This window comes from Miscanthus floridulus, chromosome 17 (genome assembly GCF_019320115.1).
Source record: "Miscanthus floridulus cultivar M001 chromosome 17, ASM1932011v1, whole genome shotgun sequence".
NCBI lineage: Eukaryota > Viridiplantae > Streptophyta > Magnoliopsida > Poales > Poaceae > Miscanthus > Miscanthus floridulus.
In genome coordinates, this window is record NC_089596.1 from 67,905,806 (window position 1) to 67,977,894 (window position 72,089).

The following is a 72,089-nucleotide window of genomic DNA, read 5'->3' on the forward strand; positions in this document are numbered from 1 at the left end:
TTCCTCCTGGTGGGTCCAGAGATAATTTCTTTACGCTACGATCATAGTTTTTATTTATAACTCTCATTAAATGTTTTTAAAAATGAAAGTTTTATAATATGTTATCATAGTTTATATACCAATGCTTCACCATGTCATGAATATATATTTATTTTCATTGTAACTCTGATCACATATTTATATTCTGCTGTTAAATTAAATTGTTCCTAACTTTGATAACATGTTTATATTCCGCTATTATAAATAATAAATATTATACTCTGATGTTACATAAAAAGTGATGTAAGAAATGGCTAAAATATTGTAAGCTTTATTCTCTCATTTTTTATCCTGATTAAAAAATGTGGATTTTTGGGTTCTCTCTTGGGGGTGTGCCCGATAGAACTGCGTAATTTGGTGTCCTCACTTAGGTACTTAGTATCTAAAAGAAGACAAGTACTCCTGAGAGACATTATATTAGGCGGTTCTGCCTCAAACTACTTCTGTTACTTTAAAGGAAAGTCATATATAATAAAAATAAAAAATACTAAAAAATCCCTGAACACATGAGTACAACACACGCAATGGTGTGACCCAATTCAATCACAAATAAAATAAACTAGGTAACTAAATCAAACCAAACACAAAGTTAAATTGAACATAATCTATCCCTTGAAGCCACGACTGTATTGCCATAGCAGTCGCACTTCACGCCCTCTCAGTCACCATGGTTATGTGTCGCTGTGCAACCCTGAGATTGTGCCACCGCGCCGCTGGCCCAGTCTGCACGGTGGCCTCCATCCATGCTTGCGGGGGCAGACTGCCTGGCCATGCCTGGTGCTTTTGCATTGCACGGTAGCCTCAGTGTTGTCGGCCAGTGCTTCTGTCTGCACAACCACTTCCTCTGCTTTGGTCGCATGCAACATGCCTGCTCACTCGCCCAACATAGGATCTCGGCATGAGGCAACATCTACTCGAGGCGACGACATGTGGGGGGTGGGGGGGCTAGTGACGCATGGGCCCTCTGGCAGAGTGAAGAGGATGCGTCCTAGGTGGCAAAAAGGGCTTGAAAACAAGGAACTCGATGGCCATGAGCTTTTTTTAGAGGAGAGCGACGGGCCTGACGAGCCCTTGAGAGGGTCTCTGATGGTGGCCTCGATCACGACGGCCTTGTGGCAGTTGGAACCCTTGGGCCCTAGCAACCTAATGTGCTCGCTCGCCCTAGTTTGATTCACTTCTTGGCATTATCCCAGACATCGCCCGTGTTGGAGTCTTGGAGACGAAGATGGGCAGATGGCCACCAGCGCGCCAGCAGGCACCCTCGATACATAGATGCATTTTCTTCTTTCATTAGGACGGAGCATCAGAAGGGATGTGATGCATATAAGGTGAGGAAAAGAGAAATTGTCCAGTAGTGGAGCCCACCCACAAAGGTTGTCGTTGCTTTCTCAAAATTGCTACATGTCCCATGACAAAATGGAACTATTGAAAATATTCTATTCTAAGATAAAAACATTGACTTTTACCATAGGTGTTATTAAACGATAAGCTATCATGAAACCTTATGTTTGTTTAGCCATATAAGCATAAAAGGTGAGTCATTCAATAGCATGGAATCTATATGAGATAACGTGTTGTGTAGCTCAATTCTCGTGTGCCCTTGAAGAGTTAAGAAAAAAAACAAAAATAGTTATGAATTATAAAGATAAGACTAAGAGCCATAGTTGGTTTAACCTCTCATCCATGATCCGATTTCATGATCTATGCTTATATGATTTACAGTAGCATGTTTTTAGTCATGGTATATAGAGTTTGATTTCAAAATCGTATCCAAACATAACCATTGGAAGCGAAGACCTCAGACATTAGTGAAGGGCAAAAAATATTAGGCCAAAAGTATAGCTCAACCCGGGTCTCACGAGGCCTGGCCCGTGTCATACCAATGGCTCCGCGCACGAGGGAGCGATCGGCTTGGCTGGTCTAGGCCATTCCGGCCGAATCTGCTCCAAACATTCATGGCCACATGATCAAAGATCTGACGGCCAAAAAAATTTAAAGTGACGTAGACCCTGCTTCTGGTGCTGGAATCGGGTGGGTTTTGTAGGGGAGAATAAGAAGCCAAATTTTTGTATTTTGGTCCCTTTTGAAAACATTTTTTACAAAAAGACCTACGCCAAAACGTTTGCTGAAAATAGACCATTTTTAGGCATCTTAGAATATGACATCGAGGTATGAGGGTCGGCGTCGACTGACACGACGCCGAGGTCTTGCCACGTCACGGACGACCCCGGTCGACGGTGACACGGTGGCGTGTGGGGTCCGACACATCGGCATCGTGTTAGCCAATGCCACGGGCCCAACCTCGGCGCGGTGGGACTACGCGCCGAGCTATTGGCACCATCCAGCGCGCGGCCCAAGCGACCCAACAACGCTTCATGGCCCAATAGCTTGGCGCGGGGTCACTTAACGCCGAGCCACCAAACTCGGCGCGGCCCGACTCAACGTCGAGGTCTGGTCCCTTGAAGCCACGTCGTAGCCCCCTTCTTCTTCCTCCCTCCATTCTAAAACCGCCGGCTCTCCTCTCTATTCATCTCCCCCACGCCACCACGAAACCCTAGCCCCCAAAATTGACCCTAGGTGCCAGGATCTCATCTCCCGAAGCTTCCTCAAGGTAATGGTCCCTCCCCTCCTCCAATCTATCCGCGTAGATGTGCTTGCATTGTCTCTAATCATGTGGAATCATGGGTGTATGGTGTTTTGGTATATGTGTGTTTGCATTTGCAAAATGTATGGCTTAGGATGATTGAGTGCATTGTTGTTTAACTGTTTTTTTATGCTGAACATGTTAGGTTAGTTTGGTTTCTAGTTATTTTGGTCATTAGGGTTCTTTGTTTATTATAGGTGTCATTAGGGTTAGTTATTTGTTGGTCATTAGGGTTAGTATGTATTTTAGTTATTTGTTGGTCATTACATTTCAATTTTTTATGACTAGAAATGATTATGTTGTTGGGGTTGAAAAAGATTAAATGATATATTTTAGTTTCTACTTATTGGATTGAAACTCGCATGATATATTGATATGTGACACTACTTGTTGTGTGATGGCTGTAGATGGATAAATTAGTGAGGTTGCATCATGGAGGTCGTATTGTTAGGACAAGAGATGATAGTTTGGAATTTCTGGACATGTGTGAGGAGTTGTTGATTTTTTCTGAAACACCATCTTTGACCCAGTTAGTGGAGCGAGTGAAGGTTAAGTTAGGCTGGAATAAAGGAGACGTGCATGTTCAGTTTGAAGGTGTCATAGATGTTGGGTCGTCTAAGGGTCCTCGGATCAAGCGGTTGCTCAAAATTATAAGCGAGTCTGAATGGAATGATTACAAGGCAGTTGTATTGGCCTCAGAAGTGCGATCTTTGGATTTAGTAGTAAGTAAGGAGTCCGACTTAGGAAATGATAGCTTTGAAGCATGCCCATCTTCCCCCGCTCACATAGGTTATGATCCTTTGTCTGAAGAAGAAATACTTGTCACACAACTAGGCTACGGTGGAGATGAGGAGGAGAATCCGGTTGCCGACGGTGAGGGCAATCATGATAGTTATGAAGAGGATGATGATTATGTAATTGGTGATGTAGAAGAAGGTTTGGACGATGCTAGCGGAGACTTTTCTATTGAGGATGAGCTTAGCGATGAAGATGATCTTAGTGGTGAAGAAGACTTTGGTGATGCTAGGGCTATGAACCGTTTTGACATGGAGATAGCTGGAGATGATGAATCCTTCATAGGGGAGATAGCCGAAGACTCTAATGACGATCGGCTTGTTGGTCATCTCAATTTTAGGGAAATAGAGATATTGTCTAGGGTCTTGCCTTGGAGAGATCCACTAGTTGGTGATTTCGAGGATCTTAGCCATGGTCACAGGGCAGTAGCTGATGGTGGGCCAAGTGATACAACAGTGCTTGATGTTAGCGGTTGCCTCATCATACGGAAGGGCATATTATTTGGTACCATGGATGAGTTGAAAATATGGTTGCAAGAGTACTCCATTGTACACAACTGACCTTTTAGGGTCATCAATTCATTCAAGGAGAAGAGGTACACTGTTGCTTGTGAAGAACAATAGTGTGGTTGGAGAGTATGTGCTAGGAAGATGAAGGCAGACAAATGGAAGATTACCTCAGTGAAGCAACCACATGTTTGTGCCACTGCTGAGGCAGAAGAGAACCATCTGCAGCTCAATTCTAGGTTCATTGCAAGGCAGTTATGCCCCATGGTGAAGCATATGCCAACCATTACGGTGTCCGCATTGGTTGAGATCATCTTCCAATGGTACAATTACTATGTCAAGTATGGAAAAGCATGGAGGGCAAAGCAGCGTGCACTGGAAATAATATTTGGAAATTGGGAAGAAGCTTATGAGCGCCTCCCTATAATGTTGAACGCAATGAGGGCTATAAATCCTAGGATGCACTTCGAGTATTTACCTAAGGAGGGTGAAACAAGGAATGGTAGCCAGTTATTTGGAAGGGCCTTTTGGGCATTCGAGCAGAGCATCGAAGCATTCAAGCATTGCAGGCCCATCGTCTCAATTGATAGGACCTTTCTTACAGAAAAATTTGAAGGCACAATGCTTATTTATATTGGGACAGATGCAGAAGACCAGCTTGTGCCATTGCCCTTTGCGATTGTTTGGAAGGAGGACACGGATAGTTGGTGTTGGTTTCTCAGGCTAGTAAGACAAGTGGTAATTGGTCTGGGACGTGATGTTTGTGTGATATCCGATAGGCATGCTGGCATTCTGAATGCCGTAGAACAAGAGATTCCTGGTTACGGCCAAATACATCATCGGTGGTGCACCAGACACCTTGCTCAGAATCTTATAAGGCGTGATCACACAAAGGACAACTTCAAATTATTTGAGGAGGTTTGCAGGCAGCAAGAGGTTCAATTATTCAAAGACAAGCTAGATGCCCTGAAGTTAGCCACAAATATTGATGGCAGGCAATTCTTGAGCGAGTTGATGACGTCGAAGGATAAGTGGTCACTAGCATATGACACTGGTGGTTGGAGATGGGGCTTCATGACTAGTAACATGGCAGAGATGTTCAATAGCCTTCTAAGAGGTTGTCGTGGTCTACCTATGACTGCTATTGCCTCATTCACCTTCTACAAGTTGAATTCTTGGTTCATTTCGAGGAAGAAGCAAGCAAGGTCTCTATGGACAGCAGGCAAAGCTTGGCCACTTTTAGCATCTCAGGAACTAGCTTTCTCAAAGAAAAAGTCTAAATGATAGAAGGGTTCATGTTTCGATCCGATCAACCATGGATATGAGATTCTAGAGGGTGGTGGAACTAACATTGGTCGTGAAGACCGGGGTGCTCAAAAACATAAAGTAGTGATCAATGAGAACAAGTGTACATGTGGAAAACCGACCATATACCATAGGCCTTGCTCCCACATGATTACAACCTATCACCTTAGACGTGTTGACGCTGAGGTCCCTCCCCGTATGGCCACGGAGTTCTCTTTGAGGAACCTAATGAGCACCTGGAATCCTCAGTTCGAGCCATTTCTTGATGAGAGTCAATGGCCTACTTATGATGGCCCCGAGTATGTGGCTAATCTTGGTTTACTCTGGAAGAGTAGAGGACCTAGGCAGCGGAAGCGGTTCAGGATGGACATGGACCGAGCCATGAAAGGTAGATCAACCACGAGTAGGTTGGGAGACATTTTGTAGAGGACACCCAAAAGAGTCGTTGCTCTGGTTGCCATAAGATGGGCCACAATAAGAGAAAATGTCCTAAACTACTTAGACAACATGTATCCACCAAACTAGCTACTTGAATTGCTTTGTGTAATAGTGCATTGGTTTACTTTTGTTTTTTTTATTGTTATGTTACTTCGTACCACATACACATGCTTTAACTTATACTAATGCTTTGGCATTGCTTATGTTGCAGGATGGATCGGTTCCCCCTTCTTGATCCAAGGTTCGATGAGCACCACCGGGCTCGGAGGATCGAGAACGGAGAGGTATATTCAATAATTCATATGAAACAGTGCATTGTTCATCTTTTGCTCTATAGTCCATGCTCTTTATAAAGTGACATGAACTAATACTTTTTCATGCTTGTCTTTTTTTTTGTAGGTTTTGAATGTGTTGAGGCCAATGACACATGAGGCCTCTACGACCATGGTCTACGATGAGAGGTACACGCCCCTCCTGAAGCTGGTGAACCTTGCTACCGTTGCTCGTGTTTGTCGTCGAGGCATGCCACCTTTCAACCCAACGGCGCTGACGGCGTTGATAGATCAGTGGCGTCCGGAGACACACAGCTTTCACCTACCGTGCGGGGAGATGACGGTCACTCTCGAGGACGTTGCCATGATCCTTGGAGTCAAAATCCAAGGATTCCCAGTGACAGGAGACATGGAGTCTGAAGGATGGCAGCAGCGGGTTGAACACTTCTTGGGACATCCCCTAGCGGCAGTTGAGGCTGGCAAGAAATGGTGCAGTAGTGGGGTGTCCCTGAGGTGGCTTCGTCAGCAGTTTTGGGAGTGCCCACCCAACGTAGACGCCTAGACCGTGACATACTACTGTTGGGCCTACGTCCTGCACATGTTTGGTACGGTTCTCTTCCCTGACGGCACTGGAGACACGGCGTCCTGGATGTACATCCCGTGCCTTTGGAACTAGGAGGATGCCGGCAATAGGAGTTAGGGCTCAGCTATACTTGCCTTCCTGTACCGTCAGCTTTGCGAGGCTTGCCGTCATCCTAGAGGTGCGCACGCTACAATGTCAGGGTGCATCACACTGTTGTAGGTAATAAAGCAAAGTTGTACAAGTTTCCACTACAATTCAATGTTTTTTCTTAACAAAAGTGATTAACATGCAAGTTTCCACTCTTTTTTGCAGATTTGGATGTGGGAGAGGCTTCCAGTTGGGAGACCGCATCAGCTTGATCCCCCACAACCTTGGTTTCCTCAAGGAGACGCAGTTGTCGCCCCTATCGTGGCACACCTCTACGAGCGAGCCCATGGAACTTACCACGTGTCACGCCACGCGTACATCAGCTTCACCAATGAGCTGGACACCCTTTTGCCACAGCATGTAAGTTTCCCACCCTTTTGGCCTAATCAAGGATATGTGCACAAATTGAGCATCGACTAGTTGATGACGACGTTGTATACAGGTTCAATGGTGCCCATATCGGCGGAGGCAAGTCATGGATCTCAACTTGAGCTCCTTGTGCATGGCAGATGAGGATGTCTAGATGATGAGGACCCCCCTTATTTGTTTCTATGTAGTGGAGTACCATCTCCCTCACCGTGTAGCACGACAATTTGGTAGGCTGTAGCCTTCTCCGCCCGAGGATTTCTCCACCGGTTGGCAACTCCACAAGTACGTAACATGCAATATTTTGTTCGTTTCACATGAATGAATCATTGAGTAGGCCTTCATATTGCCGCTATGGTGTAAAATTTGTAGGTTCAGCAGACAAAAAAATAAGAAGATCACCAACTAGCAGCTGGAGCACCAGCGCTACATTGATGAGTGGATGTTGATGGAGCAGAACAACATGGGCATCCACGCCGTCCATCTTGACAAGGCATTCGATGATTACCTTGTTTGGCTTGGTCAACGAACAAGGCTTCAATTGAGGCCCGCTTGGACGGAGCATGACATTGCTGACATTGCGAGCGAGGATGAGGGCAACAACCCATATGACCAAGCTACCCGAGAAGGCAGGCAAGTTGAGATCGCCCCTGCGTTAGCCAGAGCTATAAGTGATACAACTATTTCCATCTCTAAGGTCTTTACTGTGATGGAGACTTAAATTCTTGTTTTTGTTGCATAGAGCACGGAGATAATGAGGACAGTGGCCAAGCAAGGAAGGGCATTAATGATTCCTGTGGGCGATCCTGATGAGGCCTCCATGTTACGACAGCACATTCAGGTAGTCTCCTCTCATTCAGTTGATGTTACATCTTTATTTAGTTTTGCAACCAACCCCACTTACTAATAGTGCTTTCAAAATGCAGCGTGCCATGCATCGCCTCCAAAAGGTAGCTGCACACCTTGGATGTAGATGTTCCCCGGATGTGGCAGTCCCACAACAACTTGGTGCTGGACCTTCTACTGCACATATTGGAGGGACTTCATCTTCACATGGTGCACATGTTAATAGGACTTCTTCTTCACATGGTGCAGCAACTAGTGCAGAGGGTGGTCAAGGACATGGTCCTTATGATGATGAAGATGATGAAGGACAGGGAGAGTACTATGATCATGAGTATGATGAGATTGGCATGTTCCAGCTTAGAGATGCACCCCAAGGAACTCAAGGCCCCTCCGGTTCTGGATGTCCACAGAGGACGCTTAGACCAGTGGATAGGTACACTCTAGGTACCTATCCGTTTGGGAGGGGAAAGCGTTACGCTTGCCGTCCACGTTAAGGTACAAGGAGCGAGCTAAAAGATCCAAAGACTTCATATACTATATTTTGTGCATGGACTATGTATGCATTGGACCTTATGTAATGCACTATGTATGGACCTTGTACTATGTTTGGACTATGTTGGTTGATTGATGAAGCATATGTATGGACTATATTGGATGTTGAATGTGTTGGACTATGTTGGATGTTGAATGTGTTGGACCTTATGTATGTATGGATGTTGAATGAATGTGTATGTCAGTGTGGTCATTTGTTATGTGAAATTCTGTATGCTCATGTATTCTGTGTATTATGTGTTATGTGTATGCTCAGTTAACTGTTTTTTGGTGAACCTAGGAGCTCGGCGTCAATTGAACACACGCCGAGGGTGGGCACCTCGGCGTTTAGTCAGTTGACGCCAACCCCTGGTGCATACTGGAATCCTTTGCCTCAAAGCGACGAGGTGCCCAAGCTCGGAGTGCCGTAAATTGACGTCGAGCCATTAATCTCGGCGTGGGCCGACTCAGCGTCGAGGTTCGGCCCAAACCTGGCGCGGGCCGTTGTGATCCTTAGGGTTGGCGTGGACCGACTCGACGCCGAGCCTCAGCCCAACACGTAAACGGCCGAGCCAAACCCTAGGGTTGGCATGGGCCGAATCAATGCCTTGGTCATCTACCTCGGCGTCGTCTAACTTGACGCCGAGCCTATGAATCATAAAAAAGAAAGAATAAAGTATTAAAGACAGAGGTCTTCTAAACCTTTGGTATAGGTTGAAATCCTATTTGCATGATTCAAATGAAAAATCTTTCTCAATGATTCCTCTTCTACTAACACGAGTTATACTAATAAGAGTAGACATGCTATATTTATGTTTGTATGTTTGTTCCTGCAGGAAAAATCGAAGGTTGGTTCGATTTCAATCCCCTATTTTTAGAGAGAGTCAAATCTTTTTTTCAGTTTGGGAATCAACCATAGTACATGAAACTTAGAGATAGGTAAACTGCAATTTATGAAATAGTGAATGCACAACGATTACACTCACATCAAAACTAACAATGGCATATCGTAAACTAAACCTAGCATGCCTTAGAGGATTGAAAGAAACAAGTGATACAGACGTTGCAAAGGGTACACACTCACATGAAAACTAACAATGGCATGTTGCAAACTAAACCTAGCATGCCTTAGGAGATTGAAAAGAACAACTCATACAAACATTCCACATTCGGATTGACTAACAAAGGTTGGTCCTAATAATGCTCCCACATATTGAACTGAGTTGCGCCTTCCCTATAGTATCCTCCAGTTGACGGTGGCGGTGGCGGTGGTGGTGGTGGTGGAGAAGGAGGCCCGTCCTTCTTATGGTACGGGCACTCGCAGTACGGATTATTGCATAGTGCCTCCTCTGCATCATTGCTGTTGTCGTCGTCCGACTTGTCCCTATTACCACTTCTAGGGCCATACTCTAGGTTAAAGACGCGTCCCTGTAGATATGTGATGTACTGTTGATAGGGATAGATAGGAGGAGGGTCGACCCATCTAGTGAAGCCACAGTTATCTAGACAGCTTGAATCCTAAAAACCTATCTACCAATAAGTACTACTACAAACCAAATGCAAATCTAAAAAAGGAGAGAGTTCAAAGGAAATACAAATCCTCGCGGGCATCTGAAGAAACGACGGCCTCCATCGTCATAGTCGTTGTACATCTGCACAACGCAATCCAAACCGTGGCGACATTTTGGCCAATCTTCAATGCGCTTGTCGTATGATCTAAGAGGTCTCTCACGGATGAAGTCACTTTTCCTCTCCAAAGAAAATTCCTCTATTGGTTCTTCAAAAGAATCAGGACCCAGAGAACCCTCCCACACAATCGGAGGTCCCTTCCTCACTCCCTTTCCTCTCCTTCCGTCGAAACCCTTTCCACTCGAGGAACCTTCGCTCGACATTTGCTAAAACTAAACCAAAAAACAAGTTGTATGGATGGGAGCAAGACATGGAGCACTATATATAGAGATGAAGGCAGGTTCACCATGAATGCTACTTGACAAAAAACTTGTGTGCGTACTCATTTATTGAATCTGCAAAGGCTAGATGCTTCATCTGAAAAGCCTACAACCATGACTGGTCATTTCATCTGAAAAGGCTACACCTGTGTTTTGTCACTTCATCTAAATGCAGTACATCACTCTGATATTAATTCATTGCGTATACGGATACAACAGTAAATGAATCTAGGCTTTTCAGTGAGTTTTCAAATAGACTTTTCATTGACTGCAATAGTACTTGTAGCCCTTGCAGTGACTGCAACAGCACAAGTAGCCTTTTCAGTGATACAAACAGTAGCACTACAGTCCTAGGATAGTTAACGAAGTACAGGGCATAAGACCATCTGAAATAAAAAGCATAGTGCATTACAACATAATAAAAAAAGTCCAGAGAATAAGTTCATCTGAAATAAAAGCAGAGTACATTACAACATAGTAAAAAAAGTTTAGGGCTACACAACATCGCTCATGAATAAACCAAATACCTACTGAGTGCAACGAGGCTACTTTCCCTTTCTCTGGGCATCGGAATTCTCCTCTATCGCTGCCTTCGCTCGACGCATACGCTCAAGCTTCTTCTCTCTCTCCGCCCTGTACGCAGCAACACGCCTCCTTTCCTCCTCTTCCTTATGCTCCTTTTCTATAGCCTCCTGTCTACGTCTCTGCTCAAACCTCTCCTTAACATCCGCATCCCACTCCTTCAGGCCTTCTAGATGCTGCTTGTCCGACTCCTTGATCTCAGTGTCAATCCATTGCTCAAAGTCACACAGTGGTGAAACAGTCTGCAAGAAAAACAAATTGTTACAAAACAAATAAATAAGCAATACTTAATATCACAAGAAAATTAATTAATACACAATAAAAATTCCTCACAATCGATGCACGACGCTGTTGCTTTGTAGGTTCCCATGCATAATTGGGACACATCCAGTACCTCTGTCTATATGTTTCCTCATCTTCAGAGATGTCTACCTTGCAAGGATCACCACAAAAGCACATTGGTCGAGGAACATCTTTAGGGAGAGGCTTTAGGTCGTAGGGATTTGCCCTCTGGCGACCATAGCTACAAATGAAAGAATTTAGTCATATTAACGGAGAACCAAACCTAAATCTAGGGTTTTCTATTTGTTGCACAAATAATGAATAAACATTGGGATTACCTTGGAATACGAGCTTTACCACGCCCCGCATCCTAACATTACGTAGAAAAAAAAATCAATCCAAAGTACCTTGCAACGAATGTAAAGCTACTAACACTAAATCACCATACCTCCCAAATAAGCTTTTCATTACAAACTCTAAGCAAATTTGAATTCCAATAAACACAAAATTTAACTCAATGATTATAAACCAGAACATATACAACAACAACAACAATCATACATTTAGGTCATTCAATCATTTAAACCACCATACATTGCACGAATGACATGAACATGAACCAAACCTATAATGCCAAGTTAAAAAACAACCGAATCTAAATGGATGAAATGAAAGAGGGGAAAGAGGAGTACCTTGGCAAAACGTTCTAGTCATAAAAAATTGAAATGTAATGACGAACAAATAACTAAAATACATACTAACCCTAATGACCAACAAATAACTAACCCTAATGACACCTACAATAAACAAAGAACCCTAATGACCAAAATAAATAGAAACCAAACTAACCTAACATGTTCAGCACATAAAACAGTTAAACAACAATGCACTCAATCATCCTAAGCCATACATTTTGCAAATGCAAACACACATATACCAAAACACCATACACCCATGATTTCACATGATTAGAGACAATGCAAGCACATCTACGTGGATAGATTGGAGGATGGGATGGACCATTACCTCAAGGAAGCTTTGGGAGACGAGATCCGGCCACCTAGGGTCGTATTTGGGGGTTAGAGTTTCGTGGGGGCCGTGGGGGGGATTTGGGAGACAGAGAGCCGGCGGTCTTCAGAATGGAGGGAGGAAGAAGAAGGGGGCTGCGGCGCGGCTTCAAGAGACCAGACCTCGGCGTTGAGTCAGGCCACGCCGAGTCTGGTGGCTCGACGTTAAGTGATCCCGCGCCGAGCTATTGGGCCACGAAGCGTTGTTGGGCCGTCTGGGCCGCGCGCCGGATGGTGCCAATAGCTCGGCGCGTAGTCCCACCACGCCGAGGTTCGGCCTGTGGCGTTGGCTGACACGACGCCGACGTGTCGGACCCCATGCGCCACCGTGTCGCCGTCGACCGGGGTTGTCCGTGACATGGCAAGACCTCGGCGTCGTGTCAGTCGACGTCGACCCTCATACCTCGGCGTTATGTTCTATGACGTCTAAAAATAGTCTATTTTCAGCAAACGTTTTGGCGTAGGTCTTTTTATAAAAAATGTTTTCAAAAGGGACCTAAATAAAAAAAAATCACAGAATAAGAAGGGGACGCGCGCGAGGCCAGCAGGATTCACGCGCCCTCCACCTCTTCCCTCCTCCGCCGCCTTTTGCGCCAGATTCGCCGGATTCGCGCCCTCGACCCCCTTCCCTCCTCCGCCGCCTTTTGCGCCAGATTCGCCTCCTCCGCCGCCTCCTAAGCCACCATGCCTCCTCCGCCGGGCGATTGCTCTTTCACCCCGTCGGAGCTCCTCTCCTTCCTCCGTCTTAAGATCGCCGGCGAGCCCCTCCCTGCCACCGCCGCGGCACATTTCCACGACGCCGACATCTACACCGCTGACCCGGCTCTGCTCGCGACGCTCTTCGATCCGGCTCCAGCGAAGAAAGGGGAGAGCGGCTCGTGGTTCTTCTTCACCCACGTAAGGCCCAAGAGCAGCAGCGACAGCCGCAAGTCGCGACAGGTTGCGGGTGGAGTGGGCACGTGGCACTCCGAGCGCGCCCCCCGCCGCGTGCTCGACGACGAGGGCAATTGCCTCGGACACAGCCAGTATTTCTCCTACAAGCTCAAGATCGGGAAGAACTGCCATGAGAGGACCGAGTGGTACATGCTGGAGTTCAGCGACGACCAAGAAGCCGATCACGAGCGCGTCCACGGCGGCGAGCCCCAGCTGGTTCTTTGCAACATCTACAAGGCGCATACCCATTCGCGCAGCAGCAACGGATCCACGTCGACACCGCCATACTCTGCATCAGCGCGCAAGAGGAAGGCTGTCGGTGAGGCCTCCGTCAAGGCAAAGCGGCAGCTTTTCGATTCCTCTGCGCCAGCTTCAGCGGCCAGGTCGCAAGAACAGGTCAGGTCTACAACGCCATCCAATCTGATGTCATCAGACTGCATTGCGCTGATGACCAAGGCAGACGGCGAGGCAACAATGTCGCAGTTGAAGATTGGTGATACATCAGTTTTTTCAAGATTTTGGCCTGAACCAGAGAAGTCGACATCAGACTGCATTGCGCTGATGTCTAAGGCAGACGGCGAGGCAACAACGTCGCAGTTGAAGATCGGCGATACATCAGATTTTTCAAGATTTTGGCCTGAACCAGAGAAGTCGTTCGACTGGGGCTACACGACGACCTGCGGCGCTCTTCCTACACTCGAGAACTGCTCACGGGCAAATGTCAGGGACGTCGGCGATGTGTTCTGCGGGCAGGATGCTTGGCCCTCTGCTTTCCATAGCAGCAATGACACCACGACGTTCGTGTGCGGTATGCCCTCTGCTCCCGTTCTACCGCCGCCTGCGTTCGTGTGCGGTATGCCCTCTACTCCCGTTCTGCAGCCGCCTGCGTTCGTGTGCGGTATGCCCTCTGCTCCCGTTCTGCCACCGCCGGGGAAGGCGTCTTGGTGGTGCGGTAGCCACAACGTTTGGAGCTACTGATCATGTGACTAGAGGTTCCTTTTCTATCCACTGAGGAGTGACTGACAAAGATTTTGGGCAAAGTTCTTCGAGTTCGATTTTAGTTGCTTGGAGGACTTACATGTTTAATTACCTATTGCATTGACTACCAAGACCTTGATATATGTGTGTTGACGGCTATTATTAGATTGATTAATCTTGTTTACTACCATACTAGTGATGTTGCTGTAACAGCCGAGAGCTGAAAATTTTATTGAATCTGAAACTTTTGGGTGCTTATTCAATTATAACTTCTATACAATATTTCTTGTGTAAATGTGTGCATCTCTGCTTGCTCATGCTAATTGCCAAAAGCCTTGGTTTGGTGTACATGCTGAAGGCGGAAGCCGATGCCAGCCTTCACTGTCAGCATGTTCAAACTTTTAAGTATTTGGATCACGTTTGAATCAAACAATTCTTGAGTCTAGACTCAACTATCTTGACTAATTTAAGTTATGGGAGTGCTGAAACAGTAAGGGCATGTTAGTCATTCATGCCATTGATTTTTAGGCCATGCTAGAGGATATCTGTAGCTTGATTTGCATCTAACCTGCAAATGTTGGTTCCAACAAATGGTACTTATTAGGGACGATTCAAATTGTTATGACCTTTCATTTATGGACCACTCTTGAAGGGATATGACTGTCAGGAGCTTTTAGCATTTAGGATTTTCGATCATTAGGTGGATTATCAATCTGACATGATAGTTTCTGTGTGTTAAAAAAAGATGATAGTTGCATTTTATCCTCATGGTGGTTATGTGGCAGGGGAGACAAATCCGTTGAGTTGGGCAATGAGGATGAGGGCTGCGCTTTATGTGGCACAGACATTGGAGTGCTACAGTAGCAAAGGGCGGGCGCCCTATCATGACCTGCATGCATACAGGGTCGTCTTTGATGTGGTAGGTTTTTACTGGTTCATAGTTGCTTCTCATATCTTCATACAAAAGCTTTGATCCTTTTGTGTTTTGACTGTGGGCCAATTTTGTAGGATGGTAACCCTAGACTGGCATGTTTTGGTCTGATGAAGAACAGACGGGATGGAAAGAGCTACAGTACTAATTTGGCCTTCACGCCTCCTGAGTATCTTAAGACAGGTAAATGTGTCACATACTAGCAATAGTATCCCATGAAACATTTTGGCAATGTGTCTCTTTCTTCATTTTTAGCTGTTATCCGTTCTGCAGGCAGAGTAAGTCCTAAGAGGTTTGCAGTTTTGGCACCGTCTTGCTTGATCTCCTGAGTGGAAAGCACATTGCACCAAGTCATGAAAGTTTTCCTGCTCTATTTGTGCTTTTAACATTTTCTACAATTATAATACATTGGCACTGTAGTGCTATTAACATATTCTGCATTTGTAATAGAAATAAATTTTACACTAACCTTTTCTCTCCTTTATTTAGTTCTTTGTGTGACTACTTTTTGCCATTGTTCTATTTTTTTTCTAGGGAACGGGTTGACATTACCTTTTCTTTCCCCTGTAGGCACTCGCTCTTATAAGAGGCGTTAAATGAACTTATGGATGTTAAACTAGCTTTTCTAGGAAAGTTTCAGTGCATTCCCCCTGTCAAAGATCCAAAGATTTTAAGTTTTTCCTTTGAAGTTTGCATCTTGCTCCTTGTTTTAATTATGCTTTGAGACCTTGTAATGTAGGAAACTGGAGTCACCAAAACCACGGGCAAGACTCTATGAAGGGAAGATAACACTCCCATTAAGTGTTGCAACTGCAGGAACTCCAAGTTGTAAGTCAGATTCTAGCCTTGTTCGCTTCGCTGAAAAGCCATGGCTGAAAGTACTGTTCGCTGATTTGTTGTGAGAGAAAAACATTGTTCGTTCGCTGAAAAAGTACGGCCCATAAGACAAGCGAATAGGGCCTCCTCAGCTTGATAAGAATAAAATATTGCAAAGGATGTTTTCTCGTGTGTGGATAGTGTTCTCCTTTTGTCTGTAGATTCTTTGACTTGATGTAAAAAAGGCAAGGAACTGAAAGAGTTGTTTGGATAGTCAAAAATATGCTTATAATTCTTGGACAGAGGGATAATATTTATATTTATATGGCATTATAGATGCGTATCTACTTGAGCTATGGCATTATTACTGAATAAATAAAGTTCACTCAAATGGCGCTTAGACTAGAGTTATAAGCTATGTATAACACACTCAATGGCGAATATAGCAAACTACTGATGTTGTTTGGCGGCACAATGGCACGTAGCTGCAGGGCGCGCCAGTGCGCTATCCTCTGAGGAGCTACTGTAGATGGAACGACACTGCATCGCGCACAAGTACTTTCTTCCAACCTCCACCAGTGTTGCAAGTTCTCAACTATCTGTTTTCTCCCATTCCCCTTACTCCATGCGCGTCTGCCGTGTGTTTGTGGAAACACTTTGTGCCTATGCCCCTGCAGCGATCATGCTCGGATAGTATAAGGCTACAGAATTGTCCCTCTTTTTGGTGTAGAAAAATTAGTCATTGCAACAAAGAAGTTATTATGTTCAGATTTTCCTTTAGCAGGCCACAGATTTTCCTCTGTCCATGTCCAAGCCCTAGCAGTAGCAGTCCTGTCCTGCTCAATCAACCTCATCGATTTGATTTTCTTCACGTTTCAGGAGGTGGCAACTGCTTAACAAAGCAGCGACTTAGGCACTCGGCCGCGGAAGTTTGAAGCACGCACGGTTCCGCCCCTGCGGCCTTTTGCTGAACAGCAGCTGCTAATCCCCTAGAAACCCAGACTGGGACGCTGGCCCCTACACACGCCGCCAAGTCGACGCCACGCCGATATGCTATCCTCCTCCTCTGTCGTTTTTCGTTTTCAGCCCTCTCCGTGCATTTTTATTGCGAGTGATCGATGTAAACTAAATTTCAATAAATCTTTTTTTTTCTATTTTTATGTGGCAGGACGAGATGGAGACCTTCACTGCCGTCAAGTGTCAACAGCGTGAAGGACGCCAACATGCTCCTCCCCTTCCTCCCTATCCACCGACCATCCCCACCCTGAGTTTGGTCAAGCACGCACATAGGGAGCCTTTGAGTCTCAATGTGTTGATCGAAAATGTTGTATAAACATGGAATAGTTGAAGTTGTTTTGTATAAACAAGGATTTGCTTCAATTCACTGTTATTACTCTATTATCCTCATTCATTGTAAATTCCAGGTGATCCTCTAAACATGCTTGATTAAAAGCAATAGCAATGGAAGGGAGATTATGCCATTAGTCCATAAACCTACATAGATTTGAGTTTACAAAATATTTTTTTGAAGAATGCTATTTTTTATAGATATAGAATACTTTTCTGTTTCTGTGAAATTCTCTTACACTGACAAAGCCAACTTTTACAGTTGGCGCCTTATTTATACTGTCTACTGGCACCTTATGTGCTTTATCCTATTTCGGTGATACTGTTTATTTCTCTTTGTCCTTTAGTGCATTGCAGAGTGAAGCAGATGTACCTGGGATGGTCGAAACAGTCACGGAATGTTTAGACAAAATATTTTCCTCAAGATATGGAGCGTCACTTCTGCCAAGCTACGGTGTATGTGTAACTATCTACTACCGACTTGCTATCTAGAGGCCTGTTCGACTGGTATTAAAGCCGGCTGAAGCTATTTTATTATGAGAGAAAAACACTGTAGATTCTAGCTAATAAGTTGAAGCGAGACTTGCCCACCTACTCTTACCTAGCTCAACATATTTAAAAATATCTAACAAAGTGACCAATGCTTGTTCTTTGTGAAAACTCCTTGCTTAGTTGTTAGTTCTCATGCATACTGATGATCTCAAGTCTCAATTGTATCTTTATCTTTCAGGCATTTATTCAAGCTGGATTGCTCACAGACACGAAGCAATTCAGAAAATTAGCCTGCAAAGCTCTCTATGTACCTGAACGTGTTTCCAAGTGCATGTTACTCGTAGTTGCTGCTCATTATTTGTTATCCATTTTGGACACTTGGAAAACTTGGTTTTATCTGTTATCATTATTTAACTCCAATTTTCTTTATCCATTTCTAAGTACACGTTCAGGTACATTTCTAAGTGCATCTCTAAGTGAAATGCATACTATAGATTTTTATTGTAATTTCATCTGATTGCTTCTTTGAGATGGCAAATGGAGAAAGACAATTTTCTTCTAGTACATATTTTTTTAGAAAAAGATTTACTCCCTGTAACCTTCAAGGTTTCTTTAATTTGGACATGGCTCATATTCTCTAGAGTACACGATCTATTATGAATCTTAGTCCATTTGGGGATAACCATTGCCATTAAGATGGCCAGGCAAAGTCGGCTTGGAGGGACACTAGAGTATTTAGGGGGATTGGATTGTTTGTTCTCTTCCTTATCTTTTCTTCATACATCAGCTCCTCTTTCTATCATTACTATGTTCGTCTCTAATCCTTGTCTAGTGTCATTTTCTTTATTTTCATTCTCATACATTAATTATCAATGTTGTTATCTCTTACTGGCTACAGGTCAATTTGAAGTATGAAGACGATACACTAGTTGATCGGGAAGAAATGTGATCAGAAAACTGCAGCAAACTTATGCGGCTGAACTTGCAAATAAAAATTCTGCATATGATGGTGAGAAGAGGTGGTTCGCAATTGGTGCTCTTCCTCAAATTAAAAATGATTATCTTTAAGTTGATGAGTTCCTTTTTACTTTTCAACTTGATATGGTGTGTAAATAGATGTTAGTCTTTTGAAATCTGCATTTTTGGTGTGTTCTGGTCATTCACCGTTGTATCTTTCCTTGATTAAACTATACAAATGTAGTAAGCTCTCAATTCCAAGTGCAATAGGTTTTTGTGAAATGATAACTTTGAATGTCTGTCATCTTTTTTTTTGTATCGGTTCAATCAAGTAATCTCATAGAAAACTTTTTATGTTGAAAGTTTTTTAATCACAAAGTTTTTAGGTCCGAAGTGCAAAAGTTTTGGTGCTAGGAATACAAAGTTTTGAGTGTCCTAGTTTAAAGTGTGTTCATGCGATGGGAAAACCATTTTATTCCAACCAATGATTACGTATTAAATATTCTCTCTACTATTTTTTAAAGTTGTTTTATGTCATTTTGTGTTCTAACTTATTACTTCTACTTATATATGTAAGTAAAACCACCCCTCGTCTGTTCACTACCCACGTACCCGCTATCTTAAAAGAGAAACAAATAAGCTAGAAAAAAAACAGAGGTCCAAATAAACTAGACAGAAGAATCAACTTACATTACATGAGTAGAAAACTGGACTTTAGAAACTAAATGGGCTTTGGGATGAAGCTAGACTAGGGAACCAGGCTCCAAAGTCCATGGGTCAAGACTCAGGGGCAACTTGTTGGACTCGTGCGTAGCTAACTCGCTACCCCTCCGAGCGCATGCCTGCTGAGTAAGATCGTTATGGTGACAGTCATGTCCATCCTCTGTATTCGACCACGATAGAGTTAGTTATTAAATCATAGGGCTCGTCGCGTATCCATGCTAATCAATCTTTTGGGTTGGCTAGGGCGGACCGTGCGCCGAAGTGGTATTTCATCCTACCTTATTATTTCTTGGTTTATTTATATCACCATAGCTCCTCACTAGAATTGTGCTTATCTCAGGATTCTTATACTCACTCCGTGATCTCCCGCTAGCTACGCCGTTTATCTGGTCTTCTCTTCTTGATCATACCCCTTTACTATACTCAACATTGTCATTACCCCCCTCTTAAGTTGGAGATTGTCTATAGTTTAATCACTAGGAATTATATTAGTCACTTATCTTAGCCATACATTTTTCCTAAGGATATAAATACGATACTCATAATACTCCTAGGTGAAGTGCTACATCGATATTATGTTCGCTTACGGAATAATCCAATTGAGCATAAGAGATATCAACGTACACTCTCCTCATTCAAAGGGAAAAAAAGAGCTCGTGATATTTCGCGAATCACTATTGCAATAAAAACACATTTCTAAGGAATTGTTTACAAGGACCCTCCAATTAAGCGACTAAATTAGAAGTTGTCATCCTTGGCCTACACTCAACTTAATCAAGCTAATCCAACTGTCATCTAGTGGCACCACCCATGTTAGCCAACTGACAAGTCTTCATCTAGGATCATTTTACATAGAAACTCACATAGATCACACAAGTTTGTTTATCATTAAGACATACATAGTTTAAATCTTACAACACAAGTTCACCTATAGTTGTATGTTGGCAGATATCTCATGATTATCCATTATGGTTTCATAATTACATGCAAATTGTGTGACAATAAATTGTATCCGTATGGATTTGACATAAATGTTGTCAAAAATTTGCAAAATTTGACAAATTTTCCACAGATTTATAATAATAAAAATGAATGCATACCAAATATATCAAAAACTTTGATCTTGAAAAAGAAGTAATATCACAAAGATCTCTAATAGGGGTATAATCACATGAGCAAACTATCTTTTTGTCCAAAAGTTAACAATGTTAACAAGACTCCATAGAATAAGGGCAAACTATTCGTTCAATTCGAAAAGACAGGGATAATCACAAAGTTTTAAACACGAAGGCAAAATTAGAATTTCCATTCAAAATGAGGGCATGCCCTATATATTATTATTGTTATAACAGTATAATTTGTGTTGTGTTATGTTTTCGAAATGTTAACCAGTTTTCGAAATTAACAACACTCCACAAAGTTTTCGAAATTAATCCTCACCTAAACCAGTTGGTCGTCCCCAAGCACAAAACCAAACCAGAGCAACGACCGCGAGGCCAACTGCGTGCCCAATCCCCACTCTCCGCTAGATCTCCCTCTTCCCTCCACTTCCAGATCCACCCCCATATCTCCGACGGCCGCCGCCGCCATGGCAGCGCCGCCCCCCACCACTCCCCGTCTCCTCCTCTCGCCGACGTCCAAGGACCTCCTCACAGCCGCCTTCTTCGCCTCGCCGCCCTCCCCCTCCTCCGACGATCCCGCCTCCCCGCTGGACGCCTTCGCCTCCGACCCCGTCCTCTCCGCCTTCCTGTCTCCGTCCTTCTCCCCCTCTGACTTCTCCTCCGCCGCGCTTTCCTCAGGACTCGCTGCCTCCCGCGCCGAGCAGCTGCAGGATGCCATCCGCCTTCTCCGGCGCCATCTCCGCGTTGAGGTGCTGCGCCGCCACCCGCTCCTCCTCTCCCACCTCCTCTCTCTCCGCTCCGCCTCTGCATCGCTTTCCGCTCTCCCCATCCCACCTCAACCTCCTCTCCTCCCACCTCTCCCTCCTCTCCTCCCACCTCTCGGCCCCGCGCTCCCATCTCGCTCACTCCTCGGCTTCCCTTTCCAGCCTCCTTGCCACAGCCGACCTCCTCCTCCACTCCCACCGCTTAGTGCGCCTCTCCTCCCGACTCCTCGCCTCCTCCCCTGCGCCGGACCTCGCGCGCCAGGCAGAGCTCTACCGCGAGATCCGCCTCCTCTATGAGGAGAAGAACCTCTCCGGGATCAATGCCGTTGACGAGGAGATGCGCAAGGTGGATGCCACTGCGTCCAAGCTGCGCTCGGAGGCCAGCGCTGTGATCGATCGCGGTGTCTCCGAGTCCAACCAGAACGACGTCTGGTGCGGGCTTCAGGTGTACTACAATCTTGGGGAGTTGAAGACAGCAGTGGAGGGGCTTGTGGGGAAGCACAAGGCAGCAGGTGCAAAGAGTGTCGCTGTTGCACTGGACATGAAGGCGATATCAATGACTGCTGGAGTTGGAGGTGGCCCTGGAGGGGTGCAGAGGAGTGGTACGCCGCAGATTGGTGGGAGTAAGAAGGCTGCGGAGGCACTATGGGATAGGATGAGGCAGTGCATGGAGGAGCTCCACCGGGCAGTGACCGCTGCTTGGCAGCTGCAGACTGTGCTCACTAAGAAGCGTGTCCCATTCACCCAAATGCTTTTCCTTGAGGAGGTTTGGCAGGTAAATGTTTGATGCATGAACTTACTAGATCAGATGAAAACGAATTGAAGTTGCAAATTGGAACTTAACAAAGTGGTGCAACTGTGAGTATAACACAAAGTCGTTAATCATATGATGTTAGTTTGTGAATTGTTAACACGCAACGACGATGGAAGGCAGTACAGAATGAGCATGTTGATGTACCAGAACACCAGTAGATCTTCTCTAGTAAACACATCGCATATTTGAGGTTATATGTTTGGTTAAAATGAACTTGAAATTTGAAGGGTACAGCTTCAATTGTTCATAGCTTTTCCCCCCACTGATGTTACTATTGTCCAGTAGTTGATACTAGAACTAAGCTAGTGGATCCCTTGGATCAGTGTAGAATGAAATGTGCACTTGGTACCTATACCTAGTGAATACCAACAGTCTTTTCAGGCATCCTTAATTGTAATTTCAATGAAGTACGATCTTTTACATACAGAATTGCAGACAATAAGACTATTGCCATTTTATTTCTTGCTCCTGTATATAATCATGCCTGGCATCCCTAAAAGCTTCTGTTATTTTAACAAAAATAAAATAAATCTTCTGCAGGAGGGTGAGCCTCTCATAACAGAGAGAGTTTGGGATGCAATTGTCAAGGCCTTTGCAGGTCAAATGAAGTCTACCTTTACGGCTTCAAGCTTTGTGAAGGAAATATTTACTCTTGGGTATCCAAGACTGTTTTCGATGGTCGAAAACCTTCTTGAGAGGATTTCAAGAGATACTGATGTAAAGGGCACCCTTCCAGCTCTCACTCCTGAAGGAAAAGATCATATGATTTCAGCCATTGAGATATTCCAGACAGCCTTTTTGGCTCTGTGTCATAGTCGATTATCTGATTATGTCAACAGCATATTTCCAATGTCAAACCGTGGAACTATACCTTCAAAGGATCAGATCTCAAGATTAGTTTCTCGCATACAAGAGGAAATCGAAGTAGTGAGAACTCATGGGCATTTGCTTGTTCTTGTTCTACGTGAAATTGGAAAGACCTTGCTTCTTTTAGCACAGAGAGCTGAATATCAGGTATCCACTTGCTACCTTTAATGATCTAGTCAAGTTATTTGTATACGTTTTTTCTGTGGATTTTTTGTATGCTTTCTTCATTGGCTACGAGTAAATGTAGTCCTTGTGGTAGGTTTAACTAGTAAGTTCTGATGTAACATTATGACTTGAAACTTGTGTATACCATATTCCACTACTGCTTTTCTCTTCTTGGCAGACCAGCTTCACTGATTGTAACCAAATATTAGTTGAAGCCCGACCAATGTTTTTTTGGTGATTCTAGTTGCATCTGTTAGCTCGATATCTTAAGTGGGACAATTCTTCATAAGTCTTTGAGTAATTGAGTCACCAAGGATCTGTTTGGTTGGAACCTAAATTCCACACCTAACCTTAGGCCGCCACAGTTTTAGTAGGCAATGCTTGGTTCCTTCTACGACACAGTCCGCCTAACTTCTTAGCCACCTGCCCCTCATGTCATAGATTCTGATTTCTTGCCTAATTTTGCCTAACTTTAGGTGTCTAATTTTGTTGCCAAAAGTGTGGCAAGACTAAGCTTAGCTATACAAGAACAAGCAAATGCCCATGAGTTCTCAACAGGTCAAGAATGTGTGGCAACATTAGTTGGCAACCAAACATAATCTGTCACATTAAAATCTGTCTAATTATGTGCTTTTAATTATGTTGAGTCACTTGTTTCCTTTGTGTTCTTCTGAAAACCTTTGCTAGCACAATAACACTAGTTTCATGAATCATGCTTACTCTCTAATGCCAAAAATACACTGCAAATTTGGCTCAGTTCAGTGATTTTTGGACTTCACTGAGTGAAACCTGTTAGTCAATATGGTGTACGTAAGCTTGTTATATTCTGATTAGTCACCTATTGGTTACAGAAGTAAAGAAACCATGGTTATCTAGCTTGCACAAGTCATGGCAAAATACAGTTCAATTGTTATGGCACTCCGCTGTACACATCTCTATTGTCTTGTGCACGACTTGGCTTCGTACTTTTTTTTTCTGTCCACCCTTCACCTGGGGAAAAGCTGGGTCATTATGCTTACCCTTCAGTAAAGTAAAAGACCTGTATCATTGCAGCATATCATTACAGTTTACATGGATTGTATGCATTCTTTTGTTTTTTTGCCAATTTCTTATTGTCTAGCTAGCCACTTCACATGCATAGATAATAACTTTTACCTTTGCTCCATTCTTTCTTGCATGCTTGTACAATGTGTCAAGGTTCATCTAACATATATTGGTTGCTAGACACTGCTCTAATTTCCATGTTCAGTTTCTAACATATGTTTTCCGTAAATCTAGATCTCTACTGGCCCTGAAGCTCGACAAGTTACCAGCACAGCAACTGCAGCCCAACTCAAAAATTTTGCTTTGTGTCTTCACCTTCAGGAGGTTCACATGCGCATTTCTAGCGTCTTGTCAACACTCCCAAATGTTGCTTCTGAGGTCCTTTCACCCTCCCTTGGTGTTGTTTATGGTGTTGCTTGTGATTCAGTGACTTCCCTGTTCCAAGCGATGCTTGATCGTCTCGAGTCATGCATCCTGAAAATGCATGAGCAGGACTTTTCAGGTCATGGAATGGATGCAGCAATGGATAACAATGCATCAGCTTACATGGAAGAGCTCCAGAAATGTGCTGTCCACTTCCGCAGCGAGTTCTTATCGAAGCTGTTGCCTTCATCATCCTCTCGTTCAGAGACCATATGTACCATCATGGTTAGAAGGATGGCCTCGAGGGTCCTCATATTTTTTATAAGGCATGCTTCTCTTGTCAGGCCACTCTCAGAAGCAGGGAAGTTGAGGATGGCACGGGACATGGCTGAGCTGGAGCTTGCTGTTGGTCAGAACCTGTTTCCAGTGGAGCAGCTGGGGGCACCATACCGGGCACTACGGGCATTCCGTCCTGTCCTGTTCCTGGAAACGTCGCAGCTTGAGAAGTCTCCGCTCCTTCAGGACTTGCCGCCAAGCGTGATCCTCCACCACCTGTATTCTCGAGGGCCTGATGAGCTGCAGTCGCCATTACAGCGCAACAAGCTCACACCTTTGCAGTACTCTCTATGGCTTGATTCACAAGGTGAGGACCAGATCTGGAAGGGGGTGAAAGCAACCCTGGACGACTACGAGACGAGGGTCAGGTCTCGAGGAGACATGGAATTCAGTCCGGTGTATCCTCTTATGCTTCAGATTGGATCTGCATTGTCTCAGGCCACCACCTAACATGTCTCCGGTTCAATCTTGCATTTGTATCATCTTGTAGGCATTGATTTTTGGAGGGGTCGGATGAGCTTCCGCATAGTCTATACACATGAAATAGGAATTGTATTTGTTTCTGAAAATAACGGTTAGCGTACAGTGTGTCTTGTGGTTCTGCTAGTTTCTGTATCTTTGGAACTCATTTGTGAAATATCTGAAAAGGATGCCGTTTTATACATCAGAATCGTGGAAGTGGATGGTAAATATATAGAGGTTAAAAAGGCAAAAGGAACTTCTGTGGCCAAGTTCATCCAAGTTCGTATTTTTTGCGAGACATAGTTCCTTGTTGGAAAAGGACTTATACGAGATGTGATCAGCGAATCCCACTCGAGTTGAAATCTGTAAGTGTCGTGTGAACCAAAGCACGCCGAAATCTATTTAGTCAAAAAAATATTATTTGATGAACACTCATTGGTTCAAAACTTGCGGATAATCACTTCTTGCAGTATTGTTAAAGTTGCAATGTGCAAGCAAACAAATTATGGGGTCGCCAAGTTAAATTTTGAACTTAAGTGCTCAAGGTTTAAAAGTTGTATATAAGTTCACCTTTTTTTCCCCTCTAAACTTAAATTTCGAGCTACAGCTTCTCTAGATATGAAGTGTGTGAGGGTATGCTGCACTCGCTGTGGAATTTTGAAATCCAAGTTAAACTTGGATTTTTCTTTTACAAATGTCATTACATAAAAGTACCTCGTGCTAATTGCATAAGGCTTAAAAAAGTATTATATTTTAAATAAAGTAAAAACATTATAAAAAGTCAGAGGCATCCGTACCGTCAATCTGAAGCAAGATGTACCGCGAGAGTTGAAGAGCGAGACTCTGACAGAAGCAGCAGTGAGATGGGGCGGTGGTGGTCGCCGGCGTCGGCGGCTGTGGAGCCGCGGTCCGTGCAGCTCCTGCTCCTGGGCGTCGCCCTCGTTGCCGCTTCCTTCTACTCCGGCACCCTCTTCGGCTCCTCCGCGTCCCCGGCGCTCGTACTGCCCCACTCGCGCCCCCGATCGCCCGATTCCTTCAGGACCAAAGGTGCCTATCGTCATCTCTCCCCGAGCGTTTGCCACTGTCGCGATCCGCCGTCGGATGGCATTTTCCCAGTCCACTTCGTCGGGGCTTCTTAGAAGAAGCGGCTTATGGTCCCTTGCTGTGGTTGAAATTTGTGTGGCGGATTCTACGTTTATGGTTGCAGCTTTCGTGTTGACGCTCCTGCATTGTTAGTAAAAGGGAGGGGCGCTTGTTAGGCTATTGGTTCTAGGGGATTGCTCTCTAGTCTCTATACCTTGTTTGAGTAGACGGTAGTTTGCGGGAATAGTTTGATTGAGATTTGGGACTTGCTTTCTGCCAGCAACAAAGAATTAGGTTAATAGAGTGCGGACCAGTATGTTAAATTAATTTATAATTTGCCAAATACTAGGCCTTGACCCATTTCAGTAGGTGCTATGCCTGAAATTTGTTTTATATTGTTACTCTTTGCAGCTGCAGCAACTTATTTTGATACTAGAGTGCTCATCTGTCGACTTGTCCCGTCCTCCTAGCTTACCATATCCAGATGAATGGTATTTTTCATTATGTTCCATGCCAATATGGTGAAATCTGTTTGCTTTTCAGTTGCAGATGTTCCGTTGTTTACAAACAGAGTTTTTCGTAAGTACCAGGCAAAACCAGTCGCAGTTCCAGATCATGGAGTTGATGTGTGTCCTTTGGAATACAATGAGTATGTCCCCAGCCATGATGCAGCCTATATAAGAAGCCTGAAGAACCTGGATAGATCTAGGCATGAGGATCTTGAAAGTATTTGTCCTCCACGAGAGAAACGATTGTTCTGTTTGGTGCCCCCTCCAAATGACTACAAGATACCGATAAGATGGCCAATAAGCCGAGACTACGTCTGGCGTAGTAATGTCAACCATTCACATCTTGCTGAGGTCAAAGGAGGACAGAACTGGGTGCATGAGAAGGGCAAGCTTTGGTGGTTTCCTGGAGGTGGCACTCACTTCAAACATGGTGCATCAGAGTACATAGAGAGGTAACTAGAATTGTTGCCTAACTCACATCCCAAATTGTAACGTACTAACGTTTAAGCTTGATATTGTATAATAGTATTATTATCTCCCATGGTCATTAATGCATATAATTTGCAATCCAATGCTTGTTACCTCATCTAGATGATTGTCAGATGTGTTGCCTTTTAGGCTTGTAGAAAATGTTGAGAATGTTATTAATTTTGATCTAGCATTGTATATTCTTGAGCGAACGACCTATTGGGAGGATTCCCTTGAGTAATTAGGAATGAAGAGTATGTGCAGTGAAGGGACATAATTTGGAGCAACAATTAGTTATATATGGTTCATTCTACCGCCTCCTTTTTATTTTGTGAAAGGATTTTCTGTTGATGTAGTTTTTGTAATTGATCAATGCAGGCTAGGAAATATGACAACAAATAGTACTGGTGATCTCCATTCTGCCGGAGTAGTTCAAGTTTTGGATGTTGGATGTGGTGTTGCTAGCTTTTCTGCCTATCTTCTTCCCCTAGACATTCAAACCATGTCATTTGCTCCAAAAGATGGCCATGAGAATCAAATCCAGTTTGCTTTAGAACGTGGGAAGTGGGATTGGTGCAATGATCTCTGTGTTGGCCACAAAACAATTACCTTATCCTGAAAGTTCATTTGAAATGGTTCACTGTTCAAGGTGTCGTGTTGATTGGCATGAAAATGGTAAGGTTCACATTTCAGTTTGTCCTAAGCTACTGACCCAAAAATACTTTCAATTTTCCCTAAGCTACTGACCCAAAAATACTCTTCATTAAAAGTTTAAAACTCAATTGTTCTCAACTTAAGTATCTGTACTCTTTGATGGTCAATAGTTTCCTTAGAAAGTTACTTCTTCTGATAATCTTTTCTTTACAAATTCTACTGTCTAGATACATCATCCAAAATTTGATTGATCACCCATGATTTGTTTTCCAGATGGAATATTGCTCAAAGAGGTAGACAGTCTTTTGCAACCTAATGGATATTTTGTATACTCTGCTCCACCGGCTTATAGAAAAGATAAAGACTTTCCTGTTATTTGGGAGAAGCTAGTTAATATTACAACAACAATGTGTTGGAAGCTTATTGCTAAGCATGTTCAAACAGCTATTTGGGTTAAACCTGAAGATGAATCCTGCCGGCAGAAAAAGGCTGATATGAAGCTACTGAATATTTGTGAATCCAATGACAACGTTTCACCATCATGGAAAATTCCGTTAATGAATTGTGTGAAGCTCAACAAGGACAAATCCAATATTCAGAAATTGCCTTCCAGATCTGATCGCCTATCATTTTATTTCAAGAGTTTGGAGATGATAGGTCAGCTCCATTTTTCCATTTCCTAAGAAAAAAAAATAAGACCTGTTTTGATGCTACAAATTTGAGTCAAGTTCCATTCTATACTATAAAGAGTGTAAGAAATAAGAATGATGTCCTCCAAATTCAATCAAAAGAATGTCTTAGGTGTTTAAGATTTTTAAACTTGTTTACCTGAAGTGATTGAAACCTTTGATGTAAATTTAGTTTGATCCCTTGGCTTAAATTTGCATTGCCTGTTTGTGAATATAACCGGTTTTCTGGAACTTATTTTTTAGGAGTCGCACCAGAGAGGTTTGAGAAGAATAACCAGTTCTGGAAGAACCAGGCTCACAAGTATTGGTCATTTCTTGGTGTTGAAAAGACTAGCATTCGAAATGTCATGGACATGAATGCTAATTATGGCGGATTTGCTGCAGCACTAAGCAGTGACCCTGTCTGGATTATGAATATAGTACCCCATACCATGACGAACACATTGCCAGTTATCTCCGACCGTGGGTTACTCGGTTCTTACCATGACTGGTTGGTATTTCTTCCAAAATCAATGAATAAATTTTCACTTGTTTATGATGAAACTGAAATCATTCTATATTTATGTTGCAGGTGTGAGCCATTCTCAACATATCCTAGATCCTATGACTTGTTGCATGCTTTCCACCTCTTTTCTCATTACGAAGGTCGCAAGGAAGATTGTTTGTTGGAGGATATCATGTTAGAAATGGATTGCATCATTCGACCCCAGGTAGATATTGCCTTTTAGTCGATTATGGACAATTATTATAGATAGTAAAGTGCATATCTTATTCACTGATGTCCATGTTTTCAAGAATGTATTTCTGCTTATATTTGCAATAACAAAGGGCTTTTAATTTTGCAATAGCAAAGTTGGTATCATGTTCATACACAACAGGATCCTAAGCCAGGCCATGTTTTAGTCATCAAATACTTTGGTGTACGGTCCTTTCATAGTTACATGTATCCTCTGTGAAATAAAAATGTATTACATATATAAACTGGCTATATACCTATATCTTCAAAGAGCCAAAGCAGTATGTGTTTTCCATTACAAACTAGTTTCTGTATGAGTGAACATGGCAACCATTAAACAATATGACAAACACCTCATAGATACATCCAATTCATTGTGAAAAGAAACAATTTGTCCATGGAAATTTATTAGTGTCGACATGTCCCTCAATGGTTGGCCTTTAGTAGACAAAATATAGTATAAAGCAGAAGATACCTGTTTCTCCATTCAGAAACTTTCTTGTGTAGCATAATTTTCTGTCCCTTTTCTTTTTCAAAAACAATGTACCAAATATGCTTAAGTATTCGTTACAACAATTTAGTTAAGAGAGAATGGTCATCATTGTCTGCCAAATTGTGAACATACAGGGTTTTGTCATTATTAGAGATGAGAATCACACTCTCTCAAGAATCATCGATCTAGCACTGAAGTTCCTTTGGGATGTTACTGCACACATGTTGAAAAATGAGGAAGGCGGGACAGATCAAGTTCTGTTTTGCAGGAAGAAATTCTGGGCTATTGTTTGAGTTATACTCGGGTGGGAACTGGGAAGGTGCCATCTTATATCCTACCTTTGGTTGCCCTTTGTATCATTGAGAACAGAACGTAAGGAGAGCTTTTTGGCATGATGGATGTTCCAGTGAAACGTAATATTTCATTGCACGATCTCTGCAGTTGAGAGTAGTGCATTGTTGAGTAAGCATATGGCACGGTGGTGCCGTTGAGAGATTTATTCAGAAACTAGCTTGGATCATTCAGCCTGTTCGCTTGTTAGTTTTAGCTAAGGCTTATCAGCCAGCCAACAGTGTTTTTCTCTCACAACAAACCAACACCAGCCGGGCTTATCAGTCCAGAAACCAACCAGTGAACAGGCTGATTTTTGCTTTTGAGTTGTACTATTTGCCTACGAAGGGCATGGGTGAGCCGGTGAGGTGTAGTCTTACTAACAGTGTTTTGTAGTTTCTCTCATGAGGAGTAGCTGTTAATTCGTTTGTTATCGTATTCACTAATGGCTGATTAGGTTTAGGTTCTCAACAATATGTTGATAGTGTAGTTTCTGTTGTTCCAATCGGGGATCATCTGTAGTACTATAAACCTTATTGAAGGTACTGTTTGCAGCGAATGCCGAGGTGCGTTTGTTGCATTGTATGTACCCTTGAATTTATCAGTCTCTTGGTTGTCTGGATTCTTTGCAAGAACTTAGAAGTTTCTACTAGCTGATTATTGATTGTTCACCTAGAATGCCGTATACATGCTCGCGTGCTTCGGCTATTAAATAGAATGTCATACTTGATCCCAAAATAAGTTAACTTTTTATCCTAAGTTTAACTATTTTAAGTTTGACCAACTTCATAGAAAAGAGTACCAAAGTCTATAACCTTAAATAAATGCACCATGAAACTATTATCTCTCTCTCTCTCTCTCTCTCTCTCTCTCTCACTCGCTTCTGGCTGCTCTACCATCCACAAACCACTGAGATAACGGGGCACTATACTATGCTGCAGAAGTGAGAGGGAGAAAGAATGTAGTGAAACAGATATTTACTAGTTTTTCCCCTGTGATTTTGATTAGGATAATTTATGAGTTGCTCTAAGGGAGTATCTTTTCGCATGGAAATGATTTGCCTTAAGCTCCAGTTCGGCTCACTCTAATTGGTGGGAGGATGGGTGGCTAGGATTCGACGTCATAAACAACTGAAATAACCCTTTGTGTTCATTGATTTTCTTGTGTATATAAGTGATGCCTTGTCTACACTCATGTTGGGACATGTGACTATATATTGTAAAAGCTGTGTTCTGATGTATTTTCAACAGGGAATGTCAAAAGACAGATTTTTTTCTCATTACCTAAAAAATTAAACTAGTGCGAGCATCTACCACATATAATCATATATGTTTTTTTGTGTGACTTAATGTGTGCAATATGCATTGCATCGCCATAGTAGCAATTTGAAACAAGAACAATATCAAACTCAACCAACAGCTCATACGAGTCAGGGTGGGCGTTCGGTTCTCGGTTCGGTTTTGGTTCGGTTTCCTCGGTTATTGATGAAATTCGGTTCCTAGAAAACAGGAACCGATCGGTTCCAAAAAAATTTAGGAACCGAGCATTTCGGTTCTCGGTCATTTTGGTTCGGTTCCGGTTCTAACCGAACTAACCGAATTTTTTCAGAAGACTTCAAGACAATAATAAATATAATTGTTCTAAGGCAAATTTATGCAACACTATATTCATTTTTAATAATAATAATATATAAGAAAACAATAGCAATATAGTAACACAAGTTCAAATATAAAACACTACACATAAACCAAACATAATCCTACAAAATACAAGTAAGTGAAGTATAATTCATGTAATTCGGTTCTTTCGGTTAATTCGGTTAACCGAGAGTAGGAACCGAATTTTCTTCAGTTATTTTGGTTCCTTAATATCAGGAACCGAATAAGGAACCGAATTTTTCGGTTCCGGTTCTTTCGGTTTCAGTTCTGATTCTTTCGGTTCGGTTCTCGGTTCTCGGTTAAATTTGCCCAGGGCTACATACGAGTGTACCTTTATTGTAGAAAGTGAATCTAGCTTAATGGGCTGTTGGTTGGCCATAGGTGGCGCTCCTTGACGGACTTGCGCGCTACCGCTACCGCTACCGCTACCCCCCTGCCCCGAACAGCCCTGCCTGCTCTCTACGTCTCCTCATCTCTCTCAAAAATATCTCCCCACTTCGCTCGCCCATCGCATCGCGCCGCCCACTCTACCTCGCCGCCACAATCCCTCGTCGCGTGGCCATCCACTGCCGCGCCGCCCCACTCCGCCTCGCCACTGTGGCCATCCACCGCCGTGGCCCACCCCACGCTCACATGTCGCGGACATGGCGTGCACCGCTCCACCACCACCTCGACGCCACTAGGTGAAGGCCGTCGCCAGCCGAGACATCGTCTCCCGCGATTGGCCGAAGACACCACATCAGGAAGAAGCGCATGTTGCAAGCATACGTTTTAAGTGTTTCATATGTTTCAGAGGTATGTTGCAAGTGTTGCATATGGATGTTGCAAAAGTAGATCCGGATGTTGCACATGTTGCAATGGCTATACATGTATGTTGCAAGCGTTTGTTCGAAATGTTTCATATGTTTTCAGCCGTGTGTTGAAAGTGTTTTATCTGGATATTGCATATGTTTCACATAGATGTTGCAAGCATTTGTTCGAAATGTTTCATCCATTTCAGATGCATGTTGCAAGTGTTTTATCTGAATGTTGCATATGTTTCACACAGATGTTGCATCCGTCCGAACGTCGCGCTAGCATCTTCGTACCACGATCGTATATATACATACATATCTCCTAACGATCCATGTCCCAATTATGTTCAACTTGAACTTGTGTAATAACCTCTTTTGTTTGAAACCCACATAATTTCCTCTTAATTAGGTTGGATCTGATTTTCGCGTGTACTTAAATCATAAATATCCATCAGTCATTTGTAGAACAAATAGCACTGATATCTGGCAGCAGAAGTAGATTCACAATGCTCAATGCAGAAACCACGTTATATATAATAATAAAGTTATTACGCACTTGAATAATATAGTAGTTGTGTGGCCGCTCTTGGTAAGCTTGTAATTTGGAATATCAAGATTAGATGATAGATTGATAGTGTAATAAGCAGGAACCATGTTCACACTTTATATACGAATGTACCGGAATGCTGATTTGCTGAACCCAAAGCCTTTCCGGGCGTATCTTAATCCGCGGAACCGGCCTGGAGGCAGATCGTGGCACGTAGAAAAGCAGTAGACGTTTAACTTTGTCGACAGCCGACGACAATGGGACGGGAACATAATTGTTGAATGAAAAGCGTGGCGGCAACTACCAGGTGCCAAAGCGAGGAGAAATGGAGAATCTATTCCTCGACCAGGATAGGAGGCGGCTATTCTTCTAGGAGTACCGAGCACGTACGGGAGAAAGACAAGTAGAGAAGATAGGTTTTTGGTCGAGAACGTCGCTGACTCTCACCTGCAGGGAGTTACGTTCTGGTGCACGCGTACGTACCGACGTATCGTATACCGCGCATCGGTCGTCAATATGGGCATCCATTTTACACTACCTCTGCCTACTTTGCCGCCAAAGCAAGAAAACCAGAACGCCGGCCGACGCACGCCGACAAGCAAGAGCTTGCATGGCAGCCGATCAATGGCTCCATCGTCCGGCACTCCATTCGTGGCGTGTCCACATGCAAGCACAATCTGTAAAGACAACGGAACAGAATCTCTATTACCACCAGCTTGCTATGCTAGCTGCTCCCAATTAAATCAGATCGAACAGAATCTATCTATCTGTCTATCAGCTAACGCGGCATGTCCCAGAAGCTCGCTGCACCGTTAGAGCAAAGCTATACAGCCGACTGCTGCCTGCAAGGATTCTTACAGCTTACCTCTCAGCCCACTCGTATAATAGTCAGCTCTTCGGCATTAATACGTGGCCACTTGTCTCTCTCGCAGGGTTTTTCGATTCTTATGTGTCCAAGCCGACAGTAAGCTTGTAGCATGCTTCTCCTCTCCTCTCTCCTCCATGTCAGCATTCAGACTGCTTACAACATGTTATTATACCTGCTCTTAGGCAACAGATCGAGTTTGGCTTGCGATCTCTGCAGGCCGGCATGCCAACCATTCTTGGTCAGCCTAGAACGAAGATGGCTGATAAAAAACTACGTACGTACAGGCGCCTCCAGTATCATCATATTCCTTCTTCCTACCTCGTCGACTTAGGTGCTCCATCGCTTGGCACTCGCGTGACTAGCCTATATAAGGAGGCCATTTCGCTCATCACTTGAACACACAGTTATTGGCTTATTGCAGCTGGGTTGATCTATTCTTCTGTTATAAACAGCTGAGATAGATTGCTCACAACCGCAAGGCGAACCTACACATATTGTCTTGCTATCTAGCTGTTCCCAAGGTCGATCCTTCCATCAATGGAGAACAACGCCAGGACGAGCAACCCTCAGCCTCCTCCAGGTTGTCACAGTTACTGTTATTTTTAGCTTCTCCAATCTTCGTTCGACCTCTTCGTTTGGAGCCATATTCTTTTCAGCTAACGAACAATATTTTTTCTCTCACAAGAAATCAATCAACAGTACTTTCAGTCATGACTTATCAGCCAAGCGAATAAGGCAATTGCTGATTTATTCGAATCTTCTTTGCATTGGTGAATCAGTAGGGTACCCGTCGGTGGGGCCGGCCGAGCAGGGTGGCGCGGCAGGCGGCAAGAAGAAGGGGTCTCGTCGCCGCTCAACGTCGAGCAAGCGGGGGGAGCCCAGCTTTATCGAAGGATGGTACGTGCGTACCTACGCTACGCTCTTGTAGCCTTGTCTAAGACCTAGCTAGACCAGATTTACATATATCCTTTGTGTTCCTTTTTTTCCCACAAGTTTAGATGGCATTTGATTGATGTGCATGTAAGCAAGACTGATCTGTCTGTGCGTCACTGATGTGTTCTTTCTTCGTCTCCACGACTCCACAGCATCGCTGCTCTCTGCTGCTGCTGGCTCTGCGAGCTCTGCTGCGACTGAACAGCGCCTAAGCTACTACGGGAACGGAGATACACGTAATACCATGCATAGAAACCAGAGAGATCGGTGGCATTCATCATTCATGCGTGGAGCTTTCTTTAATAAGTAATTTGGTCGACCGCAGGGATATATAATACTTCTAGGATTGCAGTATAATCAGGAGTTTCTGTGCTAGAGTGCGCGTGTACTAGGGTAGTAAGCAGTAGTGGTTTGTGCTTCCTGTTTTCTGTGCACCTGTTCCATACTACTGGAGGAACATTTTGTACTATCACGTACGTGCGTTCTGTGTTTTAGCTACCTGTGTTCTGTGTTTCGGCTATAATTCTATTTGTATGCGCAATTTGCATTGGCTTGTTTTAACTCCCTTGTTGAATTTAACGGTTTTAAATTACTATGATATATGTATTCTCTACTACTATGTACTTGCTATCATCGACGATGTCCAGCTTATGTTGCGTTACAATGACAATGTTCTTTTTTGTCATCACAATGACAAAGTTCCTATTATGGCATCAATTGCTTGTAAGTCTTATAATGTAAACATTTGAGAACAATGTCTCACAAACCAAGTGCCTTCAGCCTTTTTTTTTTGACTTTCTAAAAAACCAAGTACCTTCAAGCAGTCATCGGCAAGTTAGAATAATCGTGGTATGAGTGTAATTAAATGAGCAGAAAACAAGTTTGCTCAATATTGTATTGTACATATGTTGTGCTTCGATTCACAAAGCGCTCAACAAGGAGTGAAATGATAACAAGTATACAGGCGGGAACCACTACTGGAAACAGAGACTTTGCCGAGTGTAAATTTCTTTACCGAGTGTCAAAAATCGGACACTCGGCAAAGATCTTCTTTGCCGAGTGCTGCACTCGGCAAAGAATTGCACTCGGCAAAGATTTCTTTGCCGAGCGCCGGGCACTCGGCAAACACAGGCACTCGGCAAAGGACTTCTTTGCCGAGCGCCAAACTCTCGGCAAAATCTATACACTCGGCATAGGCTGCCCGTGAAACGGCGCCGTGCCACGTCCTTCTTTGCCGAGCGCCTGCGGTTAGGCACTCGGCAACGATTTTTTTTTAATTTCTTTGCCGAGTGCCCCAGATCTGGCACTCGGCAAAGATTTATTTTTATTTTTTTTAAATTCTTTGCCGAGCGTCTCAGATCTGGCGCTCGACAAAGAAATTTTTTTTATTTTTAAAATACTTTGCCGAGTGCTCCCTGGACAGCACTCGGCAAAGATTTAAATTTTTTTTTATTATTTCTTTGCCGAGTGCTCCTGTGTATGCACTCGGCAAAGAGGAAAATTAAAAAAAAAATTAAAGCATTCTTTGCCGAGCACCCAGGACTTCGATGGAGAGGCCGTCATGAGGGCGGGGCAAGGCAAGAAGCATGGACGGTTCTGGCTTGGCGACGGCGTCATCGACACGGCCTCTACTCCCTCTCTCTCCCAGATCCGAGCACGGAGCACGAGCGAGAGCCCGGCCATTCGCACACGGCCGACCGCTGCACAGCACCGGGTCGACGCACTCGAGGTTATTCCTGTTTTACTCGTCATACATTGATCTTTACACACCTTAATTAGCTTTGCATTACTGAAACATTGGAGTGAAATATTGCAGGCCCGGCTGGAACAAGAAATGAAGGAACGTCAGGAGCTGGGGGCCCAGTTGAAGGCCGAGCGGGCCGAGCGGCAGGCCCAGGCGCAGAGGCTGATGGACATTACGGATTTCCTACAAGGGCTTGGGCAACGTATGGGCTTGTCTCTGCCACCTGGGCTGTTGGTTCCACCTCCGCCTCCGCGTCCTGCAGCTGCAGCTACTCCTGTGAGTATCAAAGTTTTTTACTTTCACTTGTGCTTTGCTTGTATGGTCTCTATCGTCCTAGATTAGCTATCAAAATAATTTTGTCTCACATGCAATCTTTTCTCCTTTGTGCAGTCTCCATCTGACGGTGGTTCGAATAATCCACCTCATGCACCTACGAATGATGCACCTGGGCCTTCACCATAGTCGCAGTGGCCGAGATGAGTGCATGTTGTATTTTTTACATTTGTTGTTCACTTGGTGATGGACTTGTGATGCACTTGTGGACTTTGATGGACTTGTAAACTTATTTGGATGGACTTGAGCACTTATTATTACATATTGTGATGGATGTGTTATGGGTGGATGGATGTGTGGATGGATGAGATATATATGTGATGGATGAGATATATATGCGATGGATGAGATATATATGTGATATATGTTTGTATGAATGTATTTGTCATGATGGAACGCAAAAAAAAATTATTTGCCGTTTTGGGTCACTTTGCCGAGTGTTGCACTCGGCAAAGGACCCCTTTGCCGAGCGCAATGGTCACAACACTCGGCAAAGCTGGCAAAATGGGCAACCAGAAAACAGATTTTCCAGCTTTGCCGAGTGCTGTGACTATAACACTCGGCAAAGAAATTTAAAAAAAAAAAATTTAAACTTTGCCGAGTGCCTGGAGTGGTGGCACTCGGCAAAGAAAATTTCCAAAAAAAATAAAAGCTCTTTGCCGAGCGCCTGCCGGGTTGACGCTCGGCAAATAATTTTTTTAAAAAAAATAAAAAATCTTTGCCGAGTGCCTGGAGGCTTGGCAGTCGGCAAAGAAAATTTTCAAAAAAAAAAATAAAAGCTCTTTGCCGAGTGCCTTCCGGGTTGGCGCTCGGCAAAGAATTTTAAAAAAAAAAAAATCTTTGCCGAGTGCATAGAGGGTTGGCACTCAGCAAAGAAAATTCTCAAAAAAAAAAAAAAGCTCTTTGCCGAGTGCCTCACGTATTGGCACTCGGCAAAGAAAGTTTTAAAAAAAATTTAAAAAAATCTTTGCCGAGTGCCGGCAGGGTTGACACTCGGCAAAGTGACTGTCAACGGAACCGACGCCGTGACGGTCGCTTTTCTTTGCCGAGTGTTTCCGGGGCACTCGGCAAAGCCTTTACCGAGTGCCCGATAAAATACACTCGGCAAAGAGTGCTTTGCCGATTAATTTTTTGCCGTGTGTGCTTTGCCGAGTGCCGCATTCGACAAAGGCTTTGCCGAGTGCAATATAGCCTTTGCCGAGTGTCTCAGGCACTCGGCAAAGAACCTGAATCCAGTAGCGAACGCTTGCCTCATTTCATTATCAGTTGGCCCGTACAATGCAAGAAAAGGCATTTGTAGTAGTGGGACTTTGTCTATACAGATTGTGTTTATTATTTTTCCTCTCCCTTTTACCAACCTTTACAAAGATCCTCGGTATACTTTGGGTTAGTTTTGCCCTTTTCTTGAAGCCCAATAGTACAAATGTTAGCTTGCTGTCGCATCGGATCACCCATCAAGCTTCACACACGCCGTCATTGGCGAGACCACTCTGCTTCGACTTTGCCTGGCACTTCGATACATCAGGGAAAAAATGCAAAGTCGACCACGATCTAGCTCGCGAAGTTGTCTCAACGACAAAAATGTTGCTTCCGATGTTGGACCTGCGAAGTTAAGATGCCAAGGGAAGCGATTAGCTATAGTGTCGATTACGGACGGCATGATAAAGCCCAAATCCCAACAGTAGCCCTTCGCAGGTGCTGACCAACTCATTGGGTTGAATTCGTGAAGTATTTTATTTTGACTATTAAACATCATCCTTTTTTTCTCTTAGAATCAGCTTCATATTTTTTTTTACATATTTAGCTATTATTTAATCATTAACCAACTAAATTTTAGGATTTTTGAGGTGGCATTGTAGTCTTTTTAAAGGCTAGTTTGACCACAAGACTTAGGGGGCTTTATAAGAGAAGTGGTGGTGTTAATACTTGTCACCAAGTCACAAAGCTATTGTCTACACAACTTCTACACCTCCTTTTGCTCCTTACTTTGTTCAAAGTTAACTTCATTGAGATATACTTGAGTTCATCATTTGATAAAAGGTCCGTCTGTGTTTTTTTGTATTTTCATGCTTCTTTTGTTCTTATTTGTTTTTGTGATTATTGTTTCTTGTGACTAGGACTGGAATGGCTTGACGATGTTGATGTCTCTGAATTGGAGTTGGTGGAAGATGATTCTAAATCACCTCATTTTGGGGTTTTATTGGTAGATGAGGCATTTATTCTAGATTTCATCGGGTGTGTTTGCAGATTTTATTAGGCCTCAAGGGCAAGAAGAAACCACAAAGCCCCACGAAGATGAACCCATTGTTTTCGAGATCTTTTTTTTGTTGGTCTCCATTTGCATTGTGATCCTTTGCTTGCTATGATCTTGAGCATTACAACATTGGCCTTCATTACTTGACTCCAAATCTTACCTCAAATATTAGTTTTTTGGCTGCCAAAACTCAAGGCCTATAGCTTAATATTGAGGCCTTTTGATGGGGTTAAGGTTTCCAACTACTTTGGTTGCTGCAACTTCAAACCTTGTCGTGATGCTCCTCATATTGCTCCGGCTACAAAGAACAAGTAGGCCAATGATCCATGACGACACAAAAAAATTCGTCATAGAAATCAATATGCTATGATAGAATTTAATTCGTCATTAAGATTTTTGTCATAAATGTGCACATTTCTACTAGAGTGATTAGCTAAAGATTTTGGTTTTATCATAAATTAACTTGTATTGAGGTTCTTGTTGAGGGTGGAGACATGAAGAAAACTTATCCTTTTGCTTCGCACATGGATAAGAGGAAGCTTAATTGTTTTCCTTTGTATGACACCTCTGTCATCGTGTAGAAAGTTTATGAAGCTTATATTGACACATCAATTCAGTGAGCTAAAGATCTTGCTGATGAATATATTGTTGTTTGTATTTGACCAATTAATTAGTGACTGTTAGAAACACAAAGGTTTTGAGGGGATGCATTTTTTACGACAAGGTGTACAAAATGCCATATTTATTTGAAGAGATCTAACAAGTTTAAGCTCGATACTAATTATGTTTCGGCTATCAAGAGGTAGACCTATGATAGAATTGAGAATTGTATCACAAAATAATAGGACTTGAGGAGGGGTTCAATCACATATTTAATCTTGCAAAGATTTCCTATGTGTTTGGGCTCTGCTAGTTGTGCATGGGGTAGGTAAAGCAAGTGCTATTGGGATGCTTTGAAGGGATTCAAGTTATTGTAAAATGAAGAAGATTACTAAGAAGACAAATATTTCAAGGGGACTTGATGCGCTTGGCTTGGTTGATGAAGATGAGGATTTTTTTGAACTTGTGGGTCGTATCAGCATCGAGGTGATGAAAGATTGTACTTTTTTGAAAGCTAAGAACCCCATGAAGGTTGGTCAAGAAGTGTTTGAAGCTACACAAGCAATGGATGTCATGCCATCAGTGGTTCCAAGACCTTCAAGGAAAACAAGAAGAAAGGGACATTATAGCCCCAGTTATTTTTGATACAAGGACATGCATGATGAGGAAGAGGAACAAAAGCAGAAAGATGAAGATGTTGCTTTTGCTATTAGCCTAGCAAAGTTGTTTGTTGATGTTAGCTCTAGTGAACGAGGGGAAGTCAATGTCATGGGTTCGTCTGAACAAGGGGAGCATGTTTAAAAGTGCAATGGCTTGGATTGCCCTGCATACACTACAAGAAAAGTTGCCTTCAATGACGAAAATCCTCACGACAATACATATTTTTGTCATATATTGTGTCATAATATGACGCAAAGCACTATTGCGTCATACAATCAGAAGCGTCGGAACTATATATGACGATATCATGTCGTGTGTCATGGAAAGGTACCATGGAATAGTCATAAAATGTAAGTCCTAGGTAGCTGCCTATAGCTACCTAATTTGTGACGGTTTATGGAGTTTGTTATGACGGTCAATGGAGGATCACTGATTGTTTTATCAAATGTGACGACCTCAGTCGTCACTGGACATCAATAGGAGTTGGACCCTGACCCGTTGTTTCATAGCACTCGTTATTGGGTCCGCATCAACTCCCTAGTAGGATTCAAGGTGACTATTAGGTAACTTTATCATTGTCGTGGACCAATACTAGGGTACCTGAAGATGAGGAGCTAATAACCATCAACATTGATACATCTGAGCAGTCAAGAGCGTGACTACAGCTCCAACCAATCCCCAGGTGTGTGGGCTCTGCCTCACCCGACCTTTGAGGGCTGGTTCTGCCTTGCCTGACCTCTGGGGGAGGACTCCCCCTCGCCTGACCCCGAGGTCGTGGGCTCCACCTCACCCGATGCGCTCCGCCTCGCCCGGCCTTTGGGGGAGGACTCCACCTCGCCTGACCCCATGGCTATGGGCTCCGCCTCGCCTGACCCTTGGGTCTACGCTCTGCCTCGCCTGGCCTCTAGGGGAGGACTCCACCTCACCCGACCCTGAGGCCATGGGCTCTACCTCGCCTGACTCTTGGGGCTACGCTCTGCCTCGCCTGACCCTTGGTTCTATGCTCCGCCTCGCCCGACCTCTGGGGGAGGACTCTACCTCGCTCGACCCCAAGGCCGCAGGCTCTGCCTTGCCTAACCCTGGGTCTGTGCTATGCCTCGCTCGGCCTCTGGGGGAAGACTCCTCCTCGCCTGACCCGAGGCCATGGGCTCCACCTCACCCAACCCTTGGGTCTATGCTCTGTCTCGCCCGACCCTTGGGTCTACGCTCTGCCTCGCCCAGCCTCTGGGGGAGGACTCCACCTCGCTTGACCATGAGGCTGTGGGCTGCACCATGCCCAACCCTTGGGTCTGCGCTCCGCCTCCTCCAGCCTCTGGGGGAGGACTCCGCCTCGCCCAACACCGAGACCATGGGATCCATCTCGCACCGACAGAGACCCATACCGCCGTCAACCACTCTAGGTCCAAGCGAATGGGCCTAAGTCAAAGCTCTGACACCAGGGAGGTGACCGGCATGGCCCGATATTACCCATGGCCGTGAAGGGCCATACCTAGGGATTCATATCAGGAACACATCGGGCGTACCGGTACTATTCTACCTAACTCTCGTGCGAACACTGACAGGCGCGTCGGTTCACCACAACGTCTGCCAGGACAAATTAGAGCGCCATGACCAGCAGACGATGCCTGCACGTGGCACTAGTGACGGACAGGGCCATGACGGGAAGCTATCCCTGTTGACGTCTATAGGGTCAGCGGGACTCGCATAAAAGGAGAAGGACCCGATGATCCTAAAGGACTTCTTCCTCTTGTTCTCTTCTCTACCTCCACTATAACCCATGCTTTCCCTTGGCCTATAAAAGGGAAAGTAGGGCAACCCATAAGGGGCATCGGAACTCATCGCAATACACCACAGGAGACTCAAACCCAATCAACTCATCGAACCCCGAACATACAATCGAGCAGCGACCGAGCTCTCGGCATCCGCTCACCCTTTCCATTAGAGACTTGGGACATATCCCTCTCTCACCCATTTGTAACCCCTACTATGAACTTTCAGTGTTAGTAACACGAGCGGTAGCAATGAACTGGACGTAGGGACATTCTGCCCGAACTAGTATAAACCTCGTGTCCTCTTAGCACACCATCCGAGCTAGACGCACAATATTAGAAATTTACTAGTTGGTGGCAACTTGAAACACCGACAGTTGGTGCGCTAGGTAGGGGCCTTTTGTGTGTCTTGACATCCACACCAGGCCTCGGATGGCTAGTCACAACCTTAGCTAGGTCCTAGGCGCGCATGTGCGCTTCGGGGACCTAGACTTCATCGTCACGATGGAGGGAGAGTTGGCGATGGCTCCTACTGCCGTCCAACCTCTCCACTCCGCTGGCCTCGACACGATCACCAAGGCACTTTAGGAGCTATAGCTGCACGCACTGGAGGCCCACACCCCCGAAAGCGACCAGCTCCTCGACTTCGACTATGAGAGGTTATAGTGCCAGCTCGGTGCCTTCCTGGGGCCTCGGCCGTCCCGGGAGGACCTGCGCCATCTCACCTTCTCGTTCACCAATGTCATGGCGTAGCTTGCTGGAGGGGAGCCGCTCTCTCTGAAATACCTCATCCGGAGTGCCCCGACAGCACTCCCGTATGGTCTTCGCAATGCCGCAGAGACCGATGGCCACCTTGTGGCGCAACGTACGCCTCCATCCCCCACAAACGACGAGTTCTTAGGGATGACCGAATATGTCATGGAGTCTTTCCATGACCTCCTTGTAGGAGAATCAGAGTTGCCTTCTAGCTCTAACTCCAGCAGGGGAGCCATCGCACCTCTCGTGAGTGTTTCATGATGGGTACTCTCGAGGGACACGTCGAAAGCATCCATGAGGAAGAGGCTACCCCAACGAACGACCTCAATGACGAGGTCGAGAGGGAGACAGGGGCCCCACCTTGCCTACAGGTGGAGCAGCTAAAGGCCCGACACCTAGAGCTCGAGGAAGCACAACTCCAGCTCAAGCAGGAACACGCGGAGCTCGATCAGGAGATCGAGCGTGTGGGGGATATACCCCCGGGTACCACAAGATGGTACATGGGCCGCACCATCCGAGGTGGCCCGGCCCGTAAGATCAAGGCGTGCACGGCAAGATTACAAGCTGTACTAGATATTGTAATAGTACAGGGACTACATCGGTACGATGCACCTGCCGGTGCATCTCGTATCACCTGTACGACGATTGGATTCTCAACTTAACTGGGAATTCTTTTTAGACCCTGGCACCACGTGCCTACGTCACCTACTACCAGGCTCGGGGACTAAGTGGGCACACTTCACCTTGTGGTGAATGTGTTTGTTTTTCGACCCCTACGCCTCTGATGATCAAAGATGCTACGCTTCAAGACACCCTTACATTTCTTCACAGAAACCCAAGTGGGCACACTTCCTAGGACGGAAATCTTTTTCTTTCTTCTTAAGAGCACCATACATTCTTCAGACAACCTACTTCTCTGGCGACAACGGTGGTCGGAGATGTCAAGAACTCAAGCCTCACTGTTCGGAGAAGGTTAAAATAGCGTGTCGCATCAGAATACATGGTGCTCGGGGACTAGCTATGGGGGATATACCCCCGGGTACCACAAGATGGTACATGGCCCACACCATCCGAGGTGGCCTGGCCCGTAAGATCGAGGCGTGCACGGCAAGATTACAAGTTGTACTAGATATTGTAATAGTACCAAATAGGATACTTTACTTGTAACCCTCCTCCTCCAAACTATATAAGGAGAGGCAGGGGTCCCCCTTAGAGAAGACCTCAATCAATACAGAATAATGAGACACAGGACGTAGGTATTACGCCAACACGACGGCCGAACCTGTATAAATCTTGTGTCTTGTGCCTCTGTAACCATCTGGTTCCTGATTACACGCACCGTCTACCGACAATCTACCATCATGGGCATACCCCTAGATGGACTGCCGACCATATTTCATCGACAGTGGCACGCCAGGTAGGGGCTGTGCGTGCTGATCCATGGCGAACCAGATGGACCTCAAGATCAATCCCATCCGTGGCAATTTAGCTTCTGGCGGCGGCGTCCTTCACCTACAATGGAGTCGTCGTCTTGAGGCTCTTGCAGTGGCTTGACGTCGCTGTGCGAACTCGTCGTCAAGTCGGCTATCTGCGGCGTCGTCTCCAGCGTCGTATACCTGGGAAGCAAGCCGAGATTTCAACGAGATCTTATCTGCTTCCCAGCTTCAGCAGCGTCATCGGCGTTCAGAATCTACTACCGCAGATTTGGCATCGGCCACTACTTCTACGAACCACGGCATCAGTTCATCGTGACCCTACAGGACTAGATTGGACTTGCATGTTGGTTGTTGTTGGCTACCAGTCCACCGCATGCATCAACGTTCGGGTGCAAGCTGTCAGGCAAGCAAGAAATCAAAGGCTGTGTGATCTATAGTGCCATGCAAGCTGAAGATAGTCTAGATCTCCATCAGGCTCGCATGCGCTCATCTAAGGCATACAAGCAGAGATGCCTGACAAAAGAAGGTTACGACCTGCTCGGCAAACCTTCACGCAAGCAAGGAAGATCTCCGACTGCGCCCGACCTCGGCTGGACATGCCCGAGGGCTTTTGCCTCCCCATGCGATGGAACTAGGTACATGCCCTCCGACCACCGAACTGATCGAGCAACCACGTCGACCACGTCCCGAGTGGCTCCGCTGAGCTCTGACCACGTCGACCATGGACCACGTCGACCACGTCTCGAGCGGCTCCGCCGAGCTTCGACCACATCGACCACGGACCACGTCGACCATGTCCCGAGCGGCTCTACCGAGCTCCGACCACCTCGACCACCAGACCACGTCGCAATGATGATCGCCATGAAGAATGGCGCTATGACAATCGCGACCACCGTCACAACAGGCTGAAAAGCACGAGGACCGGACAACTTTATCGCCATCGACCAGATTTCTATCCAAAGATAAGTACACTTCTAATATTTATATTTAATATAATTTTTCATTACGACGTTTCTCCACAAATGTCCTCGTCATGATTATTCTTCAAATAACGTTTGTCCATGTATACCATCTTAGAGATAACATACAGCTATACTTAACGAAAATCCCCGACTAGTCACGTTGACGCTCGATATCTCCAGAAACGGCCCTGTCTACTGACTCTCTCTACACGTGTATGAGCATCCGCCCTCTGCGTTACGGGTCGTCGGCAGCAGCTCCTTAGCGACGCCTTCCTACATGCACATGGGCTCCGTGCTCCACGCTACAGTAAAGCTAGCTAGGGCTGGAGGCTCAGCTACATACTAACTGGTCGGACGATTTATATTAAGTATAAACACAAACTTCACATTAACACTGATGTTTACAAAGCACCAACTACTTTATCACATCATGCTCATTTACAAGTGACTGCTGAGCGTCATACACTATTTCTTCACCGCTGATTTTTCTCCATAATTTATTATTTTATACATCATGTACTACCATTCTACATATTTATATTGCAAGAATTTTGAGCTATGCTCGGGGACTTCGTCGCTCGCTTCTCGACCTACGCTTGGGGACTGCCTCGATCACTCTCCGACCACAGCTCGGTGACTTCATCGCTCGCTTCTCGACCTACGCTCGGGGACTGCCTCGATCACTCTCCGACCATAGCTCGGGGACATCATCGCTCGCTTCTCGACCTACGCACGGGGACTGCCTCGATCACTCTTCGATCACAGCTCGGGGACTTCGTCACTCGCTCCTCAACCTATGCTCGAGGACTTCGTCGTCGCTCCTCAACCTATGCTCGGGGACTGCCTCGACCACTCTCCGACCATGGCTCGAGGACTTTGCGTCTCGACTACATGCGACTAGCAACTCGCATATAGTTGGGATATTTTTTCTCCTTTAGACCTTGCTATAAGGCTCATACCTCACCTTCCAGTAAGCTCAAGGACTACATCGGTACGATGCACCTACCGGTGCATCTCGTATCACCTGTACGACGATTGGATTCTCAACTTAACTGGGAATTCTTTTTAGACCCTGGCACCACGTGCCTACGTCACCTACTACCAGGCTCGGGGACTAAGTGGGCACACTTCACCTTGTGGTGAATGTGTTTGTTTTTCGACCCCTACGCCTCTGATGATCAAAGATGCTACGCTTCAAGACACCCTTACGTTTCTTCACAGAAACCCAAGTGGGCACACTTCCCAGGACGGAAATCTTTTTCTTTCTTCTTAAGAGCACCATACATTCTTTAGACAACCTACTTCTCTAGCGACAACGGTGGTCGGAGATGTCAAGAACTCAAGCCTCACTGTTCGAAGAAGGTTAAAATGGTGTGTCGCATCAGAATACATGGCGCTCGGGGACTAGCTGTGGGGGATATACCCCCGGGTACCACAAGATGGTACATGGCCCACACCATCCGAGGTGGCCTGGCCCGTAAGATTGAGGCGTGCACGGTAAGATTACAAGTTGTACTAGATATTGTAATAGTACCAAATAGGATACTTTACTTGTAACCCTCCTCCTCCAAACTATAAGGAGAGACAGGGGTCCCCTCAGAGAAGACCTCAATCAATACAGAATAATGAGACACAGGACGTAGGTATTACGCCAACACGGCGGCCGAACCTGTATAAATCTTGTGTCTTGTGCCTCTGTAACCATCTGGTTCCTGATTACACGCACCGTCTACCGACAATCTACCATCATGGGCATACCCCTAGATGGACTGCCGACCATATTTCGTCGACAGAGCACCACGGAGACGGTGGACGCACGCGCACCATGGCCCACGACATGAACTAGAGGATCATCGTGGATGATGAAGCCCTCCCACACTTCGCCCAGGAGATCCAGAACATCGCTGCTGCGGCGGCCTTGCTCTGTGGGCTTTTGGGGCCTGTCGATGTTTTACCACCGATAGCCTGCCATGGGGGGTACTCGGAGCAGTTTATTCGGGCTTCAGCGTATGCAGAACTCGACGGTAAACGCAAGAGACAGTCGATTTATCCTGGTTCGGGCCCTCGACCGTGATCGAGTAATAACCCTACGTCCAGTCGGCGTTAGCCTTTGTGTTGGATTGATTGTCAAGTGTTGTCTCTAACTCTCTTCTGCTCCCTCGATCTAAGGAGCCCTGTCCTCCTTTATATAGTCCGGAGGCCAGAGTCCTAGTCGGTTTACAATGTAGAGTCATAGTAGAATTACAGGGTAATATTACTACTAGGATTATATGGGAGGAATCCTAATCAAACTAGATATCCTCTCTTCCTTGTGGGGTATCCCATGGGTCCCGCATCGACAAGCCCCCGAGCACTTCATGGTTGAACTCTAGAAACCTTATCTTGTTCCTCTAGGTCTTGCCAAGTAGGAACAAGCGTCGCTCGAGTGCTTTCTGGAGTGAAACCATGTAGCGCTTCTTGAGATCTTCGAGTGGTGTGTGCTTTTTTGAAGAAAAAGCACACCCAGCTGGGTGTAGCCCCCGAGCCTCTTGCTATTTGGAACAAGGAGCTGGAGGGTCTTGTCTTAAAATTTCTCTGATTCTTCGTCGAAGGGCTCCCGAGCATATACCCGGGTTCTTTATCAAAAAGAACTCAGATATAGCTCGGTCCAGGTTTTTTTTGTCTTGAGGCCTTGAAGTGGTCTGTCTTGAAGAAGTATTCTTGGTGACATGCGCTTTTTTGAAGAAAAAAGTGCACTCATTGAGTGTAGCCCCCGAGCCTCTTGCTATTTAAAACAAAAAGTTGGAGGGTCTTGAATCTTATGTTTTTTGAAAAATCCTGTCTTGAAGAATTCTTCTGAGTGATGTGCGCTTTTTTTTGAAGAAAAAGTGCACTCACTGAGTGTAGCCCTCGAGCCTCTTGCTATTTGGAACAAAGAGTTGGAGGGTCTTGAATCTGAGTTGTTCAAAGAACTAAAAACCTCTCCTGTTGCAGCCCCCGAGCATATATCTGGGTTCTTTTATTAAAAAAGAACTGGATCTTGGCATATTCTCTGGTAGTCTGCTGTTGTCAGATGTAGTTGTATGATGGTGGTTGAGTGTAAATGCTGTTTGTTCACGAGTTGTACAGTGTTAGTATATTCTTCTGAATATGCTTGTTCTTGAGTACTGTTCCTTCACGCCTGAGTCCTCTTTCATTGAATTCTGTCTTTTCACTGTGTCCTTTGTTAGGTTTGTTCCGTTGGTGCTCCCGATCCATGTGCACTGCTTCTTTGTCCAAGTGATCGGATTTTTTTCCGAGTAGTCGTTTGTTGGTCGTGGTGCGCATCCACAGTTTATGGTGGTCGTGATAGGTCGAGCATTTGTATGGCTTTTATCTACGCCGTGTAATCAACTCGGTATATGCAGATCGTTGTCTTGTCAAATCTTCTTGATTTTGTCAAGTGCTTGTTAGGCTTTCGTCTACGCCATGTAAACAACTCGGTATATGTAGATCGTTGTCTTGACAAACTTTCTTGATTTGTCGAGTGCTTGTCTGGCTGTCGTGTAAACAACTCGGGTTAAGTAGATCTTTGTCCTAACAATCTTTTTGTTCTTGTTAGTACTGAAGAGACTTAGGACCAGCGATTTCAAGTATCTTCAGCTTCTTCTTTTTAGCCTTTTTGCTTAACTCGAGATGTGGCCAGCATCTGGCTCTTTCCCTGGTTGTAAAAACATCTTAGGATTGGTTCAGGTGTTGGCTTATCAGTTACCCTCATCGGCAGGCTCAAGCATCTTTTTGGCTTTTTTGTTCACGCCCGGTATGCTCAGGCATAATTTCAGCCATTTTGCTTTTTTGGTTCGGGTGTTAGCTTATTAGCTACCCTCATCGGTGGGCTCAAGCATCTTTTCAGCTTTTTTACTCTCGGCCGGTATGCTCAGGCATAATTTCAGCCATTTTGCTTTTTGGTTCGGGTGTTAGCTTATTAGCTACCCTCATCGGCGGGCTCAAGCATCTTTTCAGCTCTTTTGCTCTCGGCCGGTATGCTCAGGCATAATTTCAGTCATTTTGCTTTTTGGTTTGGTTGTTAGCTTATTAGCTACCCTCATCGGCGGGCTCAAGCATCTTTTTAGCTCTTTTGCTCTCGACCGGTATGCTCAGGCATAATTTCAGCCATTTTGCTTTTTAGTTCGGGTGTTAGCTTATTAGCTACCCTCATCGGTGGGCTCAAGCATCTTTTCAGCTCTTTTGCTCTCGGTCGGTATGCTCAGGCATAATTTCAGCCATTTTGCTTTTTGGTTCGGGTGTTAGCTTATTAGCTACCCTCATCGGCGGGCTCAAGCATCTTTTCAGCTCTTTTGCTCTCGGCCGGTATGCTTAGGCATAATTTCAGCCATTTTACTTTTTGGTTCGGGTGTTAGCTTATTAGCTATCCTCATCGGCGGGCTCAAGCATCTTTTCAGCTCTTTTGCTCTCGGCCGGTATGCTTAGTGAAAACAACTGGGGGAAAGCCATAATAAGACATATGTTATCGAGGAACACCATCTTTATTGATCATGAACGTTGATATGCTTAGTGAAAATAACTTTGGGGAAGCCATAATAAGACATATATTGTCGAGGAACACCATCTTTATTGATCATGAACGTTGATCTCTTATGGCTTGTATATATATTCTTCCTTGAGTTGTTTTAATGCGTAGAATCTTCTTAGTTGGCTGATGTGCCATGTATTGTTGACTTCTTTTCCATCTTCAGTTATCAACTTGTACGTGCCTGGTCCGGTGACTTTTGTGACAATAAAAGGACCTTTCCATGGACTGAGTAGTTTATGGCGTCCGTCAGTTTTTTGTATTCTTCTTAGTACTAGGTCTCCGATTTGGAGTGATCGAGGCTGGGTATTCTTGTTGTAGTGGCGTCTTAAACCTTGGAGGTATCTGGCTAATTGAAGGGTAGCGTTTACTCTGACTTCTTCTGTACTGTCGAGTTCTAATCTTCGGGTGTGTTCTGCTTCTCCTTCATCATATTGTTCTATCCTTGGTGACGTCCAGATCAAGTCGGCAGGCAGTACGGCTTCCATTACAAACTAGTTTCTGTATGAGTGAACATGGCAACCATTCAACAATATGACAAACACCTCATAGATACATCCAATTCATTGTGAAAAGAAACAATTTGTCCATGGAAATTTATTAGTGTCGACGTGTCCCTCAATGGTTGGCCTTTAGTAGACAAAATGTAGTATAAAGCAGAAGATACCTGTTTCTCCATTCAGAAACTTTCTTGTGTAGCATAATTTTCTGTCCCTTTTCTTTTTAAAAAACAATGTACCAAATATGCTTTAGTATTCGTTACAGCAATTTAGTTAAGAGAGAATGGTTATCATTGTCTGCCAAATTGTGAACATACAGGGTTTTGTCATTATTAGAGATGAGAATCACACTCTCTCAAGAATCATCGATCTAGCACCGAAGTTCCTTTGGGATGTTACTGCGCACATGTTGAAAAATGAGGAAGGCGGGACAGATCAAGTTCTGTTTTGCAGGAAGAAATTCTGGGCTATTGTTTGAGTTATACTCGGGTGGGAACTGGGAAGGTGCCATCTCATATCCTACCTTTGGTTGCCCTTTGTATCATTGAGAACAAAACGTAAGGAGCGCTTTTTGGCATGATGGATGTTCCAGTGAAACGTAATATTTCATTGCACGATCTCTGCAGTTGAGAGTAGTGCATTGTTGAGTAAGCATATGGCACGGTGGTGCCGTTGAGAGATTTATTCAGAAACTAGCTTGGATCATTCAGCCTGTTAGCTTGTTAGTTTCAGCCAGGGCTTATCAGCCAGCCAGCAGTGTTTTTCTCTCACAACAAACCAGCACCAGCTGGACTTATCAGCCCAGAAACCAACCAGCGAACAGACTGATTTTTGCTTTTGAGTTGTACTATTTGCCTATGAAGGGCATGGGTGAGCCGGTGAGGTGTAGTCTTACTGACAGTGTTTTGTAGTTTCTCTCATGAGGAGTAGCTGTTAATTCGTTTGTTATCCTATTCACTAATGGCTGATTAGGTTTAGGTTCTCAACAATATGTTGATAGTGTAGTTTCTGTTGTTCCAATCGGGGATCATCTGTAGTACTATAAACCTTATCGAAGGTACTGTTTGCAGCGAATGCCGAGGTGCGTTTGTTGCATTGTATCAGTCTCTTGGTTGTCTGGATTATTTGCAAGAACTTAAAAGTTTCTACTAGCTGATTATTGATTGTTCACCTAGAATGCCGTATACATGCTCGCGTGCTTCGGCTATTAAATAGAATGTCATATACTTGATCCCAAAATAAGTTAACTTTTTATCCTAAGTTTAACTATTTTGAGTTTGACCAACTTAATAGAAAAGAGTACCAAAGTCTATAACCTTAAATAAATGCACCATGAAACTATTCTCTCTCTCTCTCGCTCACACACACACACACACACTTCTGGCTGCTCTACCATCCACAAACCACTGAGATAACGGGGCACTATACTATGCTGCAGAAGTGAGAGGGAGAAAGAATGTAGTGAAACAGATATTTACTAGTTTTTCCCCTGTGATTTTGATTAGGATAATTTATGAGTTGCTCTAAGGGAGTATCTTTTCGCATGGAAATGGTTTGCCTTAAGCTCCAATTCGGCTCTCAGTCTAATTGGTGGGAGGATGGGTGGCTAGGATTCGACGTCATAAACAACTGAAATATCCCTTTGTGTTCATTGATTTTCTTGTGTATATAAGTGATGCCTTGTCTACACTCATGTTGGGACATGTGACTATATATTGTAAAAGCTGTGTTCTGATGTATTTTCAACAGGGAATGTCAAAAGACAGATTTTTTTCTCATTACCTAAAAAATTAAACTAGTGTGAGCATCTACCACATATAATCATATATGTTTTTTTGTGTGACTTAATGTGTGCAATATGCATTGCATCGCCATAGTAGCAATTTGAAACAAGAACAATATCAAACTCAACCAACAGCTCATACGAGTGTACCTTTATTGTAGAAAGTGAATCTAGCTTAATGGGCTGTTGGTTGGCCATAGGTAATGCTTCAGTCAGGCCGTCCGTCGCCTGGGTGCTCCTTGACGGACTTGCGCGCTACCGCTACCGCTACCCCCCTGCCCCCAACAACCCTGCATGCTCCCTACGTCTCCTCATCTCTCTCAAAAATATCTCCCCACTTCGCTCGCCTATCGCATCGTGCCGCCCACTCTACCTCGCCGCCACAATCCCTCGTCGCGCGGCCATCCACTGCCGCGCCGCCCCACTCCGCCTCGCCACCGTGGCCATCCACCGCCACGGCCCACCCCATGCTCACATGTCGCGGACATGGCGTGCACCGCTCCACCACCACCTCGACGCCACTAGGTGAAGGTCGTCGCCAGCCGAGACATCGTCTCCCGCGGTTGGCCGAAGACACCACAACAGGAAGAAGCACATGTTGCAAGCATACGTTTTAAGTGTTTCATATGTTTCAGAGGTATGTTGCAAGTGTTGCATATGGATGTTGCAAAAGTAGATCCGGATGTTGCACATGTTGCAATGGCTATACATGTATGTTGCAAGCGTTTGTTCGAAATGTTTCATATGTTTTCAGCCGTGTGTTGAAAGTGTTTTATCTGGATATTGCATATGTTTCACATAGATGTTGCAAGCGTTTGTTCGAAATGTTTCATCCATTTCAGGTGCATGTTGCAAATGTTTTATCTGAATGTTGCATCGGTCCGAACGTCGCGCTAGCATCTTCGTACCACGATCGTATATATACATACATATCTCCTAACGATCCATGTCCCAATTGTGTTCAACTTGAACTTGTGTAATAACCTCTTTTGTTTGAAACCCACATAATTTCCTCTTAATTAGGTTGGATCTGATTTTCGCGTGTACTTAAATCATAAATATCCATCAGTCATTTGTAGAACAAATAGCACTGATATCTGGCAGCAGAAGTAGATTCACAATGCTCAATGCAGAAACCACGTTATATATAATAATAAAGTTATTACGCACTTGAATAATATAGTAGTTGTGTGGCCGCTCTTGGTAAGCTTGTAATTTGGAATATCAAGATTAGATGATAGATTGATAGTGTAATAAGCAGGAACCATGTTCACACTTTATATACGAATGTACCGGAATGCTGATTTGCTGAACCCAAAGCCTTTCCGGGCGTATCTTAATCCGCGGAACCGGCCTGGAGGCAGAGATCGTGGCACGTAGTAGACGTTTAACTTTGTCGACAGCCGACGACAATGGGACGGGAACATAATTGTTGAATGAAAAGCGTGGCGGCAACTACCAAGTGCCAAAGCGAGGAGAAATGGAGAATCTATTCCTCGACCCGGATCGGAGGCGGCTATTCTTCTAGGAGTACCGAGCACGTACGGGAGAAAGACAAGTAGAGAAGATAGGTTTTTGGTCGAGAACGTCGCTGACTCTAACCTGCAGGGAGTTACGTTCTTCTGGTGCACGCGTACGTACCGACGTATCGTATACCGCGCATCGGTATTCGGTCGTCAATATGGGCATCCATTTTACACTACCTCTGCCTACTTTGCCGCCAAAGCAAGAAAACCAGAACGCCGGCCGACGCACGCCGACAAGCAAGAGCTTGCATGGCAGCCGATCAATGGCTCCATCGTCCGGCACTCCATTCGTGGCGTGTCCACATGCAAGCACAATCTCTAAAGACAACGGAACAGAATCTCTATTACCACCAGCTTGCTATGCTAGCTGCTCCCAATTAGATCAGATCGAACAGAATCTATCTATCTGTCTATCAGCTAACGCGGCATGTCCGAGAAGCTCGCTGTACCGTTAGAGCAAAGCTATACAGCCGACTGCTGCCTGCCACCCTACCTCTCAGCCCACTCGTATAATAGTCAGCTCTTCGGCATTAATACGTGGCGCACTTGTCTCTCTCGTAGGGTTTTTCGGTTCTTGTGTGTCCAAGCCGACTGCAAGCTTGCAGCGTGCTTCTCCTCTCCTCTCTCCTCCATGTCAGCATTCAGACTGCTTACAACATGTTATTATACCTGCTCTTAGGCAACAGATCGAGTTTGGCTTGCGATCTCTGCAGGCCGGCATACCAACCATTCTTGGTCAGCCTAGAACGAAGATGGCTGATAAAAAACTACGTACGTACAGGCGCCTCCAGTATCATCATATTCCTTCTTCCTACCTCGTCGACTTAGGTGCTCCATCGCTTGGCATTCGCGTGCCTAGCCTATATAAGGAGGCCATTTCGCTCATCACTTGAACACACAGTTATTGGCTTATTGCAGCTGGGTTGATCTATTCTTCTGTTATAAACAGCTGAGATAGATTGTTCACAACCGCAAGGCGAACCTACACATATTGTCTTGCTATCTAGCTGTTCCCAATGTCGATCCTTCCATCAATGGAGAACAACGCCAGGACGAGCAACCCTCAGCCTCCTCCAGGTTGTCACAGTTACTGTTATTTTTAGCTTCTCCAATCTTCATTCGCCCTGTTCGTTTGGAGCCATATTTTTTTCAGCTAATGAACAATATTTTTCTCTCATAACAAATCAGCTAACAGTACTTTCAGCCATGGCTTATCAGCCAAACGAACAAGACAATTGCTGATTTATTCGAATAATTGGTGAATCAGTAGGGTACCCGTCGGTGGGGCCGGCCGAGCAGGGTGGCGCGGCAGGCGGCAAGAAGAAGGGGTCTCGTCGCCGCTCAACGTCGAGCAAGCGGGGGGAGCCCAGCTTTATCGAAGGATGGTACGTGCGTGCCTACGCTACGCTCTTGTAGCCTTGTCTAAGACCTAGCTAGACCAGATTAACATATATCCTTTGTGTTCCTTTTTTTTTTCCACAAGTTTAGATGGCATTTGATTGATGTGCATGTAAGCAAGACTGATCTGTCTGTGCGTCACTGATGTGTTCTTTCTTCGTCTCCACGACTCCACAGCATCGCTGCTCTCTGCTGCTGCTGGCTCTGCGAGCTCTGCTGCGACTGAACAGCGCCTAAGCTACTACGGGAACGGAGATACACGTAATACCATGCATAGAAACCAGAGAGATCGGTGCCATTCATCATTCATGCGTGGAGCTTTCTTTAATAAGTAATTTGGTCGACCGCAGGGATATATAATACTTCTAGGATTGCAGTATAATCAGGAGTTTCTGCGTGTACTAGGGTAGTAAGCAGTAGTGGTTTGTGCTTCCTGTTTTCTGTGCACCTGTTCCATACTACTGGAGGAACATTTTGTACTATCACGTACGTGCGTTCTGTGTTTTAGCTACCTGTGTTCTGTGTTTCGGCTATAATTCTATTTGTATGTGCAATTTGCATTGGCTTGTTTTAACTCCCTTGTTGAATTTAACGGTTTTGAATTACTTTGATATATGTATTCTCTACTACTATGTACTTGCTATCATCGACGATGTCCAGCTTATGTTGCGTTACAATGACAATGTTCTTTTTTGTCATCACAATGACAAAGTTCCTATTATGGCATCAATTGCTTGTAAGTCTTATAATGTAAACATTTGAGAACAATGTCTCACAAACCAAGTGCCTTCAGCCTTTTTTTTTTGACTTTCTAAAAAACCAAGTACCTTCAAGCAGTCATCGGCAAGTTAGAATAATCATGGTATGAATGTAATTAAATGAGCAGAAAACAAGTTTGCTCAATATTGTATCGTACATATGCTGTGCTTCGATTCACAAAGCGCTCAACAAGGAGTGAAATGATAACAAGTAGACAGGCGGGAACGCTTGCCTCATTTCATTATCAGTTGGCCCGTACAATGCAAGAAAAGGCATTTGTAGTAGTGGGACTTTGTCTATACAGATTGTGTTTATTATTTTTCCTCTCCCTTTGACCAACCTTTACAAAGATCCTCGGTATACTTTGGGTTAGTTTTGCCCTTTTCTTGAAGCCCAATAGTACAAATGTTAGCTAGCTTGCTGTCGCATCGGATCACCCATCAAGCTTCACACACGCCGTCATTGGCGAGACCACTCTGCTTCGACTTTGCCTGGCACTTCGATGCATCAGGGAAAAAATGCAAAGTCGACCACGATCTAGCTCGCGAAGTTGTCTCAACGACAAAAATGTTGCTTCCGATGTTGGACCTGCGAAGTTAAGATGCCAAGGGAAGCGATTAGCTATAGTGTCGATTACGGACGACATGATAAAGTCCAAATCCCAACAGTAGCCCTTCGCGGGTGCTGACCAACTCATTGGGTTGAATTCGTGAAGTATTTTATTTTGACTATTAAACATCATCCCTTTTTTCTCTTAGAATCAGCTTCATATTTTTTTTTACATATTTAGCTATTATTTAATCATTAACCAACTAAATTTTAGGATTTTTGAGGTGGCATTGTTGTCTTTTTAAAGGCTAGTTTGACCACAAGACTTAGGGGGCTTTATAAGAGAAGTGGTGGTGTTAATACTTTTCACCAAGTCATAAAGCTATTGTCTACACAACTTCTACACCTCCTTTTGCTCCTTACTTTGTTCAAAGTTAACTTCATTGAGATATACTTGAGTTCATCATTTGATAAAAGGTCCGTCTGTGTTTTTTTGTATTTTCATGCTTCTTTTGTTCTTATTTGTTTTTGTGATTATTGTTTCTTGTGACTAGGACTGGAATGGCTTGATGATGTTGATGTCTCTGAATTGGAGTTGGTGGAAGATGATTCTAAATCACCTCATTTTGGGGTTTTATTGGTAGATGAGGCATTTATTTTAGATTTCATCGGGTATGTTTGCAGATTTTGTTAGGCCTCAAGGGCAAGAAGAAACCACAAAGCCCCACGAAGATGAACCCATTGCTTTCGAGATCTTTTTTTGTTGGTCTCCATTTGCCTTGTGATCCTTTGCTTGCTATGATCTTGAGCATTACAACATTGGCCTTCATTACTTGACTCCAAATCTTACCTCAAATATTAGTTTTTGGGCTGCCAAAACTCAAGGCCTATAGCTTAATATTGAGGCCTTTTGATGGGGTTAAGGTTTCTAGCTACTTTGGTTGCTGCAACTTCAAACCTTGTCGTGATGCTCCTCATATTGCTCCGGCTACAAAGAACAAGTAGGCCAATGATCCATGACGACACAAAAAAAATCGTCATAGAAATCAATATGCTATGATAGAATTTAATTCGTCATTAAGATTTTTGTCATAAATGTGCACATTTCTACTAGTGTGATTAGCTAAAGATTTTGGTTTTATCATAAGTTACCTTGTATTGAGGTTCTTGTTGAGGGTGGAGACATGAAGAAAACTTATCCTTTTGCTTCGCACATGGATAAGAGGAAGCTTAATTATTTTCCTTTGTATGACACCTCTGTCATCGTGTAGAAAGTTTATGAAAATTATATTGACGCATCAATTCAGTGAGCTAAAGATCTTGCTGATGAATATGTTGTTGTTTGTATTTGACCAGTTAATTAGTGACTGTTAGAGACACAAAGGTTTTGAGGGGATGGATTTTTTACGACAAGGTGTACAAAATGCCATTTTTATTTGAAGAGATCTAACAAGTTTAAGCTCGATACTAATTATGTTTCGGCTATCAAGAGGCAGACCTATGATAGAATTGAGAATTGTATCACAAAATAATAGGACTTGAGGACTCTCATTCTAGGAGAAGATGCAAAGGGCTTCAATCACATATTTAATCTTGCAAAGATTTCCTATGTGTATGGGCTCTGCTAGTTGTGCATGGGGTAGGTAAATCAAGTGCTATTGGGATGCTTTGAAGGGATTAAAGTTATTGTAAAATGAAGAAGATTACTAAGAAGACAAATATTTCAGGGGGACTTGATGTGCTTGGCTTGGTTGATGAAGATGAGGATTTTTTTGAACTTGTGGGTCGTATCAGCATCGAGGTGATGAAAGATTGTACTTTTTTGAAAGCTAAGAACCCCATGAAGGTTGGTCAAGAAGTGTTTGAAGCTACACAAGCAATGGATGTCATGCCATCAGTGGTTCCAAGACCTTCAAGGAAAAACAAGAAGAAAGGGATATTATAGCCCCAGTTATTTTTGATACAAAGACATGCATGATGAGAAAGAGGAACAAAAGCAGAAAGATGAAGATGTTGCTTTTGCTGTTAGGCTAGCAAAGTTGTTTGTTGATGTTAGCTCTAGTGAACGAGGGGAAGTCAATGTCATGGGTTCGTCTGAACAAGGGGAGCATGTTTAAAAGTGCAATGGCTTGGATTGCTCTGCATACACTACAAGAAAAGTTGCCTTCAATGACAAATATCCTCATGACAATACATATTTTTGTCATATATTGTGTCATAATATGACGCAAAGCACTATTGCGTCATACAATCAGAAGCGTCGGAACTATATATGACAATATCATGTCGTGTGTCATGGAAAGGTACCATGGAATAGTCATAAAATGTAAGTCCTAGGTAGTTGCCTATAGCTACCTAATTTGTGACGGTTTATGGAGTTTGTTATGACGGTCAATGGAGGATCACTGAATGTTTTATCAAATGTGACGACCTCAGTCGTCACTGGACATCAATAGGAGTTGGACCCTGACCCATTGTTTCATAGCACTCGTTATTGGGTCCACATCAACTCCCTAGTAGGATTCAAGGTGACTATTAGGTAACTTTATCATTGTCGGGGACCAATACTAGGGTACCTGAAGATGAGGAGCTAATAACCATCAACATTGATACATCCGAGCAGTCAAGAGCGTGACTATAGCTCCAACCAACCCCTAGGTGTGCGGGCTCTGCCTCGCCCAACCTCTGAGGGCTGGTTCTGCCCTGCTTGAACTTTGGGGGAGGACTCCACCTCGCCTGACCCCGAGGTCATGGGCTCCGCCTCGCCCGGTCTCTGGGGGAGGACTCCACCTCGCCTGACCCTTGGGTCTACGCTCTGCCTCGTCCAACATCTGGGGGAGGACTCCACCTCGCCCGACCTCGAGGCCACGGGCTCTGCCTCACCCGACCCTTGGGGCTACGCTCCGTGTCGATGAAATATGGTCGGCAGTCTACCTAGGGGTATGCCCAAGGTAGTAGATTATCGGCAGACAGATGCGCAAGCTACAAACAAGATGGTGACGCAAGACAGACACGAGGTTTTATCCAGGTTCGGCCACCGTGAAGGCGTCGGCCACCGTGAAGGCGTAATACCTACGTCCTACGTCTGATTGTATTGCTGTATGTCAATAAGAGATGTTTTTTAGAGGGGTCCCCTGCCCGCCTTATATAGTCTGGGGGGCAGGGTTACAGATCTGGAAACTAATCCTAACCGGTTACAATTGCCATAGGTGGCCAGATAAGGATTCCTATTCTAATCCGACCAGGATCTTGATTAATCTCCAAGTCTGTCTTGATTCCTTGCGCGGGACTCCGAGCAGATCGGCCGGGCCGCGCGTCGTCCTCTTGTGGGCCAAACCCCCTGGTCCGGGGCTGGCCCTAGCCTAGCCGTAAGGGTATAGGGGTTAATACCCCCACAGCTAGTCCCCGAGCACCATGTATTATGTTGCGACACGTTGTTCGATCTTCTTCAACTAATGCGATCTGTCTTTATGTCATCTCTTACTGGCTAAAACATTGACCAAGCAAATGTGCCAGTATTCTGATCAGCATAGAGAGCAGTAGTCCACGATTATAGCCAAAGATTCCGGTTGTCCGAAGAATGCATGGTGCTCTAAAGAAAAAAGAAAAATATTTCTTTCCTGATTAAGTGTGCACACTTGTATTTCTAAAAAGAAATGTAAGTGACCCTTGTACAATAGTAGTTATGGCCAACAGTCAGAGCGTAGGGGTCGATAAAATAAGCACATTCACCTCAAGGTAAAGTGTGCCCACTTAGTCCCTGAGCCTGGTAGTAGGTGACGTAGGCACGTGGTGCCAGGGTCTAAAAAGAATTTCCACTGAAGTTGAGAATCCAATCGTCGTACAAGCGATACAAGATGCACCGGCATGTGCATCGTACCGATGTAGTCCCCGAGCTTGCTGGAAGGCGAGGTATCAGCCTTGTAGCAAGGTCTAAATAAATGCCTCTCAACTGTATGTGAGTACAAATCACATGTAGCCGAGGAGAGCGATCTCCAAGCAATGTTCGGAGAGTGGTCGGGGCAGTCCCCGAGCATGAGAGTGGTCGGAACAGTCCCCGAGCACGATAGTGGTCTGGACAGTCCCCGAGCACAATGGTGGTCTGGATAGTCCCCGAGCACAATGGTGGTCTGGATAGTCCCCGAGCACAATGGTGGTCTGGTTAGTCTCCGAGCACGAGAAGTGTGGCGAAAAACCATATGCCACTTGTACTATTATTTTTTATATTTATTTATTTACTTTCTCTGTCAAGTCCAATCTGACACGTCTGGTCAAAAAAGTAGATGGGTATAGCATGTCATACTACCTTTTTGTCTTTTCAAGAAAACAGTTGCGTGGAACCTATAAGTAGGTGCGTCAGCGTGGGCCCTCTCACACTGGCAACGAAGAGACACATACATTGGCATAGATCTCAAGGCTGTGAAAACAACCGTCTGCGGCGCGTACGCACGTCTCCCAAGAATCTCAGGCAGATGAAATGGCATAACTCTTGGGTTAAATACAGTATAGGATAGGTAAGTTACTTTTTACTGAACCCCATTGCCATTCGCAGCCGCAGCCATCTTCTTCCTCTCGCCAATCCTAATACCTCCGAAATCACCACCAATAAATCCTCCGCCATTTCCTCGTTCATCAGTAAGGCCAGATTCATGGCGAAAAGTGACGCGCAGAAGAAAGCAGGAGTCATGGCGAAGGAGTGGTGGAAATCGAGAAGCAATGAGCAGACCATTGAAGACCTCGTCACCATGGGGGTACTCCACAACAAGGAGCTCGCAGGATGGCGTGCGTCGGAGGGCGAGGGGTACCCCGATCCACAACCAGGTGAGATCGTGGTGTTCGAAGACTTCTTTAAGCGAGGATTTGGGGTTCTAGTACATCCTTTTCTTTAGGGGCTTTGCCTTTACTACGAGATTGGGATTTGCAATCTGCATCCCAACTCGATCCTCTTTGTCGCCACTTTCATACATCTTTGCGAAGCATATGGCGGCTTCTAGCCCCATTTCGAATTTTTCCGTCATCTGTTCTGTCTGCGGAAGAAAGGAAGCGGCAGTTCGAAGATAGCTGGAGGTGTGTACCTCAACCTCCATGACGACATGAAAGCCTAGTACCTGCACTGCCCATGGAACACGTCGCTTGATGACTGGTACAAGAAATGGTTCTACATCCACGAAGAGCCAAACACGATCACGCTGTGCGACATGGGGTACATTTCGAAGAAAAGGACAAGCTAGTCAGAGAAGCCCGAGCACCTGGAACAGATTCTAGAAATATTTGGGATGATCTCGTGGAAAAAACTGGATGGTTCGAGCATGGTCGGGAGCTTCATCAGTCGATGGATCCAGCCCTACCAGAGGAGGGTACATCCTGGCTACGAGTATCAAGGTAGCATGGACCCGACGAGGATGAGGCAGGGGGCGCTTGACAAAAACGAAGTCAGAGCCAGAATTGGAGAGCTATTTAACTTAGCTGATCCAAATTATGTCAGATTGAGCGACATCGAGCAAGCTTTTAAGCTCGCCCGACCTCCCCCAAAGGTAACTCATCTTGCCTTGTACCCATAGTCTTATATTGTGGTAGAAACTTACTGTGTTCACTCCCATTTGTTTCCCAGATCAATGGTTGGGATAGAGCGACAATGTTTGTGTCGCCACCCCCTAGAGTAGATTGGCCGCAAGGGCTGACCCAACCATCCAAACCAGCATCGGGATCGAGGACGTCGACTGGGCGGTGCTCGGAGCTGGAGAGGAGGCAGCGGCCAAAGCTACTGGTAAGCGACCGGCGGCCAGCAAGCGTCGTCAGGCGATTTTTATTTTGTCGGACGATGACGCAGAGGAGGGAGAGGATGCAAACACCTTTCGACTCGTCCCTCGAAAGAGGAGGAGGCAACTAGAGTCGATGGAGCAAGGTGGCTCCTCCGTGCCGGTGGGACCTACATCGCCAACCACTGCAGCGCGAAGGACAAGCGGCGGAGGGGTCGAGCACCAAGGCCCAGCGACAGTGCTGGATGTAGAGGGAGACCATGAGTCACCTGCACAGCACATGGAGCAAGCACGACTGAAGAGATGCGCCTTCGCCACATCATTCCGCGCTTCCAACATGTAAGTATTTGTAACCTTGATGTAAGCTAGCAATTTGTATTGAATATGGTTGCCTTCTAAACTTATCTCGGATGTACTAGTTCAGCGTCCACCGAAAGTCTGGACCAGCTAGCCAGAAGTTTTGTGGCTTCACCAATAAGTTTAGAACAGACTGCCTAGCTGCCGGTCATCGAGGAAGCCATAGCAGAAGATCCGTCGGGGCCTCAGCAAGGGAGCAGTCAGACAATAGTTCCCGAGCAGGTGGTCGAGGGACCAACTGAGCTGGGCATGAGTGCTCTGAGCACTCGACCTGAGGTGAGAGCACAGCCACACTCACCGATGCTGAAGCCTGTGGGAAGGCTTTGGTGATCGCAGAAGCTGCTAACGCCGGACCAGCACCGAGACCCGAAGAAGAGCCCAAAGAGGACGAAGTGGAGGAGGTCCTGGGCCATCCACAGGACAAGTGACAACATGTATATGTGTCGTGTTGGTAGAACGACCAATGGGTTGTCCATGAGGAAATCTTGGAGGTTGAAGAGACCAAGAAAGTTGAACAGGCGACTAAACGGCTAGTGACGGAAGTGCAGGTAAGCTTCGCTTCATCCCCTGATCTCGCTATCTAGTCGTAGCTGTGTTACTTAGCAATCTGCACACATGACTTAATGAAGACCGCAAGGTACCGCAAGAAATGCTTCGACCAGATCGAGGGGATTGTTGCTAGCAACAAGGAGCTGACGGCGGAGGTGGAACACTTGCGCCAGCAACTTGAAGCTGCCAATCATGAAAAAACGGTGCAAGAGTCCTAGAACCAGAACTTGGTCGTCCAGCTCAGTACTAAAGAGCGGGAAAGAACAAGTAAGTAACCACTTTATCACAATGGCTACTGACAAGTACTGTTGCGTTATTGGTAGTAACAGCTGTAGTGCAGGCTTAGAAGCCGAAGTTGTCCATCTCCGAGAGGAGAACAGTCGTGCGGTCGTGGAGTGTGATCGCCTGAAAGAGGACAATAGAAAACTGGTGCAAGACCAGTCGCAGCTCTAGGACCACACGACCAAGATGATAGAGGAGCTGAAAAGTAAGTTTTCCAAACCCCTTTGCTCATTTTTGTTGCCTACCATAGTTTGGCGTAATATAGCATCTTAACAGCATGTACGGTTTGCAGTTATAAAAATCAATACGAAAAAGCATCTGGAGGCCATGATAAAAGACCATGACAGCTGGAAGGCGCAGTGCCAAGAGATCACCAAGGATTGTGACACTTGGAAAAACCGGTGCTAGGAGGTGGCAATGGGCATTTTGCCGATCCTTAACCTCATCGATCCGGCGCTAACAGAGGACGTGCCAAGGACGCCATAGCCGGGATTGATCGAGAGATGCCGAAAGGCATGGGGATGGTTCCAGGAGTTCGTGAAGGAGGCGGGTGAGTACACAGGCGCACATGTGCTAAGCATGGTACGTGCTCACTACCCCTTGATCGATCTCAAGCACCTAGAGGCTGGATACCCAAAGGAGGTAGATCCAGACAAGGCTAAGGAGCTACGGATGACCCAGCTGGACTTGTCGGCAAAAATAATTGGTGACATTAACCTATGTGGAGGCGCGACACCACCTGTATAGGGAACGCCATCAACAAGTCAGCTGGAGGCGCCATCATTTTTAAGCCAGCCGGCGAAGCCTGCGGTCTCGACCAGCTAGGCATCGGCGGTGCCATCTTCTTTAGCTCGATCAGTACTAGAGTCCCCAAGACCCTTGCACGATGTCAGGACCAGCGAGCCACAGGTGCCGCGTGCCCCGACCAGCCAATAGTATAGGCTATAGCTGTAGAAGAAGATGTAGTTGTGTTATTGTAAACTTAGACCTTTTCAGGGAAGCTTATAATAACGTAACTGTATATCAGCATAACCTTGTTTATTTTGTAGAAAACGTATTTAAGCTCGGACATCGTGTTGGTGTAACTGAGTTAGAATGTGTTAGCGTTCTGTTCAATTGTACCAGTTTAGTCGACACGTCATCCTGAAAGGTTTGTATGGCCCTGGTTTGTCTTGTGGTCGGAGTGTGAGGTGCATAGCTTGTGCACACGTAGAAACACACAAGTCAAACCAGAGAGCACCTGCCGATCACCCATAGCGTAGAGAGCAGATCCCATGCATGCGTTGGGAGGAACCGGAGATAGGGCCTGCTTTCGAAAACCCGAGAAGGAATGGTGATCGGTTTTAACTGGTTGAGTTAGAATAATAATGGACTTCGAAGTGACACATTAGAGTGGTCGGAGAAATCATAATAACTTTATTGAATTAAATCGAAAGTACAAGAGGAGTATATATCTTAGTAGTTAAGCATAGAAATGCCTAAGCTTGTCGATGTGCCATGAATTGGGTACGTCTGTACCGTCCAGGTGAGCTAACCTATAAGATGTTGGTCGTGTAACCTCCTTTATCATGAAGGGCCCTTCCCATGGGGTTGCGAGTTTGTGGATGCCAGCCTGATTCATCTTCCACTTCAGGACCAGGTCCCCAACCACGAAGAACCGCTCCTTAACGTTCTTGTTGTAGTACCTGCACAAAACAGCAAGGTATTTGGCTGTACGTACACAAGAATCTAGCCGCTTCTCTTTTGCACTATTCACTTCTAGCTCCCGTACTTCATTGGCCTTGTCTTCATCAAAGTTTTCTACCCATGCTGATCTAAAGGCTATATCTGTTGGGAGCACTGCCTCAGCGCCATAAACCATAAAGTATGGTGATACGCCGGTATTTGCGACTGGGATGGGTTCTGAGACCCCAGACCACGTCTGGTAACTCTTTGAGCCATCTTTCGGGAGCTTTGTCATTTTCCGTGTACATCCTCTTCTTAAGTGCGTCCAAGATCATACCATTTGCCCGCTCGACCTGTCCATTAGCTCTAGGGTGCGCCACCGAGACGTATTTTACTACTATGCTCCTTTCATCGCAGAAGTCCCAAAAAGTGTTCCCGGTGAACTGAGTACCCAGATCAGTGATGATGCTGTTGGGTATGCCGAAGCGATGGATGACCTGGTCGATGAATGTGACAGCCTTTTCTGAAGATGCCTGGACCAGGGGCATGTACTCTATCCACTTGGAAAATTTGTCGATCAACACAAAGACGCATGTAAATTTCCCACGGGCCTGTTTGAAAGACCCGATCATATCCAGTCCCCAGCATGCGAAGGGCCAAGAGGCTGGTATTGTCTGAATCTCGTGTGCTGGTATGTGGATTCTCTTGGTGAAGAACTGACAACCTTCATAATGGCGGACTAGCTTCTCTGCATCGGCTACGGCTGACGGCCAATAGAACCCTGCTCAAAAAGCCTTGCCAACCAGTGTTCTTGAGGTCACGTGGTTGCCACAGGAGCTAGAGTGGATTTGGTCCGGAGATGTTCACCATCCTCCTGGGTTATACACTTCATCAAGATTTCCTCCTTCACGTTCTTGCGCCACAATTTGCCATCGACGAGCAGATACTACTTACTACGACGCATCAGGCGTTTGTTTTTTGTCCAATCGGTGTAACCGCTGCCATCTGTTAGGTACCTGATGAAAGGTACTCTCCAGTTAGGCTCCTTAGTGGTCGGAGGTGGTTCGGTGGTGTTTAACGCCGGAACCGTAGCCACTAATAGCTGGTTTGGAGGCCTGTCGACCGCAGGATCTTCTTCTCTGATGGAAGGCGTGAGCAGGTCTTGAACAAATACGCCATGTGGGACTTTGGCTCAGGATGATCCTAACTTTGACAGCGCATCTGCTGCTTGATTTTTGTCCTGGACCACATGTGTGTACTTGATGCCATAGAACTTGCCTTCCAGCTTTCTAATCGATTTGCAGTATGCGTCCATCTTTTCGCTGGTCGTATCCCATTCCTTGTTGAGTTGGTTGATGACCAGAGCTGAGTCTCTGTAGACATAGAGACATTTGACACCGAGCTCGACCGCAATGCGCAGACCATGTAGGCATGCTTCGTACTCGGCGACGTTATTAGACGCCAGGAAATAAATCCTGAGGACGTATCGGAGCTGCTCCTTGGATGGTGACACGAAAAGGACTCCTGCTCCTGCGCCATCGATGTTGAGAGAGCCGTTGAAGTACATCTTCCAATACTCGTTGGGCCCCCGAGAGGTAGGTGTGCTTAAGTCTGTCCACTTGACGATGAAATTGACAAGTGCCTAAGACTTGATTGTAGTACGGCTTGCAAATTCCAAGGAGAAAGGGCATAGCTCCATTGCCCATTTGACGATGCACCCATTTGCATCCTTATTGCGAATGATGTCTCCTAGAGGGTACTCAGTCATGACCACCACGCGATATCCGTTGAAGTAGTGTTTCAACTTTTGGGATGTGATTAGTATGGCATAGATCAGTTTCTAAATCTGTGGGTACCTGGTCTTGGATTCATTGAGCACCTCACTGATGAAATAAATTGGTCGCTGTACCTTGTAGACGTGGCCAGGCTCATCCCACTTGACCACCATGGCAGTGGAGACCACTCAATTAGTTGCCGTAATGTAAAGCAGGAGGGTTTTGTCTTCTCTGGAAGCAGTGAGGACCGGAGGTGATGTAAGGAATTGCTTTAGCTGTGTAAAGGTAGCGTCTGCTTCCTCCGACCACTCAAACTTCTTGGTTGCTTTGAGCAACTTGAAAAATGGTAGTCCTTTTTCGCCTAATCTTGATATAAAACGACTGAGGGCAGCCATGCATCCGGTAAGCTTATGAACATCCTTCACCTTTTTGGGAGGCTTCATGTCCAAGATAGCTTTTACCTTCTCTAGGTTAGGGCATATGCCGTCATGACTGACGACGTTGCCGAGCAATATACCAGATGGAATACCAAAGATACACTTCTTTGGGTTTAATTTCCATTGGAATTTATTAAGAGCTGCAAAGGTATGTTCAAGGTCATCAACAAGGGTGTATGCTTCCTTGGTTTTAACAACTACATCGTCAACATAAGCCTCGACGAGGTTGTCTTTTATCTCGTCTTTGAGGCAGGCCTGTATGGTGCGTTGGTAGGTAGCCCCGATGTTCTTGAGCCCAAATGACATGGTCGTGTAGCAGTAAGCGCCAAAGGGCGTGATGAAGGATGTCTTGATCTGGTCGTCCTTTTTGAGAGCAATCTGGTGATAACCAGAGTAGCAATCGAGAAAGGAAAGCAACTCGCAACCGGCAGTTGAATCTACGATCTTGTCTATGTGAGGTAAGCCGAAGGGGTCTTTAGGGAAGTGTTTGTTGAGATCAGTGTAATCAATGCACATTCTCCATTCATTATTCTTTTTGCGTACAAGAACCGGGTTGGCTAACCACTCTGGATGATACACTTCTTTGATAAATCCGGCTGCCAAAAGCCATGTAACTTCTACCCTAATAGCCTCCTTTTTGTCGTGAGCGAACCATCATAGCTTCTGCTTGATAGGTTTGGCCTTGCCGTCGACATTTAAGGAGTGCTCGATCAAGTTCCGAGGTACACCGGGCATGTCAGCGGGTTTCCATGCGAACACACTCATGATGCTCCTCAAGAACCTAATGAGCGCATCTTCCTATTTAGGATCCAGGTTGGCCCCGATAAGGGCCATTTTGCTGGGATCGCCGTTGACCAGCTAGATCTCTTTGTACTCTTTGGACTTGATGTTCTTGCGTGGGGCCTCGAGCTCTGGGATCTCTAGGTGATTGGCTAGGGTCTTCTTGGCGTCGAGCGTGGTCTCGGCCATGCGAATAGAGAGGTCATGAGCCTCTGCTATTTTGAAGCTATCATCCTCACAGGTATAAGCTGCGTATACATTGCCCCTGAGAGTTAGAACCCCTTTCTCAGTAGGCATCTTGAGCACCAAATACCTGCAGTGAGGTATGGCCATGAATTTGGTGAGCGATGGTCGACCAAGGATATCATGGTAGGTGCCATTGAAGTCAGCGACCACGAAGTTGACGTAGTCGGTGCGGAAGTGGTCTGGGGTACCAAATTGCATAGGTAGCATAATCTGCCCGAGAGGTGTAGAGCTCTGTCCGGGGAGAACACCCTAGAACTATGCCTCGTATGGCTTAAGATCGGCCTAGGTTATCTTCAGGGCTGGCAAACTATTCTTAAATAGTATATCGATGGAACTGCCACCATCAATTAGCACTCTGTCGAACTGAACCTTGTTGATACAAGGATCGAGAACCAGAGAAAAACATCCTGGCTCAGGTATTGCAGCCCATTGGTCCTTTCCGCTGAAGGAGATCTCACAGTGAGACCAAGGAGGGAGCCGTGGATCGGCAATGAGGTTGTCGGCGTTGGCCACGTTCAAGCAAGTGTGGGCGAGCAGCTTGCATTCTCGTTTGGTCTCGATGGACACTTTGCCTCCAATGATGGTGTGGACGCGATCGGTTGGCTTGACATACTTGTGATGAGGATCTACGTCTTCATCATCGTTGTCCTCGTTACGCTGCTCCCCTACGTCGTTAGGCTTGTCGGATGTATCCGGAGCCTGTTGGCGCATGTAGATAGATTTGAGAACACGACAATTCTCCATGGTATGGTTTGACTTAGGATGGAGCTGGCAAGGTCCTTTCAATGCTTTGGTGTAGTCTTCTTCATAGTTGCGACGTCCGCCACCTTTTTTAATGGTGTTGACCTCGCCGTCGTCTTCCCGAGCATGCTTGCCCCTGTAATCGTCACGGTGATTACGCCGCTGATTATGCTGGTCGCGGTGGTCGCAGGAATCGTTGCGTTGGTTGTGGCGATGAAAATTATCGTTCCGACCATGGTTGCCGTGGTAGTCATCGCGGTGTGGGGGGTGGTCAGAGCGTGGAACCCTTGCTGCTTCTTCAATGATTATCTTTTTAGCATCATCGGCATCCGCATATTTTTTAGCAGTGGCTAGGAGCGCTGTGACTGATTCAAGTCTCTTGCGGAGGAGCTTGTCCCTTAGGGCATCGTGGAAGCGAAGACCAGTGATGAAAGACTCGATTGCCTCATTGTCAGAGATTGATGGGACCTTGATGCGCATCTCCGAGAAGCGTCAGACGTACTCGCGTAGTGGCTCGTCTTTGTGATCTCGAATCCGCTGCAGATCGTATTTGTTGTCGGGTTGCTCGCAAGTAGCAATGAAGTTGTCGATGAATGCTTGCTTGAGCTTTTGCCAAGAATCAAAGTAGTTCGTTGGCAAGCTGACCAGCCATTGGTGGCCCGCATGGTCGACGGCGACTGGGAAGTAATTAGACATGACATGCTCATCAGCCATGGCCGATCTGCATGCGGTTTTGTAGAGCATGACCCATAATTCGGGGTTCTCCTTGCCGTCGTACTTCTGAAGTTTTTCAAGCTTGAAGTTCTTGGGCCATATGACTTGGCGAAGGTGTGGAGTAAACTGCTTCAAACCCGGAGGGCCATGGGTAGTATCATATTCCATACGATGATAGCTTTCGTGGGATGCACGATCGTTGGCTCTTTGGTTAATGCGATCGCGCAGATCGCGTTCTCTGAGGTAATGGCAGAGATTGTTATTGCCATCACGGCAATCCCGGTTGCCCCCTGGTTAACCTACGACCGTGATTATCATGGCGATTGTCGCAGTTGTCTCAGCGGTTGTCGTCCCGGTGGTCACGGTGGTTGTCGTCCCGACGACGGTTGTCGTCCCGACCACCATCATGGCCATCGTTTCTGCCTTGACGGTTATCTGATAGGTCGTTGTTGCGCGAGCCACGTTGGTTGGGTGGTTGTGAGCGACTTGAGTACTGGCGACTGTGGCTTGATTCGACTGAGACGGATGGAGCCTGGGCTTGATTTACAGTCTCTATGGTCTGGGCCATAGCAGCTGTCAGGTAAGTTTGTATATCATCACGAACTACCTGGGTTTCCAAGGTATTGGGTAGTCATTGCATTGTCGCTATAGCAATGGCTACGTTGGCGCTTGGAGTCCTGAAGACCTGCTTGTCCCCCACCCTGTCAATGGCACTATTAAGGTTGCGTGGCTGGACCCTTATGCATCGTGCCTCCTCTTCCACCTCGGCTTCGATTTGTTGGCGATTAAACCGGTCAATATTGCGTGCTTCGCGTGCTAGCCTTTCTTGTTCTATTTTGCCAACTGCCGGTGGTTCATCATTACTGACAACATTGATCAAATCTCCTTGCCTTTGTGGGAAGGATGGGAATCGTGGGAACCCCGGGGTGTGGTCTAGGATATCCAGATCATATTCAACGCCTTCATTGTCATGATGCTGGAGCTCAGTGTGGATGGAGCCATTAGATGCGATGCCGGACGATGAGCTTGAGCCACCCTCTTGAACTGTGTTGACCGATCCTTCTTGATAATCCTCAATCTGGACCATGTTGACGAAGTTGCATAGGCCATAGGGCTGGGCCTGGTAGTTCTCCATCGAGGCTTCGTACTCGGAGAGCCGGAGACCCATCACGGGGGCTGGCCGGCGATGAACGGATTGCCCTTCAGGAGTAGATGTGACCACGAGATCCGTACCGAGTCATGCAGGATGACTGGCCTAAGCTGGTCGGGTAGATCTGTTGTGGGTAGTGGTTACCTACTCATTAGGTTGACTTCGAATCGAACTTACCAGAGCTAGGGTTTCACCAAGTTTGGTGCCGACCCGATCGATGGAGTCGAGCAGGTCGGTGTTGTCGATCTGCCTCCCTTTGTAGCAAGGAAGCGGACGACGGGTTGTCGGCATGGCCGAAGACGATGCTGGCATGGCCGAAGCTAGATCCACCATGGTCGGAGCCATAGCCGATGTAGGTGAAGCAGTGGTCGACACAGATTGAATCCATGCCTCCTCCGTGGTCATGGCAATGAAGTCGTCGGAGCCAGTGGTCCAGGTGATCTGGCCGATGGTGAATGTGATGCCGTTCGGCGTAGCCATGGAACCGGGGATGATGACCTTCTTGTTTGCTTGGAGAGCAGTACGCACACCCCCTACCTAGCATGCCACTGTCGATGAAATATGGTTGGCAGTCTACCTAGGGGTATGCCCAAGGTAGTAGATTATCGGCAGATAGATGTGCAAGCTACAAACAAGATGGTGACGCAAGACAGACACGAGGTTTTATCCAGGTTCGGCCACCGTGAAGGCGTAATACCTACGTCCTGCGTCTGATTGTATTGCTATATGTCAATGAGAGATGTTTTTTAGAGGGGTCCCCTGCCTGCCTTATATAGTCTGGGGGGCAGGGTTACAGATCTAGAAACTAATCCTAACCGGTTACAATTGC

The 72,089-nt window shown here is 45.3% G+C and overlaps 2 protein-coding genes, 2 long non-coding RNA genes and 1 pseudogene across 8 annotated transcripts; all 5 read left to right on the forward strand.

Moving 5' to 3' along the window:
* The first annotated feature begins 12,873 nt into the window (after positions 1 to 12,873).
* LOC136517693 (uncharacterized) lies at positions 12,874 to 17,528 on the forward strand. Of its 5 annotated transcripts, XM_066511327.1 has the most exons (6): positions 12,874 to 14,093; positions 15,049 to 15,182; positions 15,272 to 15,377; positions 15,468 to 15,544; positions 15,934 to 16,022; positions 16,890 to 17,528. In XM_066511327.1, exons 1-4 carry the CDS (start codon positions 13,037 to 13,039, stop codon positions 15,521 to 15,523), a joined length of 1,353 nt encoding a protein of 450 aa, XP_066367424.1. In that variant the 5' UTR covers positions 12,874 to 13,036; the 3' UTR covers positions 15,524 to 15,544; positions 15,934 to 16,022; positions 16,890 to 17,528. The 5 variants fall into 5 exon arrangements, with proteins under 5 accessions (XP_066367424.1, XP_066367422.1, XP_066367426.1 ...); XM_066511325.1 differs by having other exon boundaries at positions 15,468 to 16,022; XM_066511329.1 differs by lacking the exon at positions 15,468 to 15,544 and having other exon boundaries at positions 15,765 to 16,022.
* Positions 17,529 to 21,020: 3,492 nt separating this feature from the next.
* Positions 21,021 to 25,588, forward strand: LOC136516356 (conserved oligomeric Golgi complex subunit 5-like). The gene is given in 4 exon segments (XM_066509738.1): positions 21,021 to 21,474; positions 21,476 to 22,189; positions 22,769 to 23,242; positions 24,539 to 25,588. Coding segments are annotated over 4 exon segments (2,460 nt in total). The 5' UTR covers positions 21,021 to 21,117; the 3' UTR covers positions 25,454 to 25,588.
* Positions 25,589 to 26,285: 697 nt separating this feature from the next.
* On the forward strand, positions 26,286 to 31,041 carry LOC136517569 (probable methyltransferase PMT7; annotated as a pseudogene).
* A 3,643-nt stretch (positions 31,042 to 34,684) lies between these two features.
* Positions 34,685 to 35,801, forward strand: LOC136514911 (uncharacterized). The gene is made up of 3 exons (XR_010773889.1): positions 34,685 to 34,874; positions 35,074 to 35,191; positions 35,380 to 35,801. It is a non-coding gene; the product is annotated as an uncharacterized lncRNA (long non-coding RNA).
* A 19,200-nt stretch (positions 35,802 to 55,001) lies between these two features.
* Positions 55,002 to 56,285, forward strand: LOC136519069 (uncharacterized). Its single transcript, XR_010774684.1, has 3 exons — positions 55,002 to 55,176; positions 55,367 to 55,484; positions 55,675 to 56,285. It is a non-coding gene; the product is annotated as an uncharacterized lncRNA (long non-coding RNA).
* Positions 56,286 to 72,089: the final 15,804 nt, after the last annotated feature.

Coding starts and splice junctions, on each gene's coding strand:
- LOC136517693 (XM_066511325.1), top strand. CDS start 13,037: ATGCCTCCTCCGCCGGGCGATTGCTCTTTCACCCCGTCGGAGCTCCTC. Junction 15,183..15,271: donor ACAGGGTCGTCTTTGATGTG/GTAGGTTTTTAC, acceptor CCAATTTTGTAG/GATGGTAACCCTAGACTGGC. Junction 15,378..15,467: donor TCCTGAGTATCTTAAGACAG/GTAAATGTGTCA, acceptor TCCGTTCTGCAG/GCAGAGTAAGTCCTAAGAGG.